The following is a 60,948-nucleotide window of genomic DNA, read 5'->3' as shown; positions in this document are numbered from 1 at the left end:
GAGTCGGCTTCACACTTCAGCAGCAGCTGCAGCAGCCAGCGTGGATTCAGGTCACTCGTTTAATTTGATCGTTTTTATTAACACAGCAATAAAGCGTTATATCCGGGTGTCACGGTCACACGGGGTTAATTAGATGCGTTATTAGAATTATCAGCGACTCTCAACAATCCATTAATTAACGGATTCACTAAGGTGAGAGATAACAGGAGATAGTTCGCAGATATCAGAAAGCCAGCCCCTGTATAATGTATAGTTAAATCAGTGAGCCGGCCCCTGTATAATGTATAGATAAATCAGTGAGCCCGCCCCCTGTATAATGTATAGATAAATCAGTGACCGGCCCCTGTATAATGTATAGATAAATCAGTGACCGGCCCCCTGTATAATGTATAGTTAAATCAGTGAGCCGGCCCCTGTATAATGTATAGATAAATCAGTGACCGGCCCCCTGTATAATGTATAGTTAAATCAGTGAGCCGGCCCCTGTATAATGTATAGTTAAATCAGTGAGCCGGCCCCTGTATAATGTATAGATAAATCAGTGACCGGCCCCCTGGATAATGTATAGTTAAATCAGTGAGCCGGCCCCTGTATAATGTATAGTTAAATCAGTGAGCCGGCCCTGGATAATGTATAGATAAATCAGTGACCGGCCCCTGTATAATGTATAGATAAATCAGTGACCGGCCCCTGTATAATGTATAGATAAATCAGTGACCGGCCCCCTGTATAATGTATAGATAAATCAGTGACCGGCCCCCTGTATAATGTATAGTTAAATCAGTGAGCCGGCCCTGGATAATGTATAGATCAGTGACCGGCCCCCTGTATAATGTATAGATAAATCAGCGAGCATAGCATGCAGTATTGCTCTTAAGCTGCTGTGAAAGGCTCCACTCGTTACGTGTTTATAAGAAGTAACAGGTCTTTCTCTGCCTCGGGTCTGGCCCCCGGGGCTCCTGTCTCCTCTCTTCTTCCTTCCTTTGTTGATCTCTCACAAACTCCTCCAGGGATCGCTTACGCGCCGCCCTCTCGGCTTCTCTGTCGCGTCTTTCTGTCATGCGGAAGTTGACGTCTTTTAACACTTCGTAGAGGATTTTCACCACCTCCTCATGGGTCGCCCGAACCTTCACGCTGTCGCTCGGCGTGTAGTTTTCCAGCTGGAATATGTTATCGATCCCCAGGTTCTTGAACATGTTCTGGACGCCGGTCAGGTCCTCCTGGGATTTATGGGTGAGAACAACGAAAGGAACGATTCCTGAAGAAGGAGACATCGGTTAGAGTTTAATGGCCGCTGAGGTCAAACTACAAGAAACCGCCACAAGACCCCACCAAGGAATACATCACCAAACCGAGGGAGCCGATTAAACCCTAAAGAGGTGTAGAAGAACTCGTACCTTCCAATCGCATCATACGGGCATTCTACCTGCTTCCTAAAATCAGACAGCCCTATAGTAAAAAAGTATAGAAACGACAGACTTACACGGTCACCCTCGCTCTCTCGCCCTTACAGCACTCTCGCCCTTACAGCGCTCTCGCCCTTACAGCGCTCTCGCCCTTACAGCGCTCTCACCCTTACAGCACTCTCACCCTTACAGCTCTCTCACCCTTACAGCACTCTCATCCTTACAGCACTCTCACCCTTACAGCACTCTCACCCTTACAGCACTCTCACCCTCGCTCTCTCACCCTTACAGCTCTCTCACCCTTACAGCACTCTCACCCTTACAGCACTCTCACCCTTACAGCACTCTCACCCTTACAGCACTCTCACCCTTACAGCTCTCTCACCCTTACAGCACTCTCACCCTTACAGCTCTCTCACCCTTACAGCACTCTCACCCTTACAGCTCTCTCACCCTTACAGCTCTCTCACCCTTACAGCACTCTCATCCTCGCTCTCTCACCCTTACAGCTCTCTCACCCTTACAGCTCTCTCACCCTTACAGCACTCTCATCCTCGCTCTCTCACCCTTACAGCACTCTCACCCTTACAGCACTCTCACCCTTACAGCTCTCTCACCCTTACAGCTCTCTCACCCTTACAGCACTCTCACCCTTACAGCACTCTCACCCTTACAGCTCTCTCACCCTCGCTCTCTCACCCTTACAGCTCTCTCACCGTCGCTCTCTCACCCTTACAGCTCTCTCACCCTTACAGCTCTCTCACCCTTACAGCTCTTCCCCTATCTTTGCCGTTTATGGGACTGACTACTTGCTTCTATTTACACATATATAATCATATCTACACGTATGTTAGTCTATTTACACATATATAATCATATCTACACGTATGTTAGTCTATTTACACATATATAATTATATATACACGTATGTTAATCTATTTACACATATAATTATATCTACACGTATGTTAGTCTATTTACACATATATAATTATATCTACACGTATGTTAGTCTATTTACACATATAATCATATCTACACGTATGTTAGTCTATTTACACATATATAATCATATCTACACGTATGTTAGTCTATTTACACATATATAATCATATCTACACGTATGTTAGTCTATTTACACATATATAATTATATCTACACGTATGTTAGTCTATTTACACATATATAATTATATCTACACGTATGTTAATCTATTTACACATATATAATTATATCTACACATATGTTAGTCTATTTACACATATATATATAATTATATCTGTATCGAGATCCACGAATTAGACTAACTGACCGCATTCAGAAGAGAGCGACCGCCGCGACCAAAGTAATAGCTCATGATACTCGACACTGACATATGAAGTGCGCAGCAGCACCGTACATGTATGTTCCTGTAAGATATATATATATTGTCCTGACCTGTTAGTTTCTTGGCGTTGTTGAGTAACTCCCTTAATTCATAGAGCTGGTTTTGCACCCTTAATCCATATTTAACACTGAAAAAAATCACAACTTTTAAAAACAAGTTTAAAAGAACAAATTCAACATGAAATCATCTGGACATCGACCTGAGTGAAGGAATCACAGATGCTGCGCATGTACATTCTCCTGAAGGACTCCTCATTGTCACCGGCCGAGATGTATGAGAGCCGTGAGAAGGGCCTCAATAAATGCCCCCCCCTCCCGAGCCAAAACAGGGGGCAGATGCGGATCCTGATAATAACAGAGCACTGGGGCGCCCTCCTTCGGGGTTATATATCTAGCTCTGAATATTGTTTAGTGGCAGGTATGAATTTCTCTGGCGCCCCCTCCTGGACTCTCTGGCCAGGATAATAAATTCAAGGATAGATCAATTTTTCTCCATTTCTATGTTTTTTTGTTATTTTCCTCCTTCCCCCTACCTGAAAATAAAGACTGGAACAATGAAATCGGAGTAATTCGGCTCGTGATCGTAATCGGATACCTTCGACAGAATGTCTGGTAAGTTGGTCTCCCAATGAACTTCACGATTCAGGGGCAGGAGATTCCCTCGAAAAAAAATACATTTACAAATGTCATACATGTATACAGCGTGTATACAGCGTGTAAAGTCTCGGCACCGTCAGCCCCGTACGTCCGTGACCTCAGCTGGAGAGAGGACCAAGAACACAGCATCTTATAACACCAGGGAACGCGTTTCCCACACTTTCCCGCTGTAAGGAGGTAATTATGAACTTTTCTGTTAGTGACATCTGGTGGGTTTCTGTAATGACATCACCAGAATTAATAAATTAAGCTGACTTTGTGGACCAGCAGTGGTGGCCTCTTAAGCACCCAGCGGGACCGTATGAATTCCAGCGAGTAGCCGTGTCTTGTCTTCGTCGTGGAATATTAAAGTAAGAATTCCCTTCCTCTGGCCAAACAAGAGACCGTCACTCCCGGCTGTCACCCGACATCGATGACGGGGTTCAACCTCCCTACTGATATTGGGTAAAAATATGGACAGACTGGGTGGGACAAATCCTATAGGACCTGCGTGGGATCCAGCCCCGGAGTCTGGAGTTTGGATCATGCATTCTATCAGGTAGGGTGGCTCTGGATCCAGCTCTGGACTGGTTCAGGGAGATAATTGCCACCGACGCATTCCTCCCAACAATGTCTGGAATTTAAAGCCAAACAGATAGAAAGAAACCCTGGAGTCATAGGCGTAAGGGGAACATGACGCTGCCAGCACTACAGGACGGTGCACGCGGTATTAGGGCAGGAAATGGTTAACCCAGCAAGGGTCAGCACGAGGAGAGAATGCACAGGGGACGAGGGGAACGTGACTGTAGGGGGAAGGGGACAGGGCTATACAGCACACGTGCAGGGGGTAATTACTGAACCCCACAGGAGCAGTAGTCTTTCTTTCCCCCTTTCCCTCTTTTTCTTTTTTGCAGGATCCGTTTTCTTTGCTGTTGGCGGAGGAGTTCCCGGGAGAAGTTTGATGGATAATGGGAGTGGGAGTTGATGGTTTTGGTTAGAGGTTAGAGTTAATGCCCTCCCTGTACAGGATTAAGCAAAGCGTTAAGGTGGAGCTCCCCTATCCGACCCGCGGTCGCTTGGACGATTGTGGTATCCGGCGGAGGGGGTAGTGTGAATCCATTGTCTGCGTTTAGGTTGGGAACTCTCAGCTGATTGCACACAGGTGTACAGAAGACTGTATAGTATTATTTATACAGAAGTTTTTATTAAGTGATTATTAAGTGTTTTTTACAATAATTTTTAAGATTTATTTATCTCCGATATCTGCCCCCATCCACTTTAACAGTATTTAACACTCTCTATTACAGTCCTCAAAGCCTGCAATACCCTCCTCCATCTTCCCCACAACAACTGACTTTTTACCTGCCCCAGTGTTGTCCAAATATATAGACAGTTAATTACCTGAGCTATTTAAACGCGCCAGTAGAGGGCACCAACTCCTTGGATCCCTTTAGTACCCACTTCTCCCCATTAAACCATTCCAGATCCCATCCCTCTCCATCTCTCTGCCATCACAGCTATCCCAGCACCTCTACGCTAACCTTTATATGGAAACCTGCCTGTGTTTGCTCTGCTACTCCCATCCCCCACATATTCCTCCCTATTCCTATCACTCTCAACCAACATGCGCAACCTAACCAATCTTATTCCATCTCCAACCATAAACTCCCTCCCGTCTTTAACTGTGCCCTAACAAAGGCTCTCCTCCTCACTTATCACCTCTTCCTTTTCCTGTCTACAAGATTTCATCGGGCTGCCCCATATCTCTGGAATTTCCTCCCCCCGAACCTTCAGCTTTCACCCTCCCTCAGAACATTCAAGAAACATCTCAAAACCCACTTCTTCAGAGAAGCCGCGCCATCTTAGCTGCTAGAACCTCCTTGTCATCGATACAACCGCCACACTACCTCTCACCCGTCACTGATACCCCCCACACTACCTCTCACCCATCACTGATACCCCCCACACTACCTCTCACCCGTCACTGATACCCCCCACACTACCTCTCACCCGTCACTGATACCCCCCCACACTACCTCTCACCCGTCACTGATACCACCACACTACCTCTCACCCGTCACTGATACCCCCCCACACTACCTCTCACCCATCACTGATACCCCCACACTACCTCTCACCCGTCACTGATACCCCCTACACTACCTCTCACCCGTCACTGATACCCCACACTACCTCTCACCCGTCACTGATACCACCACACTACCTCTCACCCGTCACTGATACCCCCCCACACTACCTCTCACCCGTCACTGATACCCCCCACACTACCTCTCACCCGTCACTGATACCCCCCACACTACCTCTCACCCGTCACTGATACCCCCCACACTACCTCTCACCCGTCACTGATACCCCCCACACTACCTCTCACCCGTCACTGATACCCCCCACACTACCTCTCACCCATCACTGATACACCCCACACTACCTCTCACCCGTCACTGATACCCCCCCATACTACCTCTCACCCGTCACTGATACCCCCCCACACTACCTCTCACCCGTCACTGATACCCCCCACACTACCTCTCACCCTGTCTCTGTGCCTTAGGTTTGTCACCCCATTCCCTCTAGATTGTAAGCCTGCGAGCCGAGTCTCTCCACATAATGTGTCGGTTTGTCTCAGTCTGTCAATTCTCGTCTTGTCGGACCCCTTGAATATATGGATTGTATTAAGCGCTGCGTACATTGTTGGCGCTATATAAATAAAAGATAAGAAGAAGGAGATGTTAAATGAAGTTATGTCGAGACATTTGTTAAATAAATGTCTCAGCCTTTTCTAAATCCAATCCTGCTGGTGTCTGTCTCTTATTTCGGGTTTGGGAAATGGGGAACCTCCTGCGTATGGGCAGTGCAAGGGTCATGAAAACCCACTTACCGAGCTGAGCAAAGATTTCTCCCGTCACATAGCTGTCAAACTTTGGGCATCCGCGGTTATCGACCAGAGTGATGGAGTCGGTCAGCTGGTACGATCTCCGGTTCTTCTTCCCTTCGCATTGGTTTCCCAACTCTGCATGGACCAGAAACTCCCCATCAAACACGTACTTACAGGTGTTGATGAAGGAAGATTTTCCGTGTCCCACATACCCGAAGAGCTGCAGGAGGACCCGGGAGTAACCCTGGCTGCCGTGCAAACAGTCATGGAAGCTGAAATCATCAATAAACTGCTTGTATCCCTCAAACTCCATGGTTCCCCGCGCTTTACCTACGACGGTCCCCTCTGACTAATGGCCGAAAGAGACAATAAAATGAAAAACAGAAACCAAAAGCAGAATTTCTCAGCACGGCCCCCGTTGGGGGATTTCCAAAAGGCAAACGCAACTTCTTCCTCTCTGTTTGGTGTCCGTGCAAATCGATTTTACCCCTTGCGTGCAGTCGAGGCTGTGGGGGGTATTTGGTGAACATTTTATTGAGATGCAGGTTTGACGGAACCTCGAGTGCTCACAAGACCCCAGTTATAAGGAGAGGGCCACGGAGGTAGATAATTGGGCAGATTACTCTGGGGCAAACGCCACGGACAATAATAACGTCCCTGCTTTGGGGGGGAAGCAGGCGGGGAGAGGGGCGAAACGCTGCTCCCACGACCCAGAGTTTGTCCGTGGTGACCAGAGAAAAAATATGGCTGTGAGTTTATAAGGCCAATCACAAGACAGAACATAGCAGATAAGTCGATGATGTAATACTTCATCGAGGCAGACCATCGGCAGCCAGTAGGAGGCATTAAAGGGGTTAAATATCTGCACTGTATTAACCTCTACTATTTCTCCTGGGAGGCTGTTCCAGGCACCCACTGCCCACTTAGTAAATAAATGTTAGGGCTGCTTTGTATAATGGGGCGAAGCCTTCGTTATCAGGAAGGAGCTGTTAGAATTCCTCGCTGGCTCTTTTAGGCAAACAAAGCGCTTCCCTACCGTTATTATTGACTTAACCCATCGCTGCCCAACATTAACCCTATTAGCAAAAATGCCTGGTTGATGAAAAAAAGTCACTTTTTTTCTGGGCTTTAACTGTCTTCAAAATATAAAAACAACAACAATAAAAGGGGCTACATTACCTAAACTGTGCTCACAGTGAATAAAATAAATAAAGAGCTATGTTGCATAAATCCACCCCCTACACCAAAAAAAAACAAAACACAAACAGACTGGAATCTAACACTAGAGGGTCAGAGGCTGAGATGGAATGGAATAAAGTTTTACTTTACTGAGAAGGTGGTAGATAAGTGGACCAGCCTCCCAGCAGAAGTTTCTCAAGGAACAGCTTTCATTAATCTCCCTGCTGGAGTAGATTGTGCTAATGGCCGGATCTTGTGTGGTTACCCTGCCCTGAGGACCACGTTGGGAACCAGTGCTGAAGACAGTGGAAACTTGGGGTAAGAAGGAGAGAAGATCGGAGGAGACGGGACATTCAGCGCAGGAAGAGCAGTGAAGATGGGAAAGTCACTGAGTGTGGGAGAGGAGATCGGAGGAGACGGGACATTCAGCGAAGGAAGAGCAGTGAAGATGGGAAAGTCACTGAGTGTGGGAGAGGAGATCGGAGGAGAGGGGACATTCAGCGAAGGAAGAGCAGTAAAGATGGGAAAGTCACTGCGTGTGGGAGAGGAGATCGGAGGAGACGGGACATTCAGCGAAGGAAGAGCAGTAAAGATGGGAAAGTCACTGAGTGTGGGAGAGGAGATCGGAGGAGACGGGACATTCAGCGCAGGAAGAGCAGTAAAGATGGGAAAGTCACTGAGTGTGGGAGAGGAGATCGGCGGAGACGGGACATTAAGCGCAGGAAGAGCAGTAAAGATGGGAAAGTCACTCGTGTGGGAGAGGAGATCGGCGGAGACGGGACATTCAGCGCAGGAAGAGCAGTAAAGATGGGAAAGTCACTGCGTGTGGGAGAGGAGATCGGCGGAGACGGGACATTCCGCGCAGGAAGAGCAGTAAAGATGGGAAAGTCACTGCGTGTGGGAGAGGAGATCGGCAGAGACGGGACATTCAGCGCAGGAAGAGCAGTAAAGATGGGAAAGTCACTGAGTGTGGGAGAGGAGATCGGAGGAGACGGGACATTCCGCGCAGGAAGAGCAGTGAAGTTGGCGATCCCCCGGCACGCGCATTCTAAACAAAGGGCCCCCAAGATGCGGCTGTAACACGGAAATCAGCCCACGACCTTTCGTATAACAAATGAACGTTTTTATTCACAATATTTACACAACAAAAACCCTGAGTTATCAGCCTGAGGCGTCCCAACCATCGTCCTCTCCGTACACGTTTTTTTACTCTTCTTTTTGGATCTTCAGCGGCCCCTGGGACGTAGCGGAGCTCAAAGAAAGTAGAAGATAAACAGTGTCCTGAGCCGATATAAAGTAACGAGCCGTTTAATGTACCCTCCACGCTCTTCCTTCACCTGAACACCGCGGGACGGCTACATCCGTGGAGCATCACTGGGGGGGTCTTAGGTGTAAATCACCCTTATGTTCTTGGAATTTAATGGAAATCTTAAAGGTAGCAGAATACAGATGAGTGACAGAGCCAGGAGCCAACCGCTGATCAGGATGAAATGCCACGCCCACAGCGAGCGCCATGACGGTATCCCATCCTCACGAGCGCCTCCTGGGAGAAGAACATCCGTGTCGGCAGCTGCCAACAAAAAAACAGGAAGAAATAATTACTCGCAAAATAATAAAAAATAAAAAAATTCTGTGACCCTAAAATATCGAAAAAAAACCCAAAAATCTATAATTATTTATCCTTTCTGATCCTGAGCTGAAAAATAACTTTTTTAAAGTGTATTTTATTATGATTTTGGGACGAATTTAAAAATAATATTGATGTAAACACTCAGCATCGGCCGTCCCGATCCCCGGGGAACGTTGATTTACGAAGCCGCCGGATAAAACGCATTTTCGCTTAACAAACCCCAAAAATAATTCTTTAACCCTTTCACGTTCTCCGCACTTTTTTTTTCTGATCGTGGCACCAGTAAAAAATCATCTCTAATTATCTCGTGCCCATAGAGCGTTTTGTGCCGCTTTCTCTTTCATTTGAAACAATAGAGTGCCTTTATTTAAATAACGTGGGGCGCCCCCTAATGGCCGCAAAATGAGAAACGAGCGAAGGGTTACCCAGCAACGTCAGCACTTTGTCTATCCTCACGTAGGACTGAGAGAAGATGATCCAGCACTGATAGAGCCCGGCGTCCGACTCGCGCACCTCGGCGATCTCCAGCGCGGCATCTCCCTGGAAGACGAGCGACGAGAGCCGCGTCCGGGACGACGACGGAGTCTGTTGGCAGAAGACCGTCTGGTTCTCATGGAAGACGCACGACGCTAATTTGTCTGTGAAGTTTCTGAACCAAAGGACTTGGATTTCCTTCTCTCTCCAGTTGTCGGGGAGCGTGAAGGAGCAGCTTAACCTGACTGGCTGGTTGATGACGCCATTGACCGTCTCGGCCAGCGGGTAAACGCTGCATCCTGGCAGAGGAGGAAACAAACGTTTGGGTAAATCGGGTTTCGGAGCAAACCCTCCAGTCGCAGACAGCAGGCAATGATCTTTAGGGGACATGGTCCGGCCCGGGGGGGCCATCAGACGATGGAGGGGGAAACATATCCGCGTCGCACAGATTTCTGCTTCTTTTTTTTAACGGACGGAACCTCGAGGGGAAAAAAGTGAATCCGCAAAAAGTGTACAAAAATGTAATAACAAAAATGTCGTAAAAACAGCGGGCGCTCCATGGCTTGGCGGCATCTCATTTTCTTGTAGACGTCAACAAGGAATTGTCCAGGAGCACAACGTCTCTCTGCGCTTATATCGCGTTCCTAAACGCGGACGGAAATAAAACGGGACGTGACCCCTTTAACCCCCTCACGACTGGGTTTTTTTACCACGTTTGCGCTAAAAGACCGGAGCCGTTTTTGTGTTTTTGATATGTTTTTCTTCTTTTTCATTTTTAACAAACCTATTCTATCCAAACACAGTATTTCAGTATTTTCTTCCCCTGGGTACGTGAAATTATTGAAAGAACTTGTGATTTGTGTTCAGTAGCACCCCCCGAGTACAGGAATCCCCCACGTGCATAGATAAGTCATGTTTCTCAGACATTGTGGAGGCCGATCAATAATCAGTGACTTAAAATCTCACCGACAAGTGATCAGTTAATAATGATGATTTTTTTTTATTAATAATTTGTGAGTTTTTTATAATTACCCTAGATGACCCCTCTCTCTTTCTAGGACAGGGTCATCAGGGGCCGCCATAATTATCCAATCACTCCTTTTGGGCAGACAGACGATTGTGGCGACGTGGGGGCATTTTATTTTGGATGACGTACTTGGTCAACAGGTACCATATGACCATGAAGTACCAGGTACGTCCCGGTCGAGAAGGGGTTAAACAGGTCACTAGATAGGCCCAAATCTCGGGGATTTGTAACAAAAACATAAAATAAAATGCAGACTCGATACGGAGAGCGAATCGCGAGATTCTGCCCGACAACCGAAACATTTCATCTCCTCGTTCTTCCAAAAATCTGAAAAAAGCTTCAATTTGTTTCGCCGAACAGTTTAATAAAAGACACCGTCCTCGTAGGAAGCGGAACGCGAGATTACCTGACGCCGGAGCCCCTCACTGAGTACTCACCCGCCATGAAGACCAGACACAGGAGGGGAATCGGGGGGCGTCCCAGTCCAGACATTCGCCCCGAAAGGTCTGCAGTGAATTCACCAAATACAATCAATCAGCGAGGAACAGAAACACACAGAAAGCAAACAGAGCGAGGGAAGCAGATGGAGATCAACAAGCGGGGAGCGGAGATCAACAAGCGGGGAGTGGAGACCGCAGGAGGGGAGCGGAGATCAACAAGCAGGGAGTGGAGACCGCAGGAGAGGAGCGGAGATCAACAAGCAGGGAGTGGAGATCGCAGGAGGGGAGCAGAGATCAACAAGCGGGGAGCGGAGGTTGCAGGTGAGGAGAGAGAAAAAAGAGGGCAAATCAGAGGGGCAGAAGGTATGATCAAGATGGAAAAATAAAGGGGGGGTGAAGAGAAAGAAAATAGGGAGGAAGATTAGGGTAAAAGGAACAGCGAGGAACAGAGATGACAGATGGTGGAGAAGAAAAAGAGAGGTGTGATCCAGGGGCATCAGAGGGGATACACGCAACCTACACGCAGACACAGCCTCCATGCAGACGCGCAACCGACACGCAGACACGCAACCTACACATAGACACGCAACCTACACATAGACACGCAACCGACACGCAGACAGGCGACGTTCGCAGGCAGTGCAGGACAGATCTACTCAGGGATTCCCAAACGCTCCGTGAGAAGCCTGAATGAAAACACTTCTAACCGCCTCTGACGAGAGACCTACTCACATTTCAGTTAGAGATCTCCGGGAGCCGTTGGGTAGACTGACAGCAGAGGACTCGCTCTTCCTCATTCCTTCAGGTGTTTTTGTCTCGTCCCGAGACTCCTCCTCGCACGGCTCTGAGATTATGACCTCACTGATAAACATGTCTCTTTCAGATAACTAGAGACGATGGAGGCGATACTTTTTATTGGGCCCGCATAGATTAATATGGAAAGTTACACAAACTTTCAGGAGCTCAAAGGTCTCTTCTTCAGATGGACTTGGTGACCATTCCTGTCCATCTTGTTTCCTATGCTGGCTCAATGAAAGGTATTGACCGCTGCATCCTTCGGCCATCTAATGATAGTTGGTGGCCCCAGGTGGACTCGCACAGCACGGCCAACGTCTGGACCTGTGACATCATAACTCATCAGCGATCCCGGCCGGCCTGGGGGGTTTATGGTCGAGGAGTTTTTCGTGGGTCGAGCTGGTCTATGACTACAGGTTGAGGTCCTTGGCTTTATGGTGGGGAGGTGGGTGCTGATCTTACTCCCCGCGGAGGTAGCTGGAGGCAGATGGAACGGGGGGGCCTTGGCCCCTCATGTTAAAGGGGCGGGGCACAGGTGCAAACCTGCCCAGCGGCCGCTCCCTGAGGGCATCAGGAAGCCTCTAATTAGGAAGTTCTGGAGCTGCCTGGCATTTGATCCAGAAATGTTGGCATTTAACCCCTTTTCCCATCCCCCACGTCAGGCACGATGTGAGAAGAGAATTCAGCTCCCCGTTTGATTTTATTGTTAAATACATTTCCAGAAGATCATCATCACCATGAGCACCATCATCATCATCACCATGAGCACCATCATCATCATGACCACCATCATCATCAATCAGCCGTATCTGCCCCGCTTTCCCATCTAGTGTAATGGCAGCCTGCGCAGGCGCGGGTTGTCCTCGGGTTTATGGCTCATCTCGGGCACATTGCGTGGCGTCCGCCGTCTACGGGCACCGTCACCCCTGTCATGAAAGAGGCAGCATCCGAAGCGAGGAACGCGATCATCCCGGCGACTTCGTCCGCCGTCCCGGGGCGGCCCAGGGCGTGCGTGTGCTGAGTGCGCTGTAAGAACTGAAAAAGAGAGACATTTTTCCTCAACAAAAAGCTCCAATAACGGGGTTTATCTCAATAAGATCATCCGCACGAGGGGTTAATTATTGCAGGGGCTCTAAATGACTAGAAAGTGTTCTCTGTGGGCCCCGAGGGGACAGCCGGTGACTGTACCTGTGCATACTGCTCTTCGTTCAGCCCTGCGCGGCGGTGCACCTCAGTCACAATCACCCCGGGACTGGAAGGTATGAATGAAACAGTCAAACGCAGCACAAAGCAGGTAACCAGGAGCCCCGACCAGCAGGGGGCCACTAATACTGCCCCTGCCCCCACCCCCGGGGCAGAACGTGCCATGGCACTAGTGCTAAAAGACTAACAAAACCCTGATGTAGCGGTCACACTGGGGAGAGGCAGCGACACTCACCAGACGGCGTTCACTCGAACCTCTTTACTGGCGAGCTCTAAACACAAAGAGAAACGAGACGGTTACTAAATGCCCCCCCGGCGGGCAGCTCAGCCAGACCATAAAACCTTAAACTCCCTCTTACAGACGCCATTCGGAGGCTTTTAGTGCCGTGGAAACATGTAATACAATCGGCCCCAGTCTAGCCGCCCGCTTCTCCCGCTGTACCCTCTACCACTTCTGCTGGGAGGCTGTTCCACTTATCCACCACCCTCTCAGTAAAGTAAAACTTCCTTCCATTCCATCTCAGCCTCTGACTCTCTAGCGTTAGATTCCGGTCTCTTGTTTTCTCCTCCTTTGAAATAAATTCCCTCCTGTCCATTATGGATTTAAATTTCTCTCCCATCCCCCTCTCTCTCATCTCTCTCCCCATCTCGCTGTCTCTCGTCTCTCTCCCCGTCTCGCTCTCTCTCATCTCTCTCCCCGTCTCACTCTCTCTCTTCTCTCCCTCTCTTCTCTCTCCCCGTCTCGCTCTCCCTCTCTTCTCTCTCCCCGTCTCGCTCTCTCTCTCTTCTCCTGGGGTTTTACGTACCGAGAGCCGCACATCTCGTCATCTGATCCAGTGCGGCTTTGGACATGCAGTACGCCAGCACGCCGGGGAACTACGGCACAGAAAACGGCAACGGGTCAAAACAAGGGTTAGCGGATTAGGGTTAGTGTCTGTTTAAATTCCCTCTACCACTGCTGCTAGGAGACTGTTCCATTTATCTACTACCCTCTGAGTAAAGAAGAACTTCCTTACATTACATCTAAGCCTCTGACCCTCTAGATTTAGGCCGCAACCTCGTCAACATTCCTCCTCATTCTCCTAACATTAAACTGCAGCCACCGCGCTCTCCCCCATTCTACTAACATTAAACTGCAGCCGCCACGCTCTCCCCCATTCTTCTAACATTAAACTGCAGCCGCCGCGCTCTCCCCCATTCTTCTAACATTAAACTGCAGCCGCTGCGCTCCCCCCATTCTTCTAACATTAAACTGCAGCTACTGCGCTCTCCCCCATTCTTCTAACATTAAACTGCAGCCGCCGCGCTCTCCCTCATTCTTCTAACATTAAACTGCAGCCGCCGCGCTCTCCCCCATTCTTCTAACATTAAACTGCAGCCGCCGCGCTCTCCCCCATCCTCCTAACATTAAACTGCAGCCGCCGCGCTCTCCCCCATTCCTCTAACATGAAACTGCAGCTACTGCGCTCCCCCCCATTGTTCTAACATTAAACTGCAGCCATCGCGCTCTCCCCCATTCTTCTAACATTAAACTGCAGCCACCGCGCTCTCCCCCATTCTTCTATCATTAAACTGCAGCTGCCACGCTCTCCCCCATTATTCTAACATTAAACTGCAGCCGCCGCGCTCTCCCCCATTCTTCTATCATTAAACTGCCGCTCTCCCCACTAGGGTTTCATTCGGTTTTTAAGTCTTAATAAAAGCTCAGTTTTTACAATTTTAGTACCACCAAGAAAGGAAAGAGTTAATATGTACAGATTAATGAGCGCTGACCGATCGCTGCCCGTTTACACTCGATACGTTGACGATGTTCCCTTTGGTCTGAATGAGATGGGGGACGGCCAGATGCGTGAGATAAAACTGGGCCCTTTAAATCAGAACAGACACTAATTACACGTATGATACAAAACATGTGATATACGTGATATCCGCATCACTGTCATATAATATAATTATCACAATATAACCTCACACTGTATACAACCTAATAGAAGCTCACACTGTATACATTATAATATAACCTCACACTGTAAATAATGTCATATACCGGTAACCTCACACTGTATACATTATAATATAACCTCACACTGTATATATTATAATAGAACCTCACACTGTATATATTATAATAGAACCTCACACTGTATATATTATAATAGAACCTCACATGGCATAAAACCTCACACAGTATACATAATAGAACCTCACACTGTATACAACCTAATAGAAGCTCACACTGTATACATTATAATATAACCTCACACTGTAAATAATGTCATATACCGGTAACCTCACACTGTATACATTATAATATAACCTCACACTGTATATATTATAATAGAACCTCACACTGTATATATTATAATAGAACCTCACACTGTATATATTATAATAGAACCTCACATGGCATAAAACCTCACACAGTATACATAATAGAACCTCACACTGTATACAACCTAATAGAAGCTCACACTGTATACATTAAAATATAACCTCACACTGTATACAACCTAATAGAAGCTCACACTGTATACATTAAAATATAACCTCACACAGTATATACGGTATTATAACCTCACACTGTATACAACCTAATAGAAGCTCACACTGTATACATTATAATATAACCTCACACTGTAAATAATGTCATATACCGGTAACCTCACACTGTATACATTATAATATAACCTCACACTGTATATATTATAATAGAACCTCACACTGTATATATTATAATAGAACCTCACACTGTATATATTATAATAGAACCTCACATGGCATAAAACCTCACACAGTATACATAATATAACCTCACACTGTATACAACCTAATAGAAGCTCACACTGTATACATTATAATATAACCTCACACTGTAAATAATGTCATATACCGGTAACCTCACACTGTATACATTATAATATAACCTCACACTGTATATATTATAATAGAACCTCACACTGTATATATTATAATAGAACCTCACACTGTATATATTATAATAGAACCTCACATGGCATAAAACCTCACACAGTATACATAATAGAACCTCACACTGTATACAACCTAATAGAAGCTCACACTGTATACATTAAAATATAACCTCACACTGTATACAACCTAATAGAAGCTCACACTGTATATATAATGTTATGTAACCTCACACTGAATGTATTATAACCTCACACTGTATATATTATAACCTCACAGTGTATATATTATAATATAACCTCACATGGCATATAACCTCACACTGTATATATTATAATATAACCTCACACTATATATAATGTAATATAACCTCACACTATATATAATGTAATATAACCTCACGCTGTATATATTATAATATAACCTCACACTGTATATATTATAATAGAGCCTCACAAAGATCGGTCCCACCTGACATTGATGTTCATCACTCGGTCAAAGTCCTCCAGGGACGTGTTCTCCATGGTACCCATAGCCAAAATCCCACCACTGTTCACCAAAACGTCCAGCCGGCCAAAGTGGGTGACTGTCTGCTCCACCACCCTGCGGACCACTGATTCATCCGTCAGGTCTCCGGGTACCAGCAGGGGCTGCGGGGAGGGGGACAAAGACGGGACATTCGCACACCATTCAGTTCCCTTCCCTAAAGCTCTCTTCATGCTACACGTATGTGACGGAACACAAGTGCTTTTACTGCGCATGTGCGGAGTAGCAAAAATACCCTTACCAGGTACACAATACCAAAATTACCCAACCGGAGTACCGGGGCGTAGAGGCTGCACGTTACAGCCTGACACACTAAATAAACCCGTGTAAAAAGAACACCCCTGATGTGTGTCCCAAGGGGGCAGCTCAACTTCCCGTTCACAAGATCTGTGGGTGAAGGTGTGATGGGTGCAGGCGAAGGTGGGATGGGAGGAGGAGTGATGGGTGCAGGTGAAGGTGTGATGGGAGGAGGAGTGATGGGTGCAGGCGAAGGTGTGATGGGTGCAGGCGAAGGTGGGATGGGAGGAGGAGTGATGGGTGCAGGTGAAGGTGTGATGGGAGGAGGAGTGATGGGTACAGGCGAAGGTGTGATGGGTGCAGGCGAAGGTGTGATGGGTGCAGGCAAAGGTGTGATGGGAGGAGGTGTGATGGGTGCAGGCGAAGGTGTGATGGGTGCAGGCGAAGGTGTGATGGGTGCAGGCGAAGGTGTGATGGGTGTAAATTCTGGGGGCCCCGTGCACACTGGTCGCACTTTAGGAAGGATGAGGCCAGGAACCTTTTGGTCAGGGAGCTCCTGGCAGGCCAGCGCAGTCTCACGCAGCTTTTCCTCGTTCCTCCCGTTTAGAGCCAGCCGGGCCCCCAGGCGGGCGAAGAGCTTTGCAGTCCCAGCACCAATCCCAGAGCTGGCTCCGGTCACCAGGCAGACTTTACCACGCAGGCTCACGACCTGAAACATGTAGAAACAGAGCTTTTTACAATCACCCACCTAAGGCTTTATGATAGTATACACTGTGCTGTGCGCTCACGCAGTGCAGTGTATACCCCTAGTGGGGGTGGAACGGGCAGGCGGAGCCCGGTGGGGGTGGAACGCGCAGGCTGTGCCCGGTGGGGGTGGAATGCGCAGGCGGAGCCCGGTGGGGGTGGAACGCGCAGGCTGTGCCCGGTGGGGGTGGAACGCGCAGGCTGTGCCCGGTGGGGGTGGAATGCGCAGGCGTGCCCGGTGGGGGTGGAGGGGGCTCCGCTCGCTCACACCTGGTCTCTGCTCTCCTGCTCGGCAGCTGCAGCCATTTTCAGCACAAACTATATTTTTTTTTTTTAACTTTATTAACAGCCGTTCCCAGCCACTGAGCTGTTAACTCCTTGTCTGCCAGCAGGGGGCGCTGTATACTCTCTGCATGTATATATATATATATATATATATAAATGTATATATATATATTGGGACGTCCTGTAACGGATACATTAAGGGTTTAGCAATCTGAACACGCAGGAAACGTGCAATTAACTCTTTGCAGCTCGGATTGTGGATTCCGTGGCCGGTTCACTCAGCTCCGCACCCTCCCCCGCTGTGCTCTTAGGGTTTAACGCTGACTGACAGACTCCGCTTCAACCTGAAACACGCGTGGAAAATGTACACGTCACGGTCACGCTACGCCAGAATCAGCCCTGTCTCACTTAACTCCATGTATACTGGTCAAAAGTCCTGGCACAGTCCTGATATTAAGACATTGGTCTATAACCGGCATTGTTCCGTGTTCGGCCGAGTTATTACAATGAAATGTCGTGTTGCAGCACATAATCTCGGGGACCCCATGACAGCTGGGCTGAGGGGCCCCTCAGTGTATGCCTTGGATCATGTTATTGATCGTGTGAAATTAGCGCTATGTTCACCGGCATACACCGGCCATCGGCACGCGCACCGGCCATCGGCACACACGCACCGGCCATCGGCACACACCGGCACACACGCACCGGCCATCGGCACACACGCACCGGCCATCCGCACACACGCACCGGCCATCCGCACACACGCATCGGCCATCGGCAAACGCACCGGCCATCGGCAAACGCACCGGCCATCCGCACACGCACCGGCCATCGGCACACACGCACCGGCCATCGGCACACGCATCGGCCATCGGCACACACACACCGGCCATCGGCACACACACACCGGCCATCGGCACACACACACCGGCCATTGGCACACACCGGCCATCCGCACACACACCGGCCACTCTGATATGATGGTGGAAGCCACAAGCAGTCAAACAGTAGCGGGTAACAGAATAAGGGGTTTAGGGGGTATTTTTAGGGGGCTTTTATTTTAGCTTCATTTACATGTAAAACATTAACACTTTTTTAAATAATCTGCCCCGTTACGGGCAAACATACAGAGAGGAAGCACACGGAATGCCCCTGGCTGAGATGGAACGGAAGGAAGGAAGTGGTAGATAAGTGGAACAGCCTCCCAGCAGAGGTGGTAGAGGTTTCTGGTTTCTTTCTTAAGATGAAAAAGGACAGAAAATGTCACTTTTGTCTCTCAGTTTAGTAAATTATCTGCCCCCCATGCAATAACCAAACACTTCCCTGTGTCACAGTAACAGCCGGTGTGCGCGGCACAGCAGTCTCCCGCTGGCATTTATTCAGTAGAAAGAAAAAAGAGTTGTTATTTAATAAAGTTCAGAAAGTTTAATGTCAGTCGGCTGATTTCTGAGAAACGCTCGGCGACCCTCCCCAACCACAGATATAAAACCCTTTCACTTTCATTCTGACTCCACGGCGTACGTTACACTAACTGCCCCAGCAGCAGGAGCGGGGAGGCAGAAACACAGCTATCCGGGGTAAAGTCAGAGAGCGGAGGTAATAGTGCATGTGGGAAAAGAAAGGGGGGAGAGCAAGGGGGCAACAGGAGAGTGAGAGGGGCACAAGAGGAAAAGACAGGAAGGAGGGCATGGAGGGGAGAGTAGGAGAGGAGCCGGGAGGGGAGAGAAGCAGAAGACACGGGGAGAGAGAGAGGGAGAGCAAAGGGTGAGTGGAAGGAGGGAAGGAAGGAAGTGTGATGAGAGAGAGAAATGCTCCAGAGCTGAGACAGAGTAACCCTTCCTGGGATGTAGCGCTTTTGTCCCACTGATGGGGTAACTTGCGGTTGGGGTGGTAAAGAACCCTGGGCTGGGGCACTAAATGGCCAGATTTACACCCAGGGTGGACCAGAAGCCTCGCCTGGCGGTCGTTCAACACTCTGTGCTGCCCCTCCGTAGGGGAGAAGCCACGGGGCATGCGTGTGCCAAAATCCCCACCCTCCTAAGGTTTGGATCAGGGGGTATGAGGGTAATTTGGGGGCCCCGAGACCCCAAGGTTTGTTGATCCTTTTCCTTGTGTCCGCCCTGCAGGTCTAGAAGCGAGAAAAGAGACCCCTCTAGGTTACCGAGTGAGCCCTGGATTCCTCAGCAGGAGAAGACGTCCGGATCGGTGAAACCATGGAGGGTAGACTTCATCACCTTATTAAAGGTCAGCGCGTCGGGAGCCCACCGGGGGCAGGATTATTGCCCTGGGAGCTGAGGGAGCTTGCTGGGGGGGCATCACATGGGGGTTTACAGGAAAGGTTTGGTGATTTAAGAAAAACATATATATATATACATAGAACGGATCTCGGCCTCTTTAACCTCAAAAAACAACCAAACAGCAATTTATAAAAAACTGATAAAATAAAATGATTTCCTTCTTATATAAATGGCAGCGTTACTGGCAAAGAAATGTAAATTCAGTTTTTTTCTCGCACTTGGTAAAGATTTTATTTTAAATTCTATTTTCATTATAATTTCAGCCAACATCGTACTCGTGCAGCTCGGATTTGTAAGTATCCTTCTGACTCGTAGAACGTGGTCCCAGTTGTAGTTTTTGCCCCATAATATAATGTTTTCAGCCATTTGTTCTCACTCTGTTAACTAAGCCCCAATCTACTAGACAAACACTTCGACTGCTTATCATACTGCCTGTGGGGAACAATAGAATGGCTCAGTCTTAATCACCCAGCTGGACTCTCTGAATAATGAAAGTCTATGGTGGAACAGACTTCATTAGCATCGCCATAAAGCATCAGCTCAGTGCGGTGTTTGAGCCGGGAAAGTCACCCAAAATATCACATGACTGACAGCAACGGCGGCTCCAGATCTGCAGATAAAGGGAGTTTATTGGAACAAAATGAGATAAAATTAGCATTTTTTTAAAAAAGACAAAAAAAACCAAAAAACTAAAACTGCGCCCTTTCCTCACACAGATCGTTTCATTCTTCATCCAAATATCATGGGCCTTTTATATGAATCCTGACATCTCCTTTCTGTTATGCGTAAGTAAAAGTCTCTTTTCTTCAGGAACACAGAAATTAGAGACATTTTGGAGTCTCCTTATTTTTTTACTTTTTTTGTAATCCAAAAAATTAAAAATAGAAAAAGTTACAAACTCTTTTTTATCGCCAGGTCTCCCTGGTGCTCACAACAAACCTCAAAGGAGTTTTCCTGATTTGGTTCATTGTTTCCCCTGTCAGTGATGTAAGTAGGAACTGTTTTCTATTGTAATTGAATTGTTTTTATAATAATCTGATAATTTGTCTTTATCACCCCGATAATTTCTTTTACCATTTAGAATTTAAACAAATATTACCGGTATTTGCTGCAAAATGTTTAAAAAAACAACTTAATTAAGGCAAATAAATATATAATAATTGGAAACAAAGTAAAAAATGGTACAAAAAAGAAAGGTAAGGGGTACTTTGGGTAACAGTATGAAGGGTAGGGGTATGTTGGGTAACAGTATGAAGGGTAGGGGTACTTTGGGTAACAGTATGAAGGGTAGGGGTACGTTGGGTAACAGTATGAAGGGTAGGGGTATGTTGGGTAACAGTATGAAGGGTAGGGGTACGTTGGGTAACAGTATGAAGGGTAGGGGGTACGTTGGGTAACAGTATGAAGGGTAGGGGTACGTTGGGTAACAGTATGGAGGGTAGGGGGTACTTTAGGTAACAGTAAGGATGGTAGGGGGTGTCGAATTAAACCCTCCATTTTCTTATCAAAGAAGTATTTTCTGGCGATTATTCGAGCTACCTGGATTTAAGCTATTAACCCCTAGACCTTCGTCTGTGTCGGCACCTGGAATCCCCTTTTTCCCCAAATATATCCCATTTCCGACAGGGGGTACATTGGGTAACAGTATGGATGGCAGGGGGTACGTTGGGTAACAGTATGAAGGGTAGGGGTACGTTGGGTAACAGTATGGATGGCAGGGGGTACGTTGGCTAACAGTATGGATGGTAGGGGGTACGTTGGGTAACAGTATGGATGGCAGGGGGTACGTTGGCTAACAGTATGGATGGTAGGGGGTACGTTGGGTAACAGTATGGAGGGTAGGGGGTGTGTTGGGTAACAGTATGGATGGTAGGGGGTACGTTTGGTAACAGTATGGATGGTAGGGGGTATGTTGGGTAACAGTATGGATGGTAGGGGGTATGTTGGGTAACAGTATGGATGGTAGGGGGTAAGTTGGGTAACAGTATGTATGGTAGGGGGTACGTTGGGTAACATTATGGATGGTAGGGGGTATGTTGGGTAACAGTATGGAGGGTAGGGGGTATGTTGGGTAACAGTATGGATGGTAGGGGGTATGTTGGGTAACAGTATGGATGGTAGGGGGCATGTTGGGTAACAGTATGGAGGGTAGGGGGTACGTTGGGTAACAGTATGGATGGTAGGGGGTATATTGGGTAACATTATGGATGGTAGGGGGTATGTTGGGTAACAGTATGGAGGGTAGGGGGTACGTTGGGTAACAGTATGGATGGTAGGGGGTATGTTGGGTAACAGTATGGAGGATAGGGGGTACTTCAGGTAAGAGGGTTGTATTGTGTAACGTGACGTTGTTTTGTTTCAGTGTGTTTCCTGCATTCACTTTCTCGTTGTTTCCGCACTGATTGGGGTAGAAACGTCCATTATTGCTTTTAATCTCGAAACATCGTATTTCTACACGGTAAGTGCCGGAAAATGGAGAGCTGCCCCCGATATAAAGTTACGCTCTCTGACATCCCCTCCCCGGCAGATGCCGGCTGCCACGCCAGCCACAGAGGCAGGGAACCCTCTCCTTTCCGAGGAGCCTCCCTGCAGCCCTCTGTGGCTTTAGGCCTCCAGTTTTTTTTCACAGCCCCCTCTTTTCTTTTTGCATTTTAGGGGGTCCTCACATTCACCTGCAGTGTGACAGGAGCTGCTATGGTTATAAGCAGAACATATGAGAGTAACTATGTAAGTAACATTGTAAAACTCACCACAGCCTTTACCCCGACCAGCAAGTCAGTGATCATGGGCTGGGTACAAGTAGCACCAGTATATGGGGTTTAGGCAAGTAGATTGGTCCAGCCTCCCTGATCTATCACCGACCATCTCATCAGGGACTTGGCCCCTGCACCCGCTACACAGCACTGGGCCTTTCTGGGTGTTGGGATCCAGTGGCTTCTTTCTGCCCATTGGGGTCGAGTGGCGTCTTTCTGAACTTTGGGATTTCACGGGTGCAAGTGTGGACCAGGAGCAGTGGAAGGAGCATGGGGCTGGTGGTCGGAGGAGGATTGGGTCTACCAGCACCGAGTCCCCCGTGTAGACCCCACAGCTGTCTGGGCAGAGATCTGCAAAGTATAAATTTATGATGGTCTGAAATAATGGAAGCTGAGCACTTGCAAGGACACTATTTAGGGCAGCTGAGTATAAAGAATGGCCCAGGCCACCATGTTCCAGTATCCCTCTGGGAGGTGGTAAGAGACCTTCTGGGCACCAGGGTCATTTAGACACATCTTAGACTGACCCCAGGATGTCCTACTCCTTTTCAGCCAACAAAGAAGGCGACCAACGTAGTCGGCATATTCTCCAGGTCGGCAGATGAAGAATTCCAATGGCTGGTTAATCACCTGAGAAATGTTGGATCCATCTCTCCATTTTACATCAGTAACAATAACTACATGGACTTCAAGAGAGCCGTCTCCAAGTGCTCGTTCGGCATACTGTACCACTCAAAGACCAGAGGGAGACTGAACATCACAGACGTGACCGATTCGCTCTACGACAAGGAGTTGAAATATTTGTCAGATGTTCTTGGTAAGAAAAGTATCGGCTGCCTCTGATCCTTCGGACAGAATTATCTGAAACTCAAATGAAATGTAACTCTGGTCATTGAGGAAGTTGACCGGCTGCCCCGGTATGCAAATGAGCTTCAATCTATTAAGATGTTAACGTCACATGGTAGGTAGATCATTCGTCGCATCACTTGTATGCCTGGTGATCCGACGTCCAGTTCACCATCTACCTCACGAGTGCGCCCCCGTCTCCAACATGCGTGGCTGTACTCTCTGTGACGTCTGTGTCCCCCCCGCAGGTAAAGAGAAGGTCCTGGTGGTGGTCGATGATCTGGACGACACCGGTGCTCAAAACAAGGCCAGGATCCAGCAGTCTCAGCCCAGCATTCAGACCCTGGCCAAAGACCTTTTCCTTTTCTCAACAGCAGATAAGCACAGAGCCGGTCTGACGGACAAAGTGGGGCCCCTCATATCGCTCATTAAATCGGGTACGCGTAAAAACCCCTCCTGTCACAACATGGAGAAAGCTTCTTTATAGCCCCCCAAAAATCCCATTACGACCACCAATAAAAACACTTAAAGTATAAAAATCTAAATAGATTCTGTAACGATCTATAAATTGTTTGCCTTTAAAGTTTGAGGATTTTTGTCTTTTGAAATATTTGAAGGATATAAAGGATGGAAATGGGTGTTTTTAAAACATATTTTTTATGTGTTTTTTTTTTAAAGTTTGTTTTATTTAAGCTCCTCGAGAAATATTCAATGCAGGACCTTGCATCATACGTATTAACACGGACACTACATTTAATAAGATGCACCTGATTTGGGGAAATTGCTGAAATATAACAAAAATCATGGAATTCAAAGTCAATTTTTTTTACTCTTGGTAATTAGCATAATAGTCATAAAATATATGTTTGTTTGTTTTTCTAGGTAGCGGCTCCTGGTTCCCAGCAGGCAGCGTAAGTTTAAATATTGCAATTGACTAGAAATTTCAATAAAGACGTGTTCTTGTTGGCCATTAGCTGCGCACGCGATGTACTCGGTGAGGGCGCGCGCCATGTGCTCGGTGAGGGCGCGCGCCATGTGCTCGGTGAGGGAGCGCGCCATGTGCTCGGTAAGGGAGCACGTGGCACCCACCATTTTCTCTGCTTTACGTAGGGATTAGGTGCAGGTCACATTGGAGAAGAACTTCATGCCAGCAGATTAATAAACACCCCAAAGGCAGGGGGATGGGGACAGGTAAATACCGATTTTATTGGGGATTTAGCAGGGATATAGATAGGGGACCTATTACAGCGACGTATTACAGGTGCAGGGGTAAGCATAATGATATGGAGGGGTGCGTGTACAGACAGTAGCATGAATAAGGATGGCAAAGCGCATGGTAATGACACGGATGTATAGATAATTACACGGAGGGTATGGATAATGACATGGATGGGTATAGGGAGGAGTATAGATAATTACACGGAGGGTATGGAGAATGACATGGATGGGTATAGGGAGGAGTATAGATAATTACACGGAGGGTATGTATAATGACATGGATGGGTATGGGTACAGAGAATAGCATGGAGGGGTACGGGAAGGGACATTGTTAAGGACATGAAGAGGCAAAGATAACAATAAAGATGACAAAGCGTAAGAAAATACTCGGACTAATGTGTAAGGAAAATGAATTTTCGGATTTGGTAGAAGCCACGCGGGGTACGGTGAATAAAAGCAAAAGGTACTGAGAATGAGTAGAAGAGTAAGGATAATGACGGGGGAGAGGGGTAAGGATAATGGCGGAAAGGAGGTCCAGATATTATTCTTCATAAATTTATATTATGCAAAACGGAGCGAAAGAGAGGGAGATAGAGAGAGGAGCGAAAGAGAGGGAGAGAGAGAGGAGCGAAAGAGAGAGAGAGAGGAGCGAAGAGAGGGAGATACCTTTAGTACATATAAATCGCATGTGGTGATCTGCCTGGGAATGGGGATGATCTGCAGAGACAGATGTCGGGTTAATGGGTTCTGCCACCCTGGAGTCTGTATAGGTAAATAAGACGCTGTCTCTCCGTCCTGCAGGTCTCCGTCATCGTGCTGATCTCAGAATGGCTTTATTTTCTCTTCTATTTTCCCGGCTCGGATGAGATTTACACGGTGAGTTCATACTACGAGCACACGAAACGCCAGCGTCCTTAATTTCGGTTATCTCCAGAGCGGGTCGGCCGAAGGTCCAAGCACCAGATCGCCTCCCGTCGACATCGTAGTGAATATTACGTATCAGGGACCTTTCCAATCTCATTTTCCCCAACTACATGTTCAATGAGAGAATTTCCCATTTCTGGGGACGGTCTTATTTTCCCCTCTCTCACCCCAAATTATTGCCAGATAGTCTTCAGTCCCTCATCACAGGGTGGAGGGCAAGCTCCTAGCCCCGATCAGGATTAATGTTACACGCGGGTCCTTATTCCTGTAGCTGGGTCTGAAAATGAATTCCATTGATAAACCCAAAACTCATAGAATTAAATAAATTATTTATATTTATTACTATTACCAGTTCCTCTCTTTTTTCCTGTAGATGTTTCTGATCATTCTGTCCAATGTCAACGGATCGATGCTTCTTTTACGTTCCGTGGTTAGCCTTCCTACTGTGAGTATCTGCCACGTCCAGCAGTCACCCAAAATCTAAAGTCCCATCGCCATCCCCCACCATGTTCCTACGCCTGTCATAGTAGGGGAGGGTGGGTTAGGGCCGGTCCACCGGTGCCGGGCAGTAGAGAGCGGAGAACCTGGTCACTTCGGTGGCCACTGACTCCGCTCCGATGGTCAGGGGTGGTCCAACAACCTTCTGCCCGGGGTATTCGTTTAAAAGCCCACCACTGGATTATGAAATCACGGTTATTGCCCCAGTCCTGATTTTATTTGGCTTTAAATTGAAAGGTGTTTGAAGATCGTGTTTTATTACGAGGCATCGAGGGTTTGTGGTATTTGTCGGTATTCCACGTGTCGCTTGTTTTGAGGGAAACCCTTTTTCTTGTTTCTCTGTTTGACGGCCAGTCAAAATATGACCTTCCCCTGTTTGTGAAACACTCCACAAGGCAGAAACTCTCCGCCCAGCAGAGGCGGGAGCTGAAGGTAGGTCGGCATCTTGGAACTCGTGGGAGGACGGAGAGGGGGATCGGAAACCAATGCCGATGGAGAAGACCGTTGAGAAAGAAACCATTTGCTTTGAGAATTCCGTACTCCTCAGTATTCAGGAATGGCTTTGTTACATTAAGCCCCAAATAACGGAAAAATGGAGTCCGTTTGACCAAAATGATTTTCCCCCCCAGGGACTGTTTTCTGTCAATCTGGTGATTGTTGCTTTGGTTGTGGCGGTGATCGAATTATACGTCATATATGGAATCCTGGAGCTCACCGTGATCCATGACGTAAGTACCCAGCGTGCCACCTACCGGTAAGAGCCCTTCACTCTGTTCCGACTCCAATAATCGCCTTTATTCCCCCAAATCCCCAGGTCATCCTGTCGGTTATCTCAGCTTGGAAAGCGCTCTTTATCATAATGCCAAAATAATGCGGAAAAACCTTTAGATGTAAGTAAAAAAAATGACAAAAATGTTCAAAAACAACAAAAAAAAACCTTTTGGTCAGACGGCGATCGCTGATATTCTTTGGAATTTCTTTAGATTGGAAAAAGTCAAATTTAATATAAAATCAATTCTCCCAAAAAATATTTTAAAAAGCTATTTTAATAAAATGTATAATTTCAATATAAACTTCAGCTCTTTTTGTGGGTTATTTTATATAAAATTCTGGCTTTTTTTATAATTTGGGCAGCAGAAATTGTGGATAGAATCTGACTTTTTTGTTTCTTTTTTTATAGCGGTTTAACAAACATAATGAAGATGCCAAAAAACGAAACTTTCCCTGAGGCTGAAACCGCCTGCATTACGAGGCTAATTTACTAAAATCGGAATTATTACCCGAGCGTCGGCGGAACGACTCGGAACGATTGAGCCGACCTGGAGTGCCCTTTAGCTTTTCCAAACATTGGCACCAGGCGCCATTACTGCCCCCCAAACGTTTTAAACATTAAGCCGAGCCGCCGGTCTGACCGCGAACGACCTGACCCAAACGAAGAGAAACGTACAAAATGAGTGGGGAATGCCACGAATGGGCGTCTTTTCATTCACTCGCCTGAGTGATGCGTACATTAATACTCATGCGCTCCGTGACAGTAATTATTGTGTTTGCTGTAATGACTGGAAATAAAGCGGTCTCGTTATTTTATTGGTTTTGTTTTTTAAGGGGTGTCTGGTTGAGATAGAGTGGGAAAGATGTCTGAGGTGTTGTCACCATGCAAAGGGTTAAGTTGGGGTGTTTTTTGCCCCCAGTAAGGGTCACCAGATACAGGTCGCATTAGTTAACTCTTGGGAAGGCAATGTCTCTGCTTCCGATGCGCGGTTTAATTCTATTCCCGATTACTCTCCTGCGGTAACAATCAGAACAATAAGAGATTACAATGGAGAGACTGACAGCTGCTGGTATATGTGAGTGCGAGTGTATATGAGTGCGAGTGTATATGAGTGCGGGTGTATATGAGTATATCAGTGTATACAAGTGCGGGTGTATATGAGTGCAAGTGTATATGAGTGCGGGTGTATATGAGTGCGGGTGTATATGAGTGCGGGTGTATACAAGTGCGGGTGTATATGAGTATATCAGAGTATATGAGTGCGGGTGTATATGAGTGCATCAGTGTATATGAGTGCGGGTGTATATGAGTGCGAGTGTATATGAGTGCGGGTGTATACAAGTGCGGGTGTATACAAGTGCGGGTGTATATGAGTATATCAGTGTAAATGAGTGCGGGTGTATATGAGTGCGAGTGTATACGAGTGCGGGTGTATACGAGTGCGGGTGTATACGAGTGCGGGTGTATACGAGTGCAAGTATATATGAGTATATCAGTGTATATGAGTGCGGGTGTATACGAGTGTGAGTGTATATGAGTATATCAGTGTATATGAGTGCGGGTGTATATGAGTGCGGGTGTATACAAGTGCGGGTGTATATGAGTATATCAGTGTATATGAGTGCGGGTGTATATGAGCGCGGGTGTATATGAGCGCGGGTGTATATGAGTATATCAGTGTATATGAGTACGGGTGTGTATGAGTACGAGTGTATATGAGTGCGGGTGTATATGAGTGCGGGTGTATATGAGTACGGGTGTATATGAGTGCGGGTGTATATGAGTATATGATTACAGGTGTATATGAGTACGGGTGTATATGAGTGCGGGTGTATATGAGTGCGGGTGTATATGAGTATATCAGTGTATATGAGTATATGATTACGGGTGTATATGAGTGCGGGTATATATGAGTGCGGGTGTATATGAGTGCGGGTGTATATGAGTACGGGTGTATAAGAGTGCGGGTGTATATGAGTATATGATTACAGGTGTATATGAGTACGGGTGTATATGAGTGCGGGTGTATATGAGTGCGGGTGTATATGAGTATATCAGTGTATATGAGTATATGATTACGGGTGTATATGAGTGCGGGTGTATATGAGTGCGGGTGTATATGAGTATATGATTACGGGTGTATATGAGTATGAGTGTATATAGACTAGTGTATATAGAGTGTGTACGAGTGAGTGTGTGTATGAGTGTAAGTGAATATGAGTGCATATAAGGCTGCCAGGTATTCTTTAGCGGGGATCCTTCTGGACGAGGCGCAGGGATGGAGCAGGGGAGGTGTTTACGTGGCTGTCAGTACATGGGAGGGGGGCCACAACCCGCTGGCAGACAGCCCCCCACTCACCGGCAGACGGAGCCCCCCCCACTTGCAGACAGCCTCCCCTCCCTCACCAGCAGACAGCCTCCCCTCCCTCACTTTCACTTTCATTCTGACCGGGCTGATCCGTCACCCAGAGGAGGCGAGGCAGCAGAGACAGAGCGAGAGGCACCTACTGCGTGGACTGTATGTACCCCTGCAGGAGCCTGGGGGAGCGGGGGCATTATGTATGGGGGGGTAGTATGTATGGGGTGGGGGCAGTATGTATGGGGTGGGGGCAGTATGTATGGGGGGTAGTATGTATGGGGTGGGGGCAGTATGTATGGGGTGGGGGCAGTATGTATGGGGGGTAGTATGTATGGGGTGGGGGCAGTATGTATGGGGTGGGGGCAGTATGTATGGGGGGTAGAGCTTCACCAAAATGTGGCCTTAAGTCTTTAGTCCGGTTGATCCCTTTTATTGGCCAAGAGCAATAACATGAGCTTTCAGAGGAAAAAGAGACCTCAGAGGTCTCCCAATGGATTGTAAATGCCTCTCTCCTGTGCAAGAATGTCTTAACATGTGTAACTGCAGGATGTACTGCCACACAGAGCGCTATACACATGAGCATAAAGTATTACATACAGATCGAGTGCTATACACAAGAGCATAAAGTACTACCCATAGATCGCTATACAGACACAAACATACATGGACTTAGAGTGCTACGCACATGAAAAGTAGTATACCGTTACTAAACAGTGCTAAACACTGACAGAGTACTATACCCAGTAATATAGAGCGCTAAACACATGATGTCCTGTAATATTAATAAGCGGACTGCAGACCCCAAGTAGTTCAGATGGGGCACTTTTAGGGGGTGTGGTTAGCGGTGTGTCCAGGGAGGGGCATTTAGAAGAAGAATAATGGGGTTTATTTACCCCGTTTAATTTATAAAGCCATTTCCTGCTGTTTCTATACACATTATCGGGGCTTTTAGGGCTGTATCCCCTCATACCCAGCAAACATTCTGACCTCCTAGAAAAGAGGGGCATCAGGGGGGAGAGAGGGGCATCAGGGGAGGAGAGAGGGGCATCGGGGGGGGGAATGGTATCAGGGGAGGGAAGAGGGGGATCGGGGGAGGAAAGAGGAGACAGCACAAACAGGATGAAAGAGGGACACAAAGTCTTGGGGCCCAAATAGGGACTGTGTCTCCGGAAGAGGGGCGCTCGGGAGGTGAGCGGCCGTGATGTTCTGTAACCTTCTGATTATAGAGAGTGCTGCGGGATGGCCCTGACGGTCGGGATATTCTCCAGGTCGGCGGAGGAGGAATATGCCTGGCTGCTCGTCCTGCTCGGGGGAAGATTCAACGTCTTTGCGTTCTATATTTCCAACACCAATCAGAGCGCGTTCCGAGAATCCGCCGGCCAATGCCAGGTGGCGATCCTGTACCATTCCAAGACTCGAGGACGAATCAACATCGTGGACGTGACAGACTCCATATACGACAAGGAACTGGCCCACCTGTCCGCCACGCTCGGTAAGGGCATCTTCTGCAGCCCCTGCGCAGACGCTCGCCGTGTTGCCCCCATTGGGTTCTCTTGTGGGGTAACTATAAGGTCACCCGGGGTAACCGTCTTTATATCTGATTGTGAAGAAGCTTCCGGACTCTTTGTGTCCCACAGGGAAGGACAGCGTCATCGTGGTTGTGGACGACGTGGATGACAGCAGCGTTCCCGCCAGGGACAGCATCCTCCGGAATCAGCCCAGCATCAACAGACTGGCGGCCGGCGCCTTCCTGTTCACCACCGCAGACAAACACAACGGGCCAGTACTGGAGAGGAAAGCGGAGGCGATAATAAAGATAATCAGCGCCGGTAAATTCATGGAAACCACGGCAACGGGATCGTTCGTTGCGTATCTGGATGGAAATAGTCTGCAGGATCAGAAACCGCGCAGGAGAAAAGTTACAAGAGAGCAGAATCTAACACGAGAGCGTCAGAGACTGAGATGGAACGGAAGGGAGCTTTACTTTACTGAGAGGGTGGTAGATAAGTAGAACAGCCTCCCAGCAGAGGTGGTAGAGGGTAATACAGCGAGGGGATTAAACACGCATGGGATAGACATACAGCTCCTGAATCTAAGATGAGACCAACGACTGATTAAGGTTTGAGTCTTTACAGCAGGAGAAACGGGGGCCGCCGGGGGCCGATCTGCCGGAGGGTTCTTTGTTTCCTCCTTAATTAATTAACCAGTTCACGTCCCCTTAGTTGCCTTGAATCTTTCTTCTTGCTGGTGGTCCTCGGTGATCTGCCGCTGCGACTTGCCCTCCATACGTGGCCCCAGGGGGGGCGGGGGGGTATTTAGAGTTTTGTGGAATGAGTTTGATGAAAGAAATCCTCGTTTTGTTGAAATGGAATCTGACGATTCGTTTTCTTTTTTCACAGCTGATAAAAGCATTTCCTCCCTGGTGAGTATTTTGTGAATTAAAACTTTTTTATTTCTGCCGTCAGGAAAGATTAGAGTTGCTGCCATAAATTAACTCTTCGTGCGACTCTCGTAGGCTCCACGGCCAGTGTCAGTGGGGCGAAGGAATTCTTAGCGGGGTAAAGGAGGGCAGAAATTTTGAAATGTAGCATTAAAATCATTAAACAATCGCCCCCCTTCCTCATCTCTGTAAAGATTGGGGACTTCAAGTGATGACATCATAACCTTTATATGAATATCTGTGTATTTTTATTTCTTTGGCGCTCGTAGATGTACTTGGTGCTTTCCATTTAAGTAAATAAGTGCGGTTATATAAGAAGCACAGCGGCCTTCGATATTACGATCAGGGTGCGATGGTTTGAATACATTAGGAGAGGAGGTCCCTGTGCCAAAGAGCTTACAGTCTAAAGCCTTCTTGGCCTGAGCAGTTACAACCCGAGTAAATCAGACACAAGTTCATAAAAAAAACTGTGGAAACGGTCAAAAGAAAGCGACCCCCCCCCTGACAATATATTGAGTTCTCGCCTATTTCTCGGTTCCATATTTACGTCTCCTTCCTGATGCTCATCCCGGCGAGGATCCTGCGGACGTCGGGGTAAGAAGCAGAACGCCTGCCCTGGTATCTACAGAACATACGTCAGATATTCATACAGGCCCACCGTAGGGTTCTAGAAGTGTAACACTGAGCAGGAACGTTTCCGTGGTGTCTGCTCCATATCTAGAACCCGATTGCCCCTATAGCCCCCATGGTTACCGCCACTACGTCAATGATGTGTCTGATAAGACCTGAACACACAGTCCGGGGCTAGCGGTGGGGTCTTTGCCCGGATACACAGACACCGCACTGAGGGGCAACAAACGATTATCATCCAAAACAATGCCCCGACCGCCCTCACTGGGTTCTGGGGTAGTTATGCTGCCTATTTAGGAGTCTAGCTACTAAATGACGGTGCCAGAACCCCCACGGAGGAGGGCATTGGCCTCTGGGATGTTACCCCGGCGTTTGCTGCTTTTGGCCCCTATTTATCCTCTTAGTTCTCGCTAAATTCCCCTCATATGAAGAAAAGAATCTGCGCCTCTTTCCTAAAGTTTTCTTGAGTTCATTCAGATTACAGAGAAAAGAATTATCTGCGTTTCAGGTTCCCGGGCGGAGGTCCCCGAAGCTTCTGTCAATGAATCTCTTCACTTGGGTTCTCTTTTTCTACAATCCAGACAGAAAACACGTGAGTATAAAACCACCTCGGCAGAGACGCCGCTTTCCAGACACGTAACGCCGGGGGGGGGGGCTCATAACATTTCTCCCCGACGAGCAGAGGGGCAACTAAAAAAAAATAAAAAAATACATAGAAAAAGGCAAAGACAGGATTACGAGTTTCATAACGCGAGAGCAAAGAGCCAGCGGCGAGGGTAAAAGTCTCTCCCGTTGGTAAATAAGAGCTCTAAGCGTTAGAGAAGCCACCGATACGTCGTCCAGCTAACGGCTCCTCTCCTTTCTTCCGCCTCCAGGCCTTCATCGCCCTTTTCTGGACTTTTCTTTCCGTCAGGAACTTTTATTACGGCGGCTCGAAGGCCCTCATTCCTTTCGTAAGTACCGACTGTAAAAAATCCGTAGAGTAAATGTCTGAGGTTCTAGAACATTCAAGAAAACCGCGCGAGATCCTGAGCTTTGTGTGTCAGCGCCTTCCTCTCCGGGGCTCCGGTTTTATTGTCCCGCTTCGGAATATATATATATATAATACAATATATATATATAATATATAAAGAGCGGATGGAGTCCGTAAAACGCGCGCGCGGATTAACACAACATACGGACTCAGCTAACGCTTCATTTTTTTCTTCTTTCAGGTGAATCCCAAGCGGAACGATCAGGTTGTAGACTTCTCATATTTGTCTTCCGCTGGACTCCTAATTTTCTCGCTATACGTAAAAAATCCAGCTTGGTTCTCAACCTGGAGCCGTCGCCTCAGAACTCGGTTTTAAAACTCAATTCTGCTTAATTATAACAAATATATCCGAACTTTTTAAAATTGCGTGAAAATTATTTTATGTTTAAATTCAAGAGATGCCAAACAATTTACGTAGACATCTTATTTTTCCTTTCTATGAGGGGTGGATAAGTGGAGCAGCCTCCCAGCAGAGGTGGTAGAGGGTAATACAGTGAGGGGATTAAACATGCATGGGATAGACATACGGCTCCTGAATCGAAGACGCCGCGGTCAGCACGTGCCCAGACGCCGCGCCGATCCGTCTGTGATCGTGATTTTTGTGTCTGTTTTCACACATTGTATTTTGGTTTTGTGATCGCTCTGGAGTTATGCATCACACATGCTGCGGGGCTTCGTCTGGGCAGAAACATAAAAGAAACGATAACGTGGGTGATGCGGTCGCCCTGACAGAGCCCCGCGACGCTTTCTGAACGCTTCGATATCATCTGAGCGAGGAGACCTCTGAGTCCTCGACACGACGGCCGTATTATTACACAAACCAATACCATGAATATTATACGAATAGAAGATATAACATGTAAATATAACATAAATAATACGCTGACCTGAAGTATGATAAGGAGTCGGGTGTTTGGGTGATTAAGACCGAGCCGTTCTATCGTCCCCTGCAGGCAGTATGATAAGTAGTCGGGGTGTTTAGTAGATCGGGGCTCAGATAACAGAGCGAGAATCATACAAATGGCTGATATGCAGCTGCCTGAAATATATTATGGGGCAAAAACTACAACTGGGGTAAAAAACGTAATGGTTGAGGATCGCTGAAAACGCGTTTTTTAATCAGATACCGGGGATTTATTTAAAGAATCCGGCATTCTCTGCTCTCCTCACCCTCTGCGAGCAGCCGATTCACTACTTTATCCCAAAGATTTTTCTAGAAATCTCAGTTTTATCCGACGCTCCACAGCCACCGGGCACTCAGGGGTTAATGGGACTGTGAAGCTGCACTGGCTTCTCTCAGGGAGAGCTCTGAACTCTAATCAGGCCTGACTTTGGGCCTAGTCCTGAGCTCTGCCGGCCTGACACGCCCCCTGTCAGGCTTCCCTCTCACACTGCCCTGAGACTGAGTGCCCTCCAGCCGCCCACACATCCTCTAAGAAAACCCGGGGAAAGCCTCACTGCCACCTCATTGGCGCAGCTGATCACATGTCCTGCTTGCAGGGGTGGATGGGGGAATCAGCCGGTTCCACCATTTGGAGTCCTGGAAGGGGCTGAGCGACCAATCAGCAGCAACAGCAACAAGAAGAAAATGGATGCGGTTACTGTTAACCCACAGCGGAACACACTCGAGTGGGCAGGCAGGGGTTAACAGGTTTGAGGATGACACGCATTGGCTAAAATCCTGTATTTAGTTTATTAATGGAATAAAAATCAGTAATGGAATAATAATCCAGCCAGTCCCTGCGCCAGCATCCCTGCATGCGGTGGTCTGCTTTCCTGGCGCTGATTGGCTGCTTGACAACAAAGTAGGATGGGAGCTGCAGCTTCTACCTTCGCCAGCAGCTTTGATCCAGTGAGAACGTTTTTTTTTTTCTTGAAAAAGGCTTGAAAAGCGATTATTATTTGTATTATTATTATTATTGGTTTATTCAGCGCCATCTTATTCTGTAGCGCTGTACAGTAATCAATGTGAGATGGGGGGCTTTGCGAGCCCACTCCTCGGCCAGAGGACCGGACTTTCTCTCCCCCGGGCGCTCACTGGATCCTAACCAAAAGGCCCCGAAACCTTTAAAAAATTCTCCCAAAACATTCTCAGGCTTCGCTAAACACTTATTATATTTATGTGTTCGGTTTGGGGGTCTTTACCCTGTTAACGTAACAAGGGGTCAGGCCTAAGGCTGCGCGGCAATGACTTGGTGTCTGTCGTTATTGGGTTAAGGGAAATTGGTTGGGGGGTCTGGCCCGGGGATCGGGGGGACTTTAGTCATGTACCGAGAGGCCAGTTTATACGGACGAGAAGAAACAGCCCTAAAATCTCAGATAATGAGAGCCTCAAAAAGAACAGCGAGCAATAAAAAAAAATGATATTCCTTTTATCCTGATTATAACGGCGCAGGAATAACAATGAAGAAGGCAATCCGCCGACCTTTATCGGCATTTATTAAAATCACATCCCCATCTACGGGAGATTTCAGGATATCTGAAACGATGGGGGACCGCGCATCAGCAATGACGTACCTGGTATGTCCCGGGTCCCGGTCTGCAGCTGCTATGTAGCCAGGAAGTACCTGGTACGTCCCGGTCTTGAAGGGGTTAAGTCATCAATAACAATGAATCCATACAACAGCAAACAACAACTTACACACCACTCAAACAACACGCGGGCTACAATCGGTTTCTGTTTTACGTTACGCTGTAACAAGGGGGGGGGTCTGGATTTTACAGGAAGATTGCTGCATTTTGGTAACTTTATGAAACAATTGGGGAAGCTGGAAATACAATTTAATGACATCAGCACCCAATGGATCCAGTCATGATTTTGAGCTATACCATTTCTTCTAGATATAAATATATATTTTTTTTTCATATTTCCATTTATTTCATCTGTTTCTTCTATAAAATAACACGCGTGATATTATGGTTTATTTATGTAAATGCCCTTTATGATATGTTGTTATTATAAGCCGTAGGATTGATTATTCATTCACTTATATTCATTTTTTTACATTTTTATACTAATCATGTTTTGTTTTTGTTTTTTGCCAGCACTAGTTGTTTTTTTTCTTCAAGAGTCTGTCCAGATTTTGATACTGCGCTATATTATTTCATGGTTTTTTAAATATTTGGACTCTTTGGGCTTTTCCTCCGGTTGATCCACTCTTTGGAGGATCCATATTACTACATCATTATTGGTATTATATATTATATGATATATATATATCGATTACTTATAACTTTACCACACCCACTGCCCCAAAGCTCCACCCACTCGGCCCAGCCCACACAATTAGCAAAATTTAGCTCCGCCTAGTTACTATGGTGCTGATTATATCACTAAATGCAATAATATAATATGTGTATATATATATATATATATATATATATATAAAACAAAACATGATTAGTATAAAAATGTAAAAAAATGAATATAAGTGAATGAATGATCAATCCTACGGCTTATATATATATATATATATATATATATATATATATATATATATACACACACACACATTTACACACACATAATAAATATATACAGATTATAACAGTATACACACACACATATATACACACGCACACATTGTATATACACACACATAATAAATATATACAGATTATAACATTATACACACATTATATATACACACATATTATACACACGCACACATTGTATATACACACACATTATATATATATAAATATATACGCATATACGGTACATACATTATATGTATATTAACAAAGGCCAAACATTAAAAAATATTTCCTGATAAGACAGAAAACAAACATCATTATTGTATAAATTCAAATAAAAGTGACAGTAAGTGAAGTGTATAAAGTGAGCGACACGGAGGGCAGATAATAATTAACAAGAACCTGCAAATGCATCCGGGGCTTCTTTGCCAGAGCATTACATCCCAGCACATCGCTAGTTAATATAATACACAAAATAATACAAAGAAAACTACATTCTATACCCTTTAGGGCCTAAACAGCAATAGTATGAACAGACTGTCAAAATATACACATATATACTACCCTTACACACATACACTGCCCTCACACACCCACACACTACCCTCACACACACACACACTGCCCTTACACACACACACGTACACACACTGCCCTTACACACACACATACTGCCCTCACACACACACACACATAAACACGGCCTGTACATGCTAGGGTCAGAGCTCCGTCGGCCGTGCCCCCAGTTTCCCAATTCGCAGGGTTAATAATTAACAAAGGGGTAAAATAAAAAAAGCCCCTTTCTTAAAGATTAACCCACACACCAACATGCCTTCATTTGCACTATTAACCGTTTTGTGTCACAGTTCTCTTCGGGGCATTAACAGAGTTTCATATTACATAGGTTTCAATTCTTAAATATTTTCACTAGTGGGTATAATCTGGAAACGCAGGGATTTAATGAAGTCGGTACGTTGTGTGATTTCTCAGCCCGACCTGGTTTTGAGCTTTTTGTGTCAGAAGGCCGGTGGTCATAGCCTCTTGTTTAGCATGTTAGATCCTCGCATCAGAACACAAAGAACCCAGAATTTCAGTATCTGGCGTGACCACATCGGCCATGTTTTCCATATCGCTGACCGGTCCGGATAAAATGCTGCCTGCAGTATGTTGGATATATAAACGACTACTTGGGTCCCTTCCATAGGTCTATACATCCCCATACTGCAGGGGGCGCTTTATCTGGGCTAGTCATCAAAACATTATACGTGTCCTGGAAACATGGCCGATGTGGTCATTTTATCAGTAGCCCGTGTATCATCAGACAACATATTTAGACATTCCATAACACAGCGTTCCTCCTCGGGAGGAGGTGGCTCTGCCCAGGACCCCGCCAGGAGACCTTGTGAAGTCCTTTGTCATCCTGGACCGGTTCCTATAACACCTGTGGCTCACCTACATGTACCAGGTCGCTCCCTGTCCTGATCCATTGCATCCTGGCGCGTCTGGTTCCTCGCTTATGATTCTGGGGCTTGGACCCGACCTACGCTGTCTCTTCGACACTTTGGTGACTCATTTTGTCTTTCTCACAGGTAAAATATCACCATAAATACAAACCAATAAGACACCAAGCCAACATTAGCAAAATTTCCTCAAACCCTGCACTACAGCAATACTTACCCCAATCCCTTCCAGGGGGTACTCCCACAACCACTTCCAGAAGCCAATAAACCTGCGGGAAGTAAGTGAATGCTAGCGGCACGAATTTATTATAGTATCTCACAGGTAGATTTGGGCTCTGTCTCAAGCCTCTGAGAGGTCGGTTGTCCTTTTCCACTGTGCCTTTCATGTAGCCCGAACAAGACACTATACCTGTGATGAGGCCTCCTACTGGCCTCTTCCCGTTCCATGTCCTCCTTCTGTTTTTTGGCCGTAACGCTATCATGGACCATTCTCAGCAGAAATTTCTTGCGTTCTATCCGTTCCCGTCTTAGATCTCTATAGCAATTTACATGAAACTGAACGTCTTCCAGCGCGTTCTTCAGAATGTTCAGTATACCCATGTGCTTTCCTCGAGTTTTCCGATGGTCGTCACTGGTGTAATTTTCCACCCCAATCACCACCTCTGCTCCCAGGCACTTGAACTTCTGTTCCATCGCGATGTAATTTCCGCTGGTTTTATGGGTGAGGACGACAATCGGGACGATTCCTGTCAGAGGAGAATTACAAAAAAAAAAGATCATTAAAAAAAACACGAACCGTCTTATTTATTGACATAAATCATGGCTAGTATATAATGTACACAGACACGGCAGAGGCACGCGATGTACTGTGCGGCTTTTGTTTATGGAAACATGAATGTTTTACCGGATGGTTTCTGCGGACTGCGCGAGGTACTCATTACTTCTCTACGTATAGACAGAGGCCAATTACCTGTCATTTCTTGGCACACTTTTAGGAAACGTTTCACCTCATACTCTTCCTCCGTGTGTATCATCTTCTGTACACTGACGGAAAAGGAAATGTTAGGAGGATCAGGGAGCTCCACATGGCCGCCTACCCTGACATATCAGGGTCTACGGGGTCTGGGCGATGGCTTCCCCCAGACACAGACAATTAAAAGCACGGCGCTAGACTCCGTAGTAATAAGGCCCCAATTAAATTTAGACCGTCTCCAGTCGGTCTCTCACCTGTAAATAAATACGGGGACAGTATAATCGGAGTAATTGGGATCCATGTCCGCGTCCTCTATCCTCGCCACTATGTCACCAAAATCCTCTCTCCAAACCACCGTCTCATCAAGAGGCAGGAAATTACCTGCAAAATAAATGTGTATGAGAGAAACCCCTGAAAATATCACTGAGGTGTGTGGAGTGTGTCGCAGGGAGAGTGTGTGTATGTGAGCATGAATGTCTATGTATAAGTGTATGTTTAAGCGTTTGTGTGTGAGGGGTGTGAGTTGAAGTGTGTATTAGCAAGGTTAAGTGTTAGCGTGGATGTGTATGTGTTTATGTGTGTTAGGGAGCATGTGTAAATGTGTGTTAAATGTGCCACAGTGCATGCTGCAAAGAAGGCACAGACAAGCTATTTGGTGGCCATGATGGCACAGGCAGAGTGGGGGTTTGGATGGCACTGATAAGCTGCTTGGGGCAAAGATGGCACTGTGGTTCATGTTGCTTGGTGAAATTAGGGGCCCTGTTTCTAGTTATACCCCTTATACTTCTTCCTACTTTTCCTCTCTTTCTGCTTCCATCCTTTATCTCCCTTTTCGTTTATCTCATTTCCATTTCTTCTTCCCCTCTCCCTTCCTCTGACTTTTTAACCCTCCCTCTGGCAGCAGCTGCCTCACTCACCCCTCCCTTCCCAGTAAGAATATCAGTAACACATCTCACGCCCATCCCCCACCCCTCTTGGCACAGGAGGCCGGGGTGGGGGGCAGTGTGAGGCTCCAGAAGTAACGAACACCAGGTTATTTTTAATGTATCTTTAGTAATTTAACCCTTTATCAGTCCACCTTTTGATCTTCCCCATGCAGTCATGCACCATCTGTGAATCCTGTCCTTCCCCAATCGGGTCCCGTTAGAGCGGCAGCCCAGACGGGTGTATTTTATGGCCAAATTCCTGTCATATGAGTAAATATCAGTAATTATACGTTCAGTTTCCGAGAAAAAAGACGGCTCGCTTCTCACTCACCCAGCTGGGCGCAAACTTCGATTTTCTCGAAGTCGTTCATGAACCCGAAGCCTCTGTTATCCACCAGGGTGATGGAGTCCGTTACTCTGTAGGACTTTCTCTCCATGGTTAGACCGCCGTCTTTTATTCCGGCCTCAGCGATTATCTTATACTCCCCGTCCAGGACAAACTTACAGGAGTTGATGAAGGAGGATTTTCCGTGCCCCAAATACCCGAAGAGCTGCAGCAGCACCCGGTTATAGCCCTGGGCGCTCTGAGGATGGACCCTGAAGTTCTGCACGATGTCTCTGAGCTGCTCGCACTCCATGTCTGATCCCCGGACTCCGGACGCTTTGTCTCCTTCTATAACTGTCTATTCCAGGAACTCGGTCTACAGTCTCTTTCAGTTTCGTTTACACGGGGTGAGGCGGCTTTTAAAGGAAGCGATGAAAGGGTTTGTACCGTGTTAGTCGTTGAGAAAACAGGAGAATGATACCATTTAGCGGGGGCAGCTATGTATGAACTAAAAGAAGAAGGGCGAGCTGCAGTGCGGCATTTAGCTCGGTGGGAGGACGGCCGTCAGCTCGGTATCTCTGCAACACGGTGAACCCAATAAAGCCCAGGGTTATCTTGCTCCAAAAAGACTTCTGGGGGAGTTTGTCTGCCTTTTCAAATTTCGAAATTTCAATTTTCCAAAATTTATCAATTTTTTTAAGAAAAATCAAGCTGCATTTTTGTAAATAATTCTGTCTCCTTTCGACACAAACAGAAATATTATATAAAAAAACATCGAACTTTAGCCCCTGCAGCAATAAAAGTAACACATCGATCCGTCTCTGTCAGCTTCTCCGCCGAGACGTCTTCTCCGCTTCCGCTGTCTGTTGGCCCCAAGGACCAGTCGGTGGCCCTCGGCTCCCCATCATCACCGCATTTGGCTCCCAGTCTCATCTATATGCAGATGATACCCAAATCTACCCGTCTGCCCCAGAACTGAACCCAGTGTCTGCCCTCCTTCCATCTCCACCCCAGAACCTGAATTGTCTCCATTACCAACACGACTATCTCTCCCGCCAACCAGGGCTGAAGCCTCAACCTCTCGTCCTTCCCTCACATTCAGTCCCTCGCCAGATCCCGCACCTAAAAACATCGCTCACCCGAGAGTCCACTAAAACTCATTCCCTTATCATTTCCCGCCTGGACTATTGTAACACTCTACTGGTTGGCACTCTACTGGTTGGCGCTCCACTACCCCGACTCTCCTCTGCAGTCTGTCCTAAACGCTGCCGCTCCTCTGCTTCCCCTCTCTCTGTGCTCCTCCACTGGCTCCTCATTACCTGTAAATGGAGGGGATGTGATATTTGATACATAACGAGAACCAACAAGAGGAGGAGATAAAATCTACCACAAGAGGGCAGAGTCTAGAGGGGCAAAGGTAATATTATTTTACTGGCTGGGCAGTGGATGCATGGAGTAGCTCCCAGCAGAGGTGGTAAAGGTTTATACAGTGGAGGAGTTAAGCATACATGGGACAGGCATACGGCTCTCCTAGATTTAAGATAAGACCGGAAAGGATTCTGGGGTCGGGCGGACGGGGCTGCGAAAGGTCTGACTACATTCTGTGTTTTCTTCAGACGCCATCTCAGAAGTTATACCTTCCCTCCCTGACACTAATACCCCTCCCCCCTTCTATCCACAGATTACCGCCTCTGTGTCACGTCTTCTTCTCCAAAGCCCTTTTTTGGGTGGCTTCAAAGATACATATAGAGAGGATGGGGCGAGATGGGGAGAGGAGAGATAGAGGGGATGGGGCGAGACGGGGAGAGGCGAGAGACATTTAAATACATAAAGAGATTTAACAAAGGACAGGAGGGAAGTTTATTTCGATGAGGAGAAATGGCAGTGAGCTTCTCTGCCGGGTTCTCTAACCCAAAAAACACTTAAGAGACTCGCAGCTTCTTGATAAAAAATCCTCTTCACGTATCGGTGGAAATTCATCTCCCTTCCATAAGTGTTCTATAGGGGATCCAGCAGGTGGTGACTCCTGCCGACCCGGCCTCTCCATCAGGCCCAAAACTTCGACCCACCCGCGCAGCCCCCCGCCATGCACCGCAGACCCGACTCCCTGACTCCTTCTAATATTCCTGGATCTCTCTGCTGCTTCTTCTTCACCCCACCGAAACTCCAGCATTCTCCCTCCCAACATTCAAGAAACATCTAAGAAATCACTTCTCCAGAGAAACCGCACCATAACCTCCCCGTCGCTGATACCCCCATATACAGCCAGAACATTATGAGCACCTGCCTGATATTGTGAGGTCCCCCTTTTGCAGCCAAAACAACCCTGACCCATCGGGGCCTGGACTCTTCTGTGTGTGTATATATGCGTGTGTATATATAAGGGTGTATATGTGTATATATGTGTGTGTATGTCTGTGTGTGTGTATATATATATATATATATATATATATATAATGTGTGTCAGACATCAAGACATGGCTGCCCCTTTAAGAGGCCTGGCTGGACTTGAACTCACTGACGTGTTGTCACCTGGTTCTGTTAACCCCGCCTCCCTCACCTGGCCTCATCACCAGGCCTCACCTTCGGCCCGGTACCTGGTTGTGTGTTTTTGCTGCTGGAGGTGCTCTTATTCTCCTCCTGATTCCCTGGTCTTTGCATTGATACTCGCATATGAACCCTGTCTGCCGGCCCTGCATTTCCTTTGACTCTGCTTCTGGATATCCGTCTGCACAGCGTACCTGTTTTGCCCCCCCTCATGTGCACTCCCACTTCTCGAGTGATTCCTCCATCCTGTCACTCTGAGCAGTGTTTGTGTGTGGTGTGTGTGTTCTTTGCTGTGGTATCCGGCACTGAGACAGTAGCTGCACATCCCAGAGATGTTGCGCCCCCGTGGATGCGCCCCGGTGTCGCGTGTTCTCCAGGCACCGATGTTGGACGAGACGCCCGGTTCGCAATCTCCGTTCCAGTTCATCCCAAAGGTGCTCGATGGGGTTGAGGTTGGGGGTCTTTTCGGCCGGTCAGGTTCTTCCTCCCCAAACTTTCAAAGCTGGAAGCGGAGCATTGTCTCGGTGCTGAAGCTTTAAGATTTCCCATCACCGGAAGGGGCCCGAGCCCTGATTTCAGTAATTAAGAGGTGCCTCCCAATATATGTATTAAAATATACAAAGCAGTCATTACCAGACACGGACAGATTCAGGGCGTTACACACACAGTCACACAAATAAGACAAATCACGCAAACACCGTCACATATCTCACACAGTGCATTTCCTACCCGGTGCTGCCTGCCTCTTACACTAATCTCCGTGTAAAACAAGAGGCTCAGCCAATCAGGAATAGCTCCTAGATTCTCAGCCAATCAGATTTATTATTATCTTACATAAAATACCATCTGGTAGAAATAGCCCTGCATGGTTGCATTAAATGCATGTTTTTTCTGTTTTGGACCCCTACATGAAGTCTTGGCTCATGGTGTGTGGTGATGGCGATTATCACCGGCCGCGTTCACCGCTATCATCACCGGCCGCGTTCACCGCTATCATCACCGGCCACGTTCACCGTTATCATCACCGGCCACGTTCACCGTTATCATCACCGGCCGCGTTCACCGCTATCATCACCGGCCACGTTCACCGTTATCATCACCGGCCACGTTCACCGTTATCATCACCGGCCACGTTCACCGTTATCATCACCGGACGAAATTCAACTTTGAATACTGATCGGATTGTCTTGAGGAGGGCGTCAAACCGCTTCAGACGGCTCCCGGTATCTGGACTCGGAGTGATGAGAGCAGGTGATGTGAAAATAGCGAAGAATTGAGCGTCTCCGTCCGAGTACCAGGAGTCCGTCACAGGCGGGAGAAGCCGAGATGGATTGTGTTATAGGATTATTGTAGCAAATATTATTAAGCTCTGGATTGAAGCCGAGGAGGACCGAGCGATGGATCCCGATGAAGTGTCTCGGTGGATGGACGGACGGAACGTTCTGTTATTATTGTTTTTATCCGTCGTTGATCTGGTCGATGATTGATATCTGGGGCCGGATCGCTTCAGCAGCGTGACGTGTTTAGAGGATCATACAGGAACTTCCCTTTTCCGTTCCCCTCTGTCTTTCAGTTGGATTGCTCCCGGGATTAAAACTCCTACTGTCCTCCTTCTGTTTTTTGGCCGTAACGCTATCATGGACCATTCTCAGCAGAAATTTCTTGCGTTCTATCCGTTCCCGTCTTAGATCTCTATTGTAATTTACATGAAACTGAACGTCTTCCAGCGCGTTCTTCAGAATGTTCAGTATACCCATGTGCTTCTCTATAGTTTTCCGATGGTCGTCACTGGTGTAATTTTCCACCCCAATCACCACCTCTGCTCCCAGGCACTTGAACTTCTGTTCCATCGCGATGTAATTTGCGCTGGTTTTATGGGTGAGGACGACAATCGGGACGATTCCTGTCAGAGGAGAACATTTTTTTATTGTTGTCATGATACTGGGACTTTTTCCTCTCCAGAAGACTGGAAAAGGTATTAATGTCTCACAAAAACAATAAACGGCCGAGAAATACGACGTCCGACGATCTGCGCTGAACGTTTCATGCAAGACAAACGAAACCATCCTATGTATTAACATAAATCATGTATCATATATACACTATATGGACAAAAGTATTGGGATGCCTGACTGTGACACCGGCAGGGGCTCTGATGACATCGCATTGTAAATACATTAATATGATGTCCCCCCCCCCCTTGCAGATAAAACGGCTTCTGGGAAGGATTTACACAAAATTTCGGGGCGTTTCTGTGGGATTTTTGCACATTCATCCAGTAGAGCGTTTTTGTGAGGTCAGACACTGATGTTGGACGAGACGCCCGGCTCACAAAGGTTCATCTCAAAGGTGTTCGATGGGGCTGAGGTCGGGGCTCAGTGCGGCCGGTCAAGTTCTTCCTCCCCAGACTCATCTCATCATGTCTTTATGGAGCTTGCTTTGCACGCCGGGGCTCAGTCACACTGGAAGCCGAGCATCGTCCAAAATGTCTTGGGATGCCCCCTTCAGCATGTGGAAGAACTTGACTGGCCCACACATCCTGGTAGGCCAGTCCTGTCATACAACCAAGACACGCACTGCGTCAACACAACTTAGACATGTATTGTGTCAACACAGCCCAGACACGCACTGCGCATGGTGTGGCTTTTGCATATATGGTTTCTGCGGATTGCGCGAGGTACTCATTACTCCTCTATGTATAGACAGAGGCCAATTACCTGTCATTTCTTGACACGCTTTAAGGAAACGTTTCACTTCGGACTCTTCCTCCGTGTGTATCATCTTCTGTACACTGAAAAGGAAATCTATGTGAGGAGGATCAGGGAGCTCCACATGGCCGCCTACCCTGACATATCAGGGCCCCGGGGTCTGAGCGATGGCTGCCCCCAGGCAGAGGCAACCAATAACAATCAATAATGGGGGCACCCCAATAATAGTGACACCCCAGTAAAATGAATGCTCCAACACAGAAAACATCCAAGTGCTGGTTGAATAAACTCCCCACTGATGGACCCCCCGGTGCTCATGAGACCCCCAATACTAGAGGCTTCAGTGAAATTAGACCGTGTCCGTGTTGTTCACGTGTGATTAACGTCACAGATTCCAGGCAGTTGTCTCCAGTCGGTCTCTCACCTGTAAATAAATACGGGGACAGTATAATCGGAGTAATTGGGATCCATGTCCGCATCCTCTATCCTCCCCATTATTTCACCGAAATCCTCTCTCCAAACCACCGTCTCATCGAGAGGCAGAAAATTCCCTGCAACGTAAATGTTAGTGAGAGAAACCTTGAAAATATCCCCAGAAGTGTGTGGAGTGTGTCAGTGCGTGTCCCAGTCGTGTGTATTAGCGGTGTGTGTCCCAGTTGTGTGTATTAGCGGTGTGTGTCCCAGTCGTGTGTATTAGCGGTGTGTGTCCCAGTCGTGTATATTAGCGGTGTGTGTCCCAGTCGTGTGTATTAGCGGTGTGTGTCCCGGTCGTGTATATTAGCGGTGTGTGTCCCGGTCGTGTATATAAGCGGTGTGTGTCCCGGTCGTGTATATTAGCGGTGTGTGTCCCAGTCGTGTATATTAGCGGTGTGTGTCCCAGTCGTGTATATTAGCGGTGTGTGTCCCAGTCGTGTGTATTAGCGGTGTGTGTCCCAGTCGTGTATATTAGCGGTGTGTGTCCCAGTCGTGTGTATTAGCGGTGTGTGTCCCAGTCGTGTGTATTAGCGGTGTGTGTCCCAGTCGTGTGTATTAGCGGTGTGTCCCAGTCGTGTATATTAGCGGTGTGTGTCCCAGTCGTGTATATTAGCGGTGTGTGTCCCAGTCGTGTATATTAGCGGTGTGTGTCCCAGTCGTGTGTATTAGCGGTGTGTGTCCCAGTCGTGTGTATTAGCGGTGTGTGTCCCAGTCGTGTATATTAGCAGTGTGTGTGTCCCAGTCGTGTATATTAGCGCTGTGTGTCCCAGTCGTGTGTATTAGCGGTGTGTGTCCCAGTCGTGTGTATTAGCGGTGTGTGTCCCAGTCGTGTGTATTAGCGGTGTGTGTCCCAGTCGTGTGTATTAGCGGTGTGTGTCCCAGTCGTGTGTATTAGCGGTGTGTGTCCCAGTCGTGTATATTAGCGGTGTGTGTCCCAGTCGTGTGTATTAGCGGTGTGTGTCCCAGTCGTGTATATAAGCGGTGTGTGTCCCAGTCGTGTATATTAGCGGTGTGTGTCCCAGTCGTGTGTATTAGCGGTGTGTGTCCCAGTCGTGTGTATTAGCGGTGTGTGTCCCAGTCGTGTGTATTAGCGGTGCGTGTCCCAGTCGTGTATATTAGCGGTGCGTGTCCCAGTCGTGTGTATTAGCGGTGCGTGTCCCAGTCGTGTGTATTAGCGGTGTGTGTCCCAGTCGTGTGTATTAGCGGTGCGTGTCCCAGTCGTGTATATTAGCGGTGCGTGTCCCAGTCGTGTATATTAGCGGTGTGTGTCCCAGTCGTGTATATTAGCGGTGCGTGTCCCAGTCGTGTGTATTAGCGGTGTGTGTCCCAGTCGTGTATATAAGCGGTGTGTGTCCCAGTCGTGTATATTAGCGGTGTGTGTCCCAGTCGTGTATATAAGCAGTGTGTGTGTCCCAGTCGTGTGTATTAGCAGTGTGTGTCCCAGTCGTGTGTATTAGCAGTGTGTGTGTCCCAGTCGTGTGTATTAGCGGTGTGTGTCCCAGTCGTGTGTATTAGCGGTGTGTGTCCCAGTCGTGTGTATTAGCGGTGTGTGTCCCAGTCGTGTATATAAGCGGTGTGTGTCCGAGTCGTGTATATAAGCAGTGTGTGTCCCAGTCGTGTATATAAGCAGTGTGTCAGTGTGTACTAGTGAGTGTATGTGTAAGCGACCCGCAATTAAATTCTACACTTTTCTTTTATGTGTTTTTGCATGTGTAAATTTGAGTGTGTTAACGACCGGAGTCCGGGTATCAGCCAGAGTGCATGTTGCAAGGGGCATAGAAGGCAAGCTGTTTGGGGGCAATGATGGGACAGGCAGAGCGTTTGGATGGCACTAATAAGCTGTTTGAGGGCAAATGTGGCACTGGAGGACATGTTGCTTGGTGATGTTGGGGGCCCTAGGCTCATGTTTGCACAGGGGCCCTGTGGTTTCTAGTTACACCCCTACTTTTTCCCTTAGAGGCTCTTTTTTTTCTCCTTTTCTGCTTCCATCCTTTTCGTTTCTCATTTCCATTTCTTTTTCCCCTCTCCCTTCCTCTGACTTTTTAACCCTCCCTCTGCCAGCAGCTGCCTCACTCACCCCTCCCTTCCCAGTAAGAATATCAGTAACACATCTCACGCCCATCCCCCACCCCTCTTGGCACAGGAGGCCGGGGTGGGGGGCAGTGTGAGGCTCCAGAAGTAACGAACACCAGGTTATTTTTAATGTATCTTTAGTAATTTAACCCTTTATCAGTCCACCTTTTGATCTTCTTCTGTGAATCCTGTCCTTCCTCAGTCGGGTCCCGTTAGAGCGGCAGCCCAGACGGGTGTATTTTATGGCTAAATTCCTGTCATATGAGTAAATATCAGTAATTATACGTTCAGTTTCCGAGAAAAAAGACGGCTCGCTTCTCACTCACCCAGCTGGGCGTAGATTTCGATTTTCTCGAAGTCGTTCATGAACCCGAAGCCTCTGTTATCCACCAGGGTGATGGAGTCCGTTACTCTGTAGGACTTTCTCTCCATGGTTAGACCGCCGTCTTTTATTCCGGCCTCAGCGATTATCTTATACTCCCCGTCCAGGACAAACTTACAGGAGTTGATGAAGGAGGATTTTCCGTGCCCCAAATACCCGAAGAGCTGCAGCAGCACCCGGTTATAGCCCTGGGCGTCCTGAGGATGGAACCTGAAGTTCTGCACGATGTCTCTGAGCTGCTCGCACTCCATGTCTGATCCCCGGACTCCGGACGCTTTGTCTCCTTCTATAACTGTCTATTCCAGGAACTCGGTCTACAGTCTCTTTCAGTTTCGTTTACACGCGGTGAGGCGGCTTTTAAAGGAAATTGATTATTATCTACTTCTGTGCTTCTTTGCTATAGGGTTGCGTAACGGCCCATTCGCCCAGATGAAATGAAGATTCAGGAGCCGTATGCCTATCCCATTCCTGTTTAAATTCCCACCTAAGCTTCTGGCCTCTTGTTACTGGTTTTCTGTTTTAATCGCCTCTGAACTCTCTCCATAAAATACAAACCTCTTCCAATGTCAACCCCACGGGTGTGCAATCATCTCACTGATTGTTTTTTGTATAAGTCTCTCTGCTTATTAGAACTTATCTGTTCCAAAGCCTCATTTAAATCGTTATTTGACCTGTGCATTCGGATTCGTATGAAAAAACGTCCACCAAAAAATGGCAGCTCTTGCGTTGAAGTCCTCTCTCCGATCCTCCAATACTTCTACCCCACAAACCTACTACCATGTCCATTTAATTCAGTGGTAATTTTGTCGGTGGGGCAGGAGTCCATTGAAAGTTTCCAATGGTCTCCTTTTGGTGGTAGAACCTTGAAAGAAAATGGGAAGAAGGTGAATTCCCCTACTGCAGGAAGGAGACGCTCCACCGATTCCGCAGGTTGTAGCCGTTATTATCTTCGTTTTGTATATGAACGGTGCTTTCTGCAGGGATCAGGACTATAAGGCGGAAAAGAAACGTTCTACTAATTATCTAAAAAAATATGACACAGGGGTCATCCCCGTTAGCCGGTGATGGGGCACCATCAGCTCCAAGTGAATGGGATGCACTGCATTCTTTAACCACTTGGGGCCGCTAATGTGCCGGAGTATTTACACCGCCCCACGCGACGTCAGGAGCAGATTGTATTTTTATTTTTGCAGCGGTTTGTTTTATAGGTTTCTGGATAATTTTTAAAATTTTATTATTTTAGGGATTGATGTGGTATCCTCTAATTGGAGAGGAGGAGATAGGGTTAAATATCTATCTCAAAAGGATATATATATGGACTTACAGGATGTGAATACTGGAGAGAGGAGGGTTAAATGTTTTGATGTAATATTTTTTTGCGAGGGAATGAAGAAGATGAAGAAAGATTTGATTATCGGATGATATATTTGTATTGATTATATATTTGATTATTGGATGATATATTTGTATTGGTTATATATGTGATTATCGGATGATATATTTGTATTGGTTATATATTTGATTATCGGATGATATATTTGTATTGGTTATATATTTGATTATTAGATGATATATTTGTATTGATTATATATTTGATTATCGGATGATATATTTGTATTGATTGTATATTTGATTATTGGATGATATATTTGTATTGATTATATATTTGATTATCGGATGATATATTTGTATTGATTATATATTTGATTATTTGATGATATATTTGTATTGATTATATATTTGATTATCGGATGATATATTTGTATTGATTATATATTTGATTATTGGATGATATATTTGTATTGATTATATATTTGATTATTGGATGATATATTTGTATTGGTTATATATTTGATTATTGGATGATATATTTGTATTGATTATATATTTGATTATCGGATGATATATTTGTATTGATTATATATTTGATTATCGGATGATATATTTGTATTGATTATATATTTGATTATCGGATGATATATTTGTATTGATTATATATTTGATTATTTGATGATATATTTGTATTGATTATATATTTGATTATCGGATGATATATTTGTATTGATTATATATTTGATTATTTGATGATATATTTGTATTGATTATATATTTGATTATCGGATGATATATTTGATTATCGGATGATATATTTGTATTGATTATATATTTGATTATTGGATGATATATTTGTATTGGTTATATATTTGATTATCGGATGATATATTTGTATCGGTTATATATTTGATTATCGGATGATATATTTGTATTGGTTATATATTTGATTATTGGATGATATATTTGTATTGATTATATATTTGATTATTGGATGATATATTTGTATTGGTTATATATTTGATTATCGGATGATATATTTGTATTGATTATATATTTGATTATTGGATGATATATTTGTATTGGTTATATATTTGATTATTAGATGATATATTTGTATTGATTATATATTTGATTATTGGATGATATATTTGTATTGATTATATATTTGATTATTTGATGATATATTTGTATTGATTATATATTTGATTATTGGATGATATATTTGTATTGATTATATATTTGATTATTGGATGATATATTTGTATTGATTATATATTTGATTATCGGATGATATATTTGTATTGATTATATATTTGATTATTTAATGATATATTTGTATCGGTTATATATTTGATTATCGGATGATATATTTGTATTGATTATATATTTGATTATTTAATGATATATTTGTATTGATTATTTGATTATTGGATGATATATTTGTATTGATTATATATTTGATTATCGGATGATATATTTGTATTGATTATATATTTGATTATCGGATGATATATTTGTATTGATTATATATTTGATTATTGGATGATATATTTGTATTGATTATATATTTGATTATTTGATGATATATTTGTATTGATTATATATTTGATTATTTGATGATATATTTGTATTGATTATATATTTGATTATTTGATGATATATTTGTATTGATTATATATTTGATTATCGGATGATATATTTGTATTGATTATATATTTGATTATTTGATGATATATTTGTATTGATTATATATTTGATTATCGGATGATATATTTGTATTGATTATATATTTGATGATATATTTGTATTGATTATATATTTGATTATTGGATGATATATTTGTATTGGTTATATATTTGATTATTGGATGATATATTTGTATTGATTATATATTTGATTATCGGATGATATATTTGTATTGATTATATATTTGATTATTGGATGATATATTTGTATTGATTATATATTTGATTATCGGATGATATATTTGTATTGATTATATATTTGATTATTTGATGATATATTTGTATTGATTATATATTTGATTATCGGATGATATATTTGTATTGATTATATATTTGATTATTTGATGATATATTTGTATTGATTATATATTTGATTATTGGATGATATATTTGTATTGGTTATATATTTGATTATTGGATGATATATTTGTATTGGTTATATATTTGATTATCGGATGATATATTTGTATTGATTATATATTTGATTATCGGATGATATATTTGTATTGATTATATATTTGATTATTTGATGATATATTTGTATCGGTTATATATTTGATTATCGGATGATATATTTGTATTGGTTATATATTTGATTATTTGATGATATATTTGTATTGGTTATATATTTGATTATCGGATGATATATTTGTATTGATTATATATTTGATTATCGGATGATATATTTGTATTGATTATATATTTGATTATCGGATGATATATTTGTATCGGTTATATATTTGATTATCGGATGATATATTTGTATTGGTTATATATTTGATTATTGGATGATATATTTGTATTGGTTATATATTTGATTATCGGATGATATATTTGTATTGGTTATATATTTGATTATTGGATGATATATTTGTATCGGTTATATATTTGATTATCGGATGATATATTTGTATTGGTTATATATTTGATTATTTGATGATATATTTGTATTGGTTATATATTTGATTATCGGATGATATATTTGTATTGATTATATATTTGATTATTGGATGATATATTTGTATTGATTATATATTTGATTATTTCATGGTAAATTTGTATTGATTATATATTATATTTCGTTGGTGTTGATGTTCGTGCCACTGCGATTCTTGATGTAATTTCGTCGGTATGTCACAGAGCTTTTAATGTAATTGCTTGCATGTCAGCAACAACACAACAAAGTACAATTCAAAAGAAAAAAAAATCCAGAAGCCGGGAGAAACAAAAGAAAATGTGTATATTTACATCCAACCAATCCCTGCGCGGCACAAGTATAGATAAACACTCATTCCCCAATCAGCAAGGCGCTTTAATCCCCTTCCCTCCCAAGCTTAACCTGGTTTTCCTCCATCAGTCAAGATTTATTAGTCGGAGCTATCCATCCCCTCACAGGACCAGCCAGCCAGTGGACCGTTTATTGCTATTTATCAGCGAGGAGATCCTGAAGGCCAGAAGGTTGCACCATTGAGTGGAATTATCAGCATGTGATTGGTTCGTGATCAGTCGCCAAATCTCAATTTTACACCGTGGATTGGTCTCACGATCAATAAAGGAGCAGAACTATAAGCAAGGACTGAGAATAAAATTATAGTTATTTATTAAAAATCACAAAAATGACATAAATCCAAAACGAAGCAGAGCGTGAAACAGAATGGCTATTAAAGCTTATATGCGTAAGAAAAACATACCCGTCAGCCTCGATATGGCCCCATCATTTTAAACAAAGAATCCCTATATATAGAGAGAGAGAGATATAACCGGCTTATAAATGGTTAACGGTCATAAAGAAAAGCAAGGAGAGAAAACTAACTGCCAACGCTAACCTGCTGAATTGTTTTCGGAGAATAACTCCCCTTCTCACTATCTACACCCCCTTTCTCAGTATCGACCCCCTCTCCCCCCTTTGAAGTTCACTTACTGTCCTGGAGTCCTATGGTGGGAGCGCGAGGCCTCTGTCTCCCTGCTCTGCCGCGGAGCGCACTGCTGAGCGCTGGACTCCGCATGAAAGGAGCTAGAGGCCTCGCGGAAGAGACTGGGGGGCGCCGAGCAGTTGCTGAAAACTTCATGAGTGACCGCCCGGCGCCCCTGTCGCTCCTCCGCGTCGGGAAAAAAGACGGCGTTTGAAGCGCCGTGCGGCCTGGTTGCTTATAGGCCATGGGCCGGTACCGGTCCGAGGCCCGGTGGTTGGGGACCCCTGTCTTTAAGCATTCATTTACCGGTGTCTGTTACTAGTTATTATTTTCCTGAGATAATTATTAACCGCATGATATAATTAATCATTATCCTAATATTAATATAATAGTGTTATTGGTCGATTAACTGCTGATTACTAAAGTTTTATTATTTCTTCCTAAATAAATTCCACGGAAACCACCCCCCACTTTGATTGGCCGGCTGTTTGCGTTCTTCCTGCCTCTCGTTTTCTCGGTCTTCTTGGGGTTTATCGATTTCGTGTGCCATCTTCAGAAGGAACGTCTTACGAGTGCTCTGTTCTGTCTTTGGGTTCTGCTCCTTTTGCATTCGGAATCGGACGTCGTCCAACGCGTTTTTTAGAATGTTTAATATGTCCATATGTCTCCCGCGTGTCTCTAGATGGTCGTCCTCCGTGTAATTCTCCACCCCAAACACCACCTCGGCTCCGAAACGCTCAAACTTCTGCTTAAATTCTTTAAAATTTCCACTTGTCTTGTTGGTGAGGACTACGATCGGGGTGATTCCTGAGAACAGAAACATACGTGTGAAGTGAGGACGTTTGGTGGCCAACGCATGGCGTTCATTGCGCAGCGGGCATTATTGATGGGTCTTCTGGCTACGGAACCTTTATGTTCTCCAGTGGCTGGTTGTGCGAATAATCACCTGTCATCTTCCGGCACGTTGAAATGAACGTTTTCAGGGTAGACTCTTCCTCTTTGGCAAATGCCTGCACCACGCTGTGTGAAAAAAAAGCAACCAATGTCGGAGGAAAATGTGCTCTGCAGCTGCACGTTCAACATGGAGTAATCTTAATATCTTGGAGCCATCTGGCTACCAAATCCTCCAAACTCACTTTTGACTATTGATCTTCATTAATGCCAGATCACTAAATGCCATTGATCCACAGTGGGGGGCTCCCAGTGACCCATCTATATACCCCCCAAAAATGGCCAGGAGATCCTGCTGGTAATTTAATTTACCGTTTAATTTACCGTGAGCTCCGTGGGTTTAGCATGAAGGACTCGCTCACCTGTAGATAAGGATAGGAACGATGAGATCGGTAAATTGGGGATCCATTTCTGCCTTCTGCAGCCCGTCCACGATCTCGTTGTAAGTTTTTTTCCACTCAACTGGCTCATCAAGTGGAACAAAATTAGCTGGAAAACAATTAGCAGATATTTTAGCGCAATATTTAAAAAGCGAAGACGCCAGAAAACAATCTGACGATCTTACACCGGGAAGGAGACGCATTTTACCCGCCAGCCCTCCCCGCTATGGTGTTGGTGTTATGAGGTCAGGTTGTTTTTTTGTTTGTTTCTCTCTCTCTTTTCGCTGATTTATACAGGGGCCGGTCACTGATTTATCTATACATTATACAGGGGCCGGTCACTGATTTATCTATACATTATACAGGGGCCGGTCACTGATTTATCTATACATTATACAGGGGGCCAGGACACTGATTATCTTTACATTATACAGGGGCCGGCTCACTGATTTATATATACATTATACAGGGGCCGGGTCACTGATTTATCTATACATTATACAGGGGCCAGTCACTGATTTATCTATACATTATACAGGGGCCGGTTACTGATTTATCTATACATTATACAGGGGGCGGCTCGCAGATTTATCTATACATTATACAGGGGCCGGTTACTGATTTAACTATACATTATACAGGGGCCGGTTACTGATTTATCTATACATTATACAGGGGGCGGCTCGCTGATTTAACTATACATTATACAGGGGCCAGGTCACTGATTTATCTATACGTTATACAGGGGGCCGGTCGCTGATTTATCTACACATTATACAGGGGGCCGGTCGCTGATTTATCTATACATTACACAGGGCGCCAGGTCACTGATTTATCTATACATTATACAGGGGCCGGCTCACTGATTTATCTATACATTATACAGGGGCCGGTCAATGATTTATCTATACATTATACAGGGGCCGGCTCGCAGATTTATCTATACATTATACAGGGGCCGGTTACTGATTTAACTATACATTATACAGGGGGCCGGTTCGATGATTTATCTATACATTATACAGGGACCAGGTCACTGATTTATCTATACGTTATACAGGGGGCCGGTCGCTGATTTATCTATACATTATACAGGGACCAGGTCACTGATTTATCTATACATTATACAGGGGCCGGTCACTGATTTATCTATACATTATACAGGGGCCGGTCACTGATTTATCTATACATTATACAGGGGGCCGGTCACTGATTTATCTATACATTATACATGGCATCGCACTGATTTAAGTATACATTACATATTTATAATGCACAGTGAAAGGACTGCTCATCCCAGCGTTCTCATATGGCTGTCTCTTCCCGACGTGTCTCTCACTCACCCAGCTGGGCGTAGATTTCGATTTTCTCGAAGTCGTTCATGAACCCGAAGCCTCTGTTATCCACCAGGGTGATGGAGTCCGTTACTCTGTAGGACTTTCTCTCCATGGTTAGACCGCCGTCTTTTATTCCGGCCTCAGCGATTATCTTATACTCCCCGTCCAGGACAAACTTACAGGAGTTGATGAAGGAGGATTTTCCGTGCCCCAAATACCCGAAGAGCTGCAGCAGCACCCGGTTATAGCCCTGGTTCCCCATAGAACATTCGTCAAGTGTAAAATCACAAATAAAATCTCTGAGGTCATTGTAAGCCATCTCTGATGATACGTGCTACCTGCCCCTCGCTGTGTATAGGTCTCTCTATAGCTCTGTCTGTCTCTCTCTCTCTGTATAGCTCTGTCTGTCTCTCTCTCTCTGTATAGCTCCGTCTCTCTTTTTCTCTGTCTCTGTATAGCTCTGTCTGTCTGTCTCTGTATAGCTCTGTCTGTCTGTCTCTGTCTCTCTGTCTCTGTATAGCTCTGTCTGTCTGTCTCTGTCTCTCTGTCTCTGTATAGCTCTGTCTGTCTGTCTCTCTCTCTGTCTGTCTCTGTATAGCTCGGTCTTTGTCTCTCTCTCTCTGTCTCTCTCTCTTTCTCTGTGTAGCTCGGTCTCTCTGTCTCTGTATAGCTCTGTCTGTCTCTGTCTCTCTGTCTCTGTATAGCTCTGTCTGTCTGTCTCTCTCCCTGTCTCTGTATAGCTCGGTCTTTGTCTCTCTCTCTCTCTCTGTCTCTCTCTCTTTCTCTGTGTAGCTCGGTCTCTCTGTCTCTGTATAGCTCTGTCTGTCTCTGTTAAGTGGGTTATCTCTCTTGCCCCACCTTTCAAAGAAAACACATTAAGTTTCATTTTCACTCTCTCAGGGTGTGTCTAAAACTCATGTCTAAAGGAGGTAAGTTTAGCAGAGAATGCAGTCGTCCTGCAGGGGTCAGCATGGAGTCTGTGAGCCAAAGCAACGCTCAGTAAAGGAGTTGGGTTCATCATCAATGCCTGGGAACTCTCCGGGTGAGCGCTGCTTCTCCGGTTCAAGACACGAATCCTCCGGGTTGCGGGGTCTTGATGCGCCCCGATCCCTGCCCATTTTCCATTTAAGTGAGGGTGTTTCCCGCTGACATCAGAGGGAACGCCCCCAACGTCAGTGGGCAGTACTGGCCCAGGTAGGGAAGGCTCCAGGTAGCCGGAGCCCAGAAGTTCCCAGGTATGTCAATGAATGTGTGGCAGGTAGTGGTTTGTGAGGCATCTATCAATGGTGGCTGCGGGGAAGGATACGATGGAATTGTGAACCAAAAAAAACGCTGCAAGTTCTTCAGCACAGTTACCGAGGCCTACCCCGCTCGCACGCCGAGGCCTACCCCGCGCGCACGCCGAGGCCTACCCCGCGCGCATGCCGAGGCCTACCCCGCGCGCACGCCGAGGCCTACCTCGCATGCATTGTTGCATCTCAGACCAAAAGCCACGGTCCGTAGAGAGCTTCCAAGCATCAGCGGTATCTCATTGCAAAAGATATCAGTCAGGAGACGGGGACAAAAGAATTTCCAAAGCATTAGAACACATTGTAATAGACTCCGACCCAAAAACACTGATTGCTGTAATAAAATCAAAAGGTGCTTCAACAAAGTATTAGTGTAAGGGTCGCGCATTTATACAACCAGGTTATTGGGATTAATCCGAGTCGCTTTAAATGATGGCCGGTCTGTGATGACTTCTATTTAACATGAGTTTGAATGCGATTGGTTAATTCTGAACACAGCCACGCCCCCAGTTATAAGAGGGTGCGCACACTTATGCAACCAGGTTATTGGGAGTTTTTATTTTTTTCCCTCTCAAAGATTTCAGTTTGTTTTGCGATTGAATTCTTCATGTTATCGGTCACATTAAAGGTGGAAAAAGTTCAGGATTTATCTTTGTCTCATTCTTTAACATCACAAAAACCTGGCATTTAACCGGGGGGGTGGGGTGTAGACTTTTTATATCCACTGTAAGTGGAGGCGCTGGCGCATGTACGCCGATCTCCCCTTAGCAGAGTCTCAGCGTTTAGCTGTAGGAGGTCACAAGGTAGCCCTGGAGGAGTCGGTGTGACCCCAGCCAAGATAGGGCTGCACGCCTTTACTGTGTATATAAAAAACCCACAGATACTCTATAATTGGGTATAACACGAGTAAACCATCAGACAACCACCGCATGCCAAGCCTGTCCGGCTACTCCTCCACCACCAGTGGTTGCCATTTTTCCTGTTTAATGGTGTGATCATCCATATGAAGCCCCTGAATAATTTATTGCAATAAAACATAACTCTCCTAGTGGTTTAAGTAGCCGATTTTGGTATTGTATATAAAAAGTTTAGATTTTGAGGTCAGATGCTGGTTATATTATTAGATGATCCAATGACCCGTAAGAGGGCTGCTTTAAGGAGTATTCCCCGGTGCTCAGTTAAAAAAAATATTATTATTACTATTATTGTGCGATAGGCACAGAGGAGCGGCAGATGAGGAGCGGTGATGGAGAAAGATTAATCTGGCTGCGGTGCGGAGGACAGATTGGAGCGGTGAAAGGCGGGAGAGGGGGAGACCGGTTAGTAGGGAGTTGTAGTAATCCAGACGGGAAATCACAAGGTTTGGTTATTTCTTGTGTGAGAAAAGGGGGGGTTCGGGAGACGTTCTTTAGGTAAAGGCGGCAGGATTTGGTGAGGAATGAAGGAGTCGGCAGAGTCAAGTTCTAAGGCAGAGAACTTGGTCTGTCGTTGGATGTTTATCATGTTGTCTCGGTTTATCTGTTTATGACCGTTAAGCTGGGCATGGTGTGAACTGCTGCTACTAGACAAAAAGTTAAAATCGGACCTGGTGGCAGACATTTCACAGGGGCCTGTGCGTGTCCCCTCACTTTCACATCACGTGTCCTTCTTTGGACACTTTGCCTATTCATGGTTAAATCAGATGTTTTATATAAATAATATAATCATTTTGATTGCTATAACCTGGAAATGCTTATTGTTTGATGTGCAGTAATTTCACAACTTTCTGGGCTGAGGTGGGCCGAATGCAGATACTGAGCCGTGTGTAAAGGAGGACCTGATCGGGAACGGTGTGTATTTGGCTGTTACTATTGTATGTAAATTAGCCCCGCGTACTGTTTAAATACCCCGCATGTTTCCCATTAAACAGAGCATTTCATCTCGGCTAATGTTTCTCGAGGGGAAGGCGGTAGGGGCCGATAATAGGTGTGAGGTTCGGTGGTCGGAGTAGCGGAGGAACCGGCTTTAGCGGCTATACCGAGATCCCTTACATTTCTTCTCTCTGCGGTGAGCGAAAAGAGAGAGAGAAACAAACAAAATAACTGCCCCACCTAAACCGTGAGTTTCAGGAGGATCGCAAACGACCCATCGGAATATTCTCAAATTCAGCAGGCGGCGGGAAATTGTTTGAGACCCTGCAGAAGATGAAGAATCCAGACGGTAGCGTAAAGGAGGTCAGGCACATTGACATATCGAGACTCAACAATAAGAAGATGAGTGAGGAGATCAGTAGGTGCTCGTACTCCATCTTCCATCTGACCAAGAAACGCGCCGATGACATCAAGCGTCTCTCGCTGTACGGTGAGAGGGCGTTTGTTTTGTACGTGTTATATGTCGAGACCTTTGCCGGACCTCTTTATGTGACTTTTATCAGACTGGGCAGGGATTGGGACTACTGACTACATGCATCCCGAAGCCCTGCATCATCCTCCTCCCTTGCCCTTCCTTTAATTCAGGTGGAATGGCGTGACCCCGGTTGGTTGAATAGGTGCAGAGCACATCTGCCACCAACGATTTAGAGGCTGGCAAAGCAGGAGGTCCTGGGGTTACCGACCAATATTCTGAAGGTTACATCGGTCTCCTGTCCACCAGGAACCACGGAATGTAGTACCGGCCGAGTATCCCTTACCCGAAAATCCCTTATCCGAAATGATCCGAAATATTTTTTTAGATAAGGGCAGTTCAGTTATTCTCACTGCTGACGGTGAACAGGAACGAGGCGTCTGGCCTCATTATATTCTTTCCCCACCCTTTTCTCCGGGTCGTCTTGCTGTCCGGTCCGTTGTTGTCTCGTTACATCTTGATTTGTGTTAAAGGAATAAACCTCCTATTTCACCACTTGTTTTGTGCAGACACGAAGAAGGTTCTGGTGGTGATTGATGACCTGGAAGCCACCATACACCCAGATGGGTCCAAGATCATCCTAGTGCTAAGAAAGAGGTTCATATTGAGAAAGAGCCCATGTATGACCCTATCGTGTTGTCTACATGTATGACCCAACCTGCTGTTTTCGGTATAACAGGATCTGGATG

General features: G+C 45.8%; 6 protein-coding genes and 1 long non-coding RNA gene across 12 annotated transcripts; 2 read left to right on the top strand and 5 right to left on the bottom strand.

Moving 5' to 3' along the window:
- Positions 1-828: 828 nt before the first annotated feature.
- On the bottom strand, positions 829-6,668 carry LOC128501190 (uncharacterized). The gene is made up of 4 exons (XM_053470587.1): positions 6,328-6,668; positions 3,326-3,452; positions 2,844-2,920; positions 829-1,258 (listed from the first exon to the last, which is right to left on the bottom strand). Exons 1-4 carry the CDS (start codon positions 6,635-6,637, stop codon positions 909-911), a joined length of 864 nt encoding a protein of 287 aa, XP_053326562.1. The 5' UTR covers positions 6,638-6,668; the 3' UTR covers positions 829-908.
- A 1,076-nt stretch (positions 6,669-7,744) lies between these two features.
- On the top strand, positions 7,745-8,703 carry LOC128501220 (uncharacterized). The gene is made up of 2 exons (XR_008355028.1): positions 7,745-7,895; positions 8,522-8,703. It is a non-coding gene; the product is annotated as an uncharacterized LOC128501220 (long non-coding RNA).
- Positions 8,605-17,836, bottom strand: LOC128501192 (3-oxoacyl-[acyl-carrier-protein] reductase FabG-like). The gene is made up of 11 exons (XM_053470589.1): positions 17,798-17,836; positions 17,322-17,492; positions 16,472-16,650; positions 14,846-14,939; positions 13,879-13,948; positions 13,308-13,344; positions 13,058-13,121; positions 11,782-12,904; positions 11,072-11,140; positions 9,559-9,906; positions 8,605-9,073 (listed from the first exon to the last, which is right to left on the bottom strand). Exons 1-8 carry the CDS (start codon positions 17,831-17,833, stop codon positions 12,746-12,748), a joined length of 810 nt encoding a protein of 269 aa, XP_053326564.1. The 5' UTR covers positions 17,834-17,836; the 3' UTR covers positions 8,605-9,073; positions 9,559-9,906; positions 11,072-11,140; positions 11,782-12,745.
- A 1,480-nt stretch (positions 17,837-19,316) lies between these two features.
- On the top strand, positions 19,317-27,935 carry LOC128501163 (uncharacterized). 5 transcript variants are annotated; one of them, XM_053470551.1, is made up of 18 exons: positions 19,317-19,389; positions 19,939-20,056; positions 20,373-20,401; positions 20,826-20,894; positions 21,025-21,096; positions 22,472-22,567; positions 22,765-22,836; positions 23,415-23,679; positions 23,957-24,145; positions 24,591-24,619; positions 24,819-24,899; positions 25,728-25,802; positions 26,224-26,295; positions 26,703-26,780; positions 26,978-27,076; positions 27,163-27,238; positions 27,529-27,585; positions 27,646-27,935. In XM_053470551.1, the coding sequence occupies exons 2-16, from the start codon at positions 20,026-20,028 to the stop codon at positions 27,217-27,219; spliced, it is 1,314 nt and encodes a 437-aa protein (XP_053326526.1). In that variant the 5' UTR covers positions 19,317-19,389; positions 19,939-20,025; the 3' UTR covers positions 27,220-27,238; positions 27,529-27,585; positions 27,646-27,935. The 5 variants fall into 5 exon arrangements, with proteins under 5 accessions (XP_053326526.1, XP_053326525.1, XP_053326524.1 ...); XM_053470550.1 differs by having other exon boundaries at positions 19,323-19,408; XM_053470549.1 differs by lacking the exon at positions 19,317-19,389 and adding an exon at positions 19,720-19,854.
- A 10,871-nt stretch (positions 27,936-38,806) lies between these two features.
- Positions 38,807-41,070, bottom strand: LOC128501181 (uncharacterized). The gene is made up of 4 exons (XM_053470577.1): positions 40,750-41,070; positions 39,747-39,873; positions 39,490-39,563; positions 38,807-39,265 (listed from the first exon to the last, which is right to left on the bottom strand). The coding sequence occupies exons 1-4, from the start codon at positions 41,054-41,056 to the stop codon at positions 38,826-38,828; spliced, it is 948 nt and encodes a 315-aa protein (XP_053326552.1). The 5' UTR covers positions 41,057-41,070; the 3' UTR covers positions 38,807-38,825.
- Positions 41,071-44,081: 3,011 nt separating this feature from the next.
- On the bottom strand, positions 44,082-49,192 carry LOC128501188 (uncharacterized). Of its 2 annotated transcripts, none has more exons than XM_053470584.1 (4): positions 48,872-49,192; positions 46,423-46,549; positions 46,008-46,081; positions 44,082-45,193 (listed from the first exon to the last, which is right to left on the bottom strand). In XM_053470584.1, exons 1-4 carry the CDS (start codon positions 49,176-49,178, stop codon positions 44,814-44,816), a joined length of 888 nt encoding a protein of 295 aa, XP_053326559.1. In that variant the 5' UTR covers positions 49,179-49,192; the 3' UTR covers positions 44,082-44,813. The 2 variants fall into 2 exon arrangements, with proteins under 2 accessions (XP_053326559.1, XP_053326560.1); XM_053470585.1 differs by lacking the exon at positions 44,082-45,193 and adding an exon at positions 45,632-45,843.
- Positions 49,193-53,228: 4,036 nt separating this feature from the next.
- LOC128501187 (uncharacterized) lies at positions 53,229-56,955 on the bottom strand. The gene is made up of 4 exons (XM_053470583.1): positions 56,595-56,955; positions 55,234-55,360; positions 54,867-54,940; positions 53,229-54,727 (listed from the first exon to the last, which is right to left on the bottom strand). The coding sequence occupies exons 1-4, from the start codon at positions 56,905-56,907 to the stop codon at positions 54,351-54,353; spliced, it is 891 nt and encodes a 296-aa protein (XP_053326558.1). The 5' UTR covers positions 56,908-56,955; the 3' UTR covers positions 53,229-54,350.
- Between the last annotated feature and the right edge of the window lie 3,993 nt (positions 56,956-60,948).

Source organism: Spea bombifrons, chromosome 7 (genome assembly GCF_027358695.1).
Source record: "Spea bombifrons isolate aSpeBom1 chromosome 7, aSpeBom1.2.pri, whole genome shotgun sequence".
Classification (NCBI taxonomy): Eukaryota; Metazoa; Chordata; class Amphibia; order Anura; family Pelobatidae; genus Spea; species Spea bombifrons.
The sequence above is the reverse complement of the archived record's forward strand: the minus strand, read 5'-3'. Positions and strand labels throughout refer to the sequence as shown.

Coding starts and splice junctions, on each gene's coding strand:
- LOC128501163 (XM_053470551.1), top strand. CDS start 20,026: ATGGAGGGTAGACTTCATCACCTTATTAAAG. Junction 22,568..22,764: donor AAACATCGTATTTCTACACG/GTAAGTGCCGGA, acceptor TTTGCATTTTAG/GGGGTCCTCACATTCACCTG. Junction 26,296..26,702: donor CCGTGGTTAGCCTTCCTACT/GTGAGTATCTGC, acceptor TTTGACGGCCAG/TCAAAATATGACCTTCCCCT.
- LOC128501181 (XM_053470577.1), bottom strand. CDS start 41,056: ATGGAGTGCGAGCAGCTCAGAGACATCGTGCAGAACTTCAGGGTCCAT. Junction 39,874..40,749: donor CGAAGTTTGCGCCCAGCTGG/GTGAGTGAGAAG, acceptor TTTATTTTGCAG/GTAATTTCCTGCCTCTTGAT. Junction 39,564..39,746: donor GTCCCCGTATTTATTTACAG/GTGAGAGACCGA, acceptor CTTTTCCGTCAG/TGTACAGAAGATGATACACA.
- LOC128501190 (XM_053470587.1), bottom strand. CDS start 6,637: ATGGAGTTTGAGGGATACAAGCAGTTTATTGATGATTTCAGCTTCCAT. Junction 3,453..6,327: donor AGAAATCTTTGCTCAGCTCG/GTAAGTGGGTTT, acceptor TTTTTTTTCGAG/GGAATCTCCTGCCCCTGAAT. Junction 1,259..2,843: donor CAACGCCAAGAAACTAACAG/GTCAGGACAATA, acceptor CTCCTTCTTCAG/GAATCGTTCCTTTCGTTGTT.
- LOC128501188 (XM_053470584.1), bottom strand. CDS start 49,178: ATGGAGTGCGAGCAGCTCAGAGACATCGTGCAGAACTTCAGGTTCCAT. Junction 46,550..48,871: donor CGAAATCTACGCCCAGCTGG/GTGAGTGAGAAG, acceptor TTTACGTTGCAG/GGAATTTTCTGCCTCTCGAT. Junction 45,194..46,007: donor AGCGTGTCAAGAAATGACAG/GTAATTGGCCTC, acceptor CTCCTCTGACAG/GAATCGTCCCGATTGTCGTC.
- LOC128501187 (XM_053470583.1), bottom strand. CDS start 56,907: ATGGCTTACAATGACCTCAGAGATTTTATTTGTGATTTTACACTTGAC. Junction 55,361..56,594: donor CGAAATCTACGCCCAGCTGG/GTGAGTGAGAGA, acceptor ATTGTTTTCCAG/CTAATTTTGTTCCACTTGAT. Junction 54,728..54,866: donor AACGTGCCGGAAGATGACAG/GTGATTATTCGC, acceptor TTCTGTTCTCAG/GAATCACCCCGATCGTAGTC.
- LOC128501192 (XM_053470589.1), bottom strand. CDS start 17,833: ATGGCTGCAGCTGCCGAGCAGGAGAGCAGAGACCAG. Junction 16,651..17,321: donor AGGAGCTCCCTGACCAAAAG/GTTCCTGGCCTC, acceptor CCCTCCCCGCAG/CCCCTGCTGGTACCCGGAGA. Junction 14,940..16,471: donor GTGATGAACATCAATGTCAG/GTGGGACCGATC, acceptor TCTGATTTAAAG/GGCCCAGTTTTATCTCACGC.